Source organism: Cavia porcellus, unplaced genomic scaffold, assembly GCF_034190915.1.
Source record: "Cavia porcellus strain 051 isolate PalLab524CR breed Dunkin Hartley unplaced genomic scaffold, mCavPor4.1 scaffold_9, whole genome shotgun sequence".
Classification (NCBI taxonomy): Eukaryota; Metazoa; Chordata; class Mammalia; order Rodentia; family Caviidae; genus Cavia; species Cavia porcellus.
In genome coordinates, this window is record NW_026947492.1 from 65,582,417 (window position 1) to 65,654,505 (window position 72,089).

Genomic DNA, 72,089 nt, shown 5'->3' on the forward strand with positions numbered 1-72,089 from the left:
GTGATGTGGTGCGTAGTGTGGCAGTAAGAGAAAATGCAAAATGAAAAAGGGGAGCTGTGGATAAGCTCATTGTGAAGCCCCTAGGTCCCAGGTCCAAACCGAGGTCCAAACCTCAATCCAAAAGAAACAAATGAAGAAAATTAAACAGCACCTCTGTGCCTGGTTGCCTGATCTAGGGCAAAACTACCTCGGAAAAAGACAACACATTTGATGCAGTCCTTGCTGTTCACCCAGCGTTGAACTGATTTCAGCATGTTGTGAGCTCTAGTATAACAATGCTTAGATATATTGGAGGCGAAGCCTGTAATTTAAGAGCTTGGGGCTGTTCCAAGTACAGTGAATAATTCCAGAGCAAAGCACAACTTATTCAACATCCCACTCCTGTCTATTAATTATTAAAAGTCATCTTGTACTTCTCTGGATCGCAATAGAGACTTATGAGAATGAAATAGGCTCTATAGATGAATTCTTACTTCATTTTGAGAAATACAACTCTGAATTTGTGCGAGCATCGGTTTAAGTTTTTCTCTAGTACAAGACATGATAGCACACTTGAAACAGAAACCCAGTAAACCTCAACATGGGAACTATGCAGTGCTCAAGAGTCAAAGTGCTAGTGGGTACAGAGAGAATGCCTAGCCTGCTTAGAATTTCTAGAAATATGGGCACAAATTGTTTTGAAAACCCTGGGTTCAATTCATAGGGGATAAAAAAGTAAAATGAAGTCAAATAAAATAAAAAACAAAAGTCTAATCAGTTTTCCTGGCTGATATCGTAGTATGGCCAGAACAGTGACTATTTCAGAAGGTAGTCATGTCTATGTATTTGGGGTATGAAAATTAGAATGATGACTCCTTCAAGGATAAGCAGGAGACTGACAAAAAGTTATTTAGATTGATGGACTCTGATTGATGTTTGAAGATGTTTTGAAACTTTACAAAAAAAAAAAAAAGAAAGAAAAGAAAACGCAGGAATGACATATTTTACCTGCTCTAGAGTTAAATAAAGCCGCCACTTACAGGTTCTTAAGAATATGAGAAACAAAGTGAAATTTGAATGAGTCACCTTCCTCCTTTGAGCCAGGAATCAAGAAATAAAACTATAAATACTGTTATCAGAGCTGGCGTAATGAAAGTAGCAGCTACATTGTTCAAGTGGAAGGAATTACAAGGCAATGTGCATAGCAGAAGAATGAAAAGGACCTAAGATGGAATCTTATAGAACTGATACATTTAGTTAAGGCCAGCAAAGCAGAAGAGGAGAATGGAGCCAAACTACTAGAAATTATTTCATTATGTAGTAGGACTTAGAAATGTCTTCTATGATGGGTCATGCTGGAGACATTACAGAATTTGCGAAGAAGGCTTAAGTAAGGATGAATCTGGGAAGAACAAGACTGCCAAAGACAAGCAGGTAAATATGGGATTTATATAGGATAGATTTTTTCCTTGTAAAAAGAAAATGAAAAATTGTTTCCATGAAAAGTTATCAGAAATATTTTTTAAGCCTGAATGAAATTTCTATATGAACATGCCTGTATCTAAGTGTGCTTTACACTTTACACTCTGGGTATAATCTCAATTCGGGGAGGCTGAGGCAAAAAGATTAAAAATTTGAACCTCATCTGTAGAAATTTAATTTCTTAGGAAAGTCCTGTCATAATAAATAAACAAATAAACCAACACACATCACAGATATAACTCAGTTTTAAGTTCTTTAGTTCAGGCTTAGTGCCCCAAAAGTTTTTTCTTTTTTCTTTTCTTTTCTTTTCTTTCTTTCTTTTTTTTTTTTGTTGTTGTTGTTGTTTTTTGTTTTTATAAAGCCAAGTGAGAGAAATTTACATTTTAATTAAAATCTATAGACAAGAAACTGAGCTTACGTAAATAAACTTTATGCAGCGCTGTCCCTCTGCATTCAGCTTTTGATAAAGGAAAGAACAACAGCCAAAATGGAGTGAGACTTCTGCAATTGCCAAGAGAATTAGGCGTATTAGGTATGACTGAACCCAAGAGGGCTGCCTTGGTACTTATTTGTGTCTCTCTAGGGAGAAGGAGGTCCCTTATCCCAGGATCATAAGGCTTTCAACTTCCCCAGTCTTTCATTAGGGAACATTAGAAGTGACAGCCAGCAGCTCTGTTCACCAGTGTTCTAGAATGCTGCAGACCAGGTAATGAATTTTGTTGGAAGGGGAACATGAAAGCAGGGAGTCAGACAGACTGAGAGAGGAAAAGGGCATGTGAATTGCGGAGACAGAATGTCTGAGAAGCTGTCCCCAAAATTTTCACACTGTCTGATTGACACGTCCCAAATGCCATTACAGAGAACACTCAGCATAAAGTGTGAAGAAATGAGACTGAAATCTCTAGGAGAGTATCAGTGGGTAAGTGATGAGTAAAAATGACCGATGGTACTCTTAGACATGTGGTAAGAAAAAAGCCCGCTCACAGAAACTATCAATGGGATAAATGTAAATGTTTTGAAGTATTATCTCCATAATTTGTCTTTACCAGCTTTTGCAGTGACAGTCACACAATTCAGTTAACTAAATAATTACATGCTCCCCTCAACTGCCACCTTTGTACACATGTATTAGTACAGCAGTGCTCATAGGTCACCTGGTTACTCTGAAACAAGTCAGATGATTGCTAAAGAATTGCTCCTCTAACTCTGATTATCTGTGGAAGAGATAAAAATTCGCCCCTATTAGAAAAATTCAGTTGTCCATGGATAGTAATATCATAGCACTAAGCATTTGAAAGCAAATCTGTGCAAACCACTGTGCTTAGTTAACTGATGAGTTTACCATAAACACGTGCCACATGATAGAGCTTTCCTATCAAATGGTGTTGCTGATTCTCATCTTTTATTTAAGGTTTAGGATCATTAGGACCAACTGTTTATAGAATTACTGGTGTACTTTTATATGAAATATAATTTAACTGATTCCTGAGCCTTTGAAATACATGATATTGATTAGAAAGTCTAGGATTGAATAAAATAACCTATTTTGACAAAATCATTAATAATTTAATAGGCAGTTTAACAATTTATTGGTTTAAAATTTGTAATTTTTAACAGGTGACAGTTTTCTTTAAACAGCTTTCATATTGGACTTCAGAATGCAAGTTTTGACAAAATTCAGTCACCAGAGAAATTTGGAAGTAATTAAGCTTTCTCAAGTTATTGTGAAGCTCACTTCCAAAAAGTTCTGGTATGTCCAAAATCTGGTATCCAATTTCCTTAACTAGCACATTTGACACGTTATTTAACTCTTCTAACTTAATCTCTTACCATTTTATTTTTTATTAACTTTTTATAGCTAACCTAACAAAAGAAAAATATTTCATTACAAGTTAATGAATTTCTAAGGTCCACATCTCAGTACAATCATAACTCTGGGAAGGTTAAAGTCAAGCAATTAGCACCTAAAATGAAGGAATTATAGATTTACTCAATTTAATATATTCACATTTCATCATGAATGTGTTCTCTCATCAGTTATATTACACATATCCATTATTTTGTTTGTTAGCGGTTTTTCTTTCGAGAATTCTCTACTGTATTACAGAATTTTAGACATTTTAAGAAGACTACTAATTGTAAAGATGTTAACTACTGGAAGTACAGTGAAAGTAAGTTGAAATTCAAACTGGCAAAGCACATTGGCTTACACGTATCAGAAGTTCATAGATGTGTTATGTATGTGTATCAATCCACCACTAGATGCATTTATTGTATACTTCAAACATGTAACAATAATCAAAAGAAGAAAATTGAAAAGTTTGACAAATAATTAAATTCTCTTTTCTAAAGTGGATTTTTTTCAGAATATTTGAAAGGATTTCTTAAATACCTTATGACATGTTTTGCTGCTATGATTGAAATTCTATATAGGTACAAATGATATAGACACATATATTGTTTCTTTATTCTATCTTTTTGTTTCTTCTTTCTCTTTTTTCTTTCTATTATTTCATTCTTTTTTTCTTACCTTCTCTTTCCTTCTTTATTGTGGTACTATGTATTGGTACCACATCCTCATCCTTTCCTAATTTTTTAAATGTGAGATAAAGTCTTGAGATTCTACTTTCTCAGCTTACCAGAGCTCTGGGGTTACCCACGAGCCTCATCATGCCTGGATTATGTTATGTTATTGAGTCTCAACTATTCTTATCTCTACTTTCTAGAGTCCGCTGCACAGTAATATGTCTTACCCGAAAATTAGCTGATCCAAACCAACTGATCCTCACTAAAAAATGACTGGAATAAGAGCAGTATTAGAAGAACTGGTGAAATGCTGGATATAGTGAGAAATACTAGTATCTTACGATATTTTGAATTTCTAATAAAAGTAAATGAGTCTAATTTTTCATCCACAGGTCTAGAAATAAATTAACAGACAAGCAGCAACAGTGTCTTGACACAGGCAATTTGGTTCATTGAAGTCTTTTTCCTATGTACAGAATATCTCACTGTGAGAGAATACTCATGGACACCTTCTCTAAAGCAGGGATGTGTCTCTGTGGAGCTGTGTTTCCCTGTCAATAGCATAAATGCAGTGGCTGATATGATTGCAGTGTTCCAGAAATATCAAACAGACTCACTATGGTGGCTTTGGATAAAAACACAAAGTAAATCTACTGTAGCTGTGTGGATCTTCTGTTGACCTCAGGAGGCCTGAGAATACCATGTTGCGCTCCAACATTACAGTCTTCATGCCTTCTGTCTTAACACTAATTAGTATCCCAGGCCTTGAGTCTGTGCAGTGCTGGATCGGAATCCCTTTCTGTGCCATGTACCTTATCGCTATGATAGGAAATGCTTTGCTTCTGCTTATCATCAGGTCAGAGCGCAGTCTCCACCAGCCCATGTACATTTTCCTAGCTATGCTAGGTGCCACAGACATTGTGCTTGCTGCCAGCATTATGCCAAAGATGCTTGGAGTCTTCTGGTTTCATTTGCCAGACATTGATTTTGATTGCTGCCTGTTTCAAATGTGGCTCATCCACACCTTTCAGGGTGTAGAGTCCGGCATTCTACTTGCCATGGCCCTTGACCGTTATGTGGCCATCTGCTATCCACTGAGACATGCCACCATTTTCACAACTCAGCTTGTCACTCAACGAGGAGCTATTGTAACCCTGAGGGTTGCCATCCTTGTGGCCCCATGCCTGGTGCTGATAAAGTGTCGGTTCCAATTTTATCATACTACAGTCATCTCCCACTCCTATTGTGAGCATATGGCCATTGTGAAATTAGCTGCAGAAAATATCAGGGTCAACAAAATCTATGGTTTGTTTGTGGCCTTCACTGTTGCAGGGTTTGACCTCACATTAATCACATTGTCCTACATCCAGATATTTATCACAGTTTTTAATTTGCCCCAGAAGGGGCAAATTAACACCTGCATTGCTTACATTTGTGTCTTTCTCCAGTTCTACCTCCTGGCTTTCTTTTCCTTTTTCACACACAGGTTTGGCTCTCACATCCTCCCATGGATCCATATCCTCTTTTCTAGCTTTTACTTACTTGTCCCTCCATTCCTCAACCCACTTATCTATGGCATAAAGACTGATCCGATCCTCATTAGCATGGTAAAAATGTGTTGATCATCATGATATGCTCTTTCCTCGTTCAGCCATATAACCTTCTTTCAGAACAAAACAAGAACATCAGCCCACATTATTTGAGATACCAAAGTTTTCTGTTTATAGGAATTGACATGTGACATTTTTCAGTATGAAAGCTGTAGTCCATGACAGCCATCAATCAATGGGTTTGTGCCTCCTACATAAGGAATGAGGGTAAAGAATATAAATGAAACAAAATAGTGAATGCATTTTATCTCTTTTTCCTTTTTATTTTTTAATCCTTGCTTAAGATGCTCCCTTGAGAATGTTTCTCTGGAAGAATTGATAAAGTACACATCTGTCACTGACATGAAACTATTTCTGAATTCAGCATTCTGTCATGTCCAGGCACTGAATACCAGTTATTCAATGTATTCTTTTTGAAAATCTTGGTTAATTAAAACAATGTAAAATAAATGCTTTAATATGGTCATATGTGGAAAAATTTTTATGAAACCCATTAAAATAATTATAAAAATAAATTTTCTCAAGGTCACAGGAATATTGTAGTCACAAATATTTTGGAAGCTAAGTATTGAATTTACTCAATCAATAATTTTTCACTACCTCTGACTTTTGTATCTTATTTTTTCAGGTGTGAAACCATTCTATTAGAAATATAATGCAAGAGAATAATAATACAGTAATAAATTTGATACATATCTTATGTTTTATGAGTTTAGAGCTTAGTTTTTTTCTGGAAGAAGAGAACAGGAATGAATACAAAGGAAGATGAGAAAGAAGAAGAAAGAGGAAAAAAGAATTTTGTTTTTTAGTTAGGTAAAGTGATTCTTAAGGAGTGAAGTGTGATCAAGGTAATAGAAACACAGACGATCAGGTAGGTGATAGGACATTGCAACTAGAGATGTAGCTCTTGGTTGCAGAGGGTATTTTTAGTATGCTTTGATTGCAAGACACAATGTGGGAGATAGGAAAAATATAGATATTATGGTTAATAATGCTGTGCGTAGGTGTAAGTCTTTCATCAGATACAATATTTCAGTGAAGGCTTTATCCCTAAAAGGAAACCATTGGCATGGATGAGGGCACAATACTCTTTCAGTGGGTGTAAAAAGGCATGCCTTTATATTAGTAGGCTATTTTACCAACAAAGTGAATTTTTTGTCTAAGAATAATGACATGAGAACTTAGAACTAGATGATTGTCCCTAAAAATCTAAGATCATGTATTATTTTTAAGGTTATAGAAAATTAAGTTGTACTGGTGCCATGTACTGATTTATCAGATTACAATCTTGGTCTATGTGCAAATCAGTGGACCACATACCACAGGCTGGTGGATATTTTCACTGCCTTTGTGAATGAGTATAATCAGATTCCTGCGGCTACTGAGGAAGACTACAGAATAAATATAGAAACATCTTTGGTGGATCTAGGTATATGTGTTTATTAGAGTTCTTGAAGGGTTATTGGTAGTTAACTTACTTTTACTTTTAAATAAAATCATTTACTTAAGAGTAAAATTGGTACAGCACCAGGATTAATGTTTTCATCAGGATTAAGCAAAATTCCATGAAAAGAGAAAAATGATAAATAATTTAGACTATATGGGCAAGACAATAAAACTCAATTATGTTATTAGGTAGGTGTGTATATTGAAATATTGTGAAATACATAGTTTCTGAAAAATGTTACAAAATTCAAAGACTAATATTATGAATTGTGAAAATAATTTTCTGTAACATAGGTCAATTAGTTAGAAAGTTGCAAAATATTTTTTCTTCTTGTTTTGGTGCTGAGACTTGAACCCAAGTTTTACACTGAGCTGCATCACTAACAATTTAACAATGGCAGCAAATGGTACTTCTCCTATCTTGGTTTCTGGATAAACTTGTTCACTGACAGACACCAGGCTTCTTTGTCAAACAGTTGTTTCCTGGCTTCAGGTTGGCAAAAACAAAATAAATATATGTTGGAAACACATATTGCATCAAAAATTGAGGAAATGTTCAACATAATATCTCATACTTCTAGAAATACTAAAAAGGTTCTTTGGAAGGGGTCTTTCAAACAAAATTTAAGGAAATACTTTGTAATAAACAACATAATGCTGGTAATTGTTTACAACCTGTCTTATAAAGTTAGATCCTGTAAGATTCATACAGATACATGCAAAATATATAAATAAATAGAATTTAAACTGCCTCTGAAGGGAACTGAGCTACCAGCAGTGAGTTGAGTTCTGGCAACCAGACGTGGGGCCTGGGCAGATTTTAAGATCATCACTTCCAGTGGTTAAGGACTCGCCCAACTTGTAGCCACACTAGACTGGGCTCTGCAGGTTTCAGGCCTGCCTGGTCCATGCCCACTAACCTTCTTTCAATATGGGGAACTTGATTGCCAGAGGAGATGAGCTCCTGCACACCATCCCGAGCCCCAGGAGAGTCTTGCTCCAAGTGATCAAGGACCTACACAGCTTCCAGCCATGTTAGACTAGGCTTGGGAGGTTTTGCAGCCAGAATAGATAATGCCCAGTCACCTTGTTCAATCAGGGGAGTTGAGGGCACATGACTTGAGTTCCAGTGCATTGGTCCTTACCAGGAAGAGATTTGGACCATCATCCACAGTGGTTAGGTGCCCGCCCAACTTCCTGGAACACTGCATGTGGCAGAGAGGTCCTGTGAACATGACTGGACCATGCTCAGCAACCTGGAGCCAAGGGCAAAGGAAATGATTTCCAACACACCCAGGGAAAGCATTGGAACAATACTTGAAACATGGAAATATAGGAAAATGACAAAATGAAAGACCAACATACAATCTCAAACCTCCAGCCCATCCCAAGAAAGCCTAGGAGTCATGTATAAAGAAGAAAATATATGCCATACACCTGAAATACCTGAAATAATAGCAACTGAAATAAGGAAATAACTGCAGAAAGCTTTAAAGCAATTCAAATTAGAAATAATCTCCCAAGTAAAAGAAGAAATGATAAAAGTAATGAAAGAAGATTGTGAACACACCTAAAGAAGACACAGTTAAAAATTAGAGGAACAAAGCAAAAAGATAGAATTCCTTGATGCACAATATAAGAAACAAACAGAATACAAAAAGATGATTCAAAGACATATACAAGGAATCAAAAATTCCATTTAAAGTTTTTAAAACAGCCTCAACAAAAGTGAAGATAGAATTTCAGACCTGGAAGACAAGATTGAAGCTAGTGAACAGTAAAGGAAAGATTTTTTAACAAAAGCAAGGAATCAAGAAATAATAATTCAACAGCTGGAAGATGATGCAAAGAAAAACAACATAAGATTGATAGGGATAAAAGAAAAAGAAGGGGACAACACAAATGATATCAAGAGGCTATTTACAGAAGTAATAGCTGAAATATTCTCAAACATGAGAATGGAAACTGACATCAGGATTAGTGAAGCATATAGAACTCCAAATAGTCATAAACAAAATAAAATTATACCCAGACATATAATAATCACCATCTCAGAAAAACAACATAAGAATAGATTATTAAAAGCTGTGAGAGACAAAAGACAGATCACATATAAAGAAAACCTATCAGAATCACAGCAGACCACTCCACACAAACAATAAAGTCAAGAAGAGCATGGAGTGAAGTATTTCAGATCCTAAAGGAAAATGATTTCCAACCTAGACGGATGGACCCCTCAAAACTGTCCTTCAGAATGGATGGAGAAAAAAGGTACTTCCATGACAAAGAACAACTGAAGAACTCCATGGTCACCAAACAAACCCTGCAAAGAATACTAAAAGACATTTTATATACACATAGAAAAAAGTCATTAAGCAAGGCAGAAAATTAAATAGAATGAAAGGTAAAGAAGCAACAACAGATAGATAACATGTCAACAATAAACCAATATATAGCAGTTATAATCAATAATGTAAATGGTCTAAATTCACCAATTAACAGAAATATACTGGGAAATGGATCAATAAACAACATCCAACTATGTGCTGTCTACAAGAAACCCACCTAACCCAAAGAGATACCCATAGATTGAAAGTCAAGAGATGGAAAACAATTCTTCATGCAACCAAAAAATTATGTGTAGGTATTCTGTTTGCAGACGTGAACCTCAAACCAAGAATTATCCTAAGAGATAAAGAAGGGCACTACCTACTAGTTAGGGAAAAACTTCAAGAGGAAGAGATAACAATCTTAATTACATATGCACCATATTCTAGAACACCCAGCTATACAAAGCAAGTATGAGCAGAAATGAAAAATCAAATAAGTGATAACACTTATAGCAGGAGACTAACACAACATTGACACCAAGGGACAGAACAACCAGACAGAAAATCATCAAAGAAATGAAAAAACTGAATCACACTGTAAACAAATAGACTTGATAAACATATACAGAATGTTCCATCCAACAACATCAGAATATACATTCTTCCCAACAGTACATGGGACTTTGTCTAAAATAGACCGTATACTAGCCCACAGAACATATTTAAATAAATGCAAGAAGATTGAAATTATCCCATGCATGTTATCTGATCATAGCACCATGAAACCAGAAATTAATGATAAAATAAACTGTAAAAACCCCACAAGCACATGGAAATTGAATAATACACTCTTGAGCAATCAGTGGGTCACAGAGGAAATGAAAGAATAAATTAAACAATACCTATAAGCAAATGAAAACACAATTACAACTTTCTAGAATCTATGGCAACCATATGTTAGTGTTCTATTTCTTCAGATCTTTTTTTGTTCTGTTTTGTTTTACTCTCTTTAAGACAAAGCAGTATAAAACGAAGATTACTTGGATCATCTGAAAGTATTTGCTTTCAATCCATATGTATGTTGGATTTTATTTGACAACAAGGTCACAGATAAAAGAATATAAAATAAGTGCATTGTTTCTATGAGTAAGTCTATCAAGTCTTTGAAATAGATTTCATTTTACATTGTAAAAATGGACTTTTCTATGTTAAATGATACGCAAAACTTTAGAAGGTAATACATAATGTATTTGGATAAATTACATGTTTCAACTTCTTTTGAATTTCTTACAGCTCTTGCTACTTTTCACATGGACTTCTTTTTTAATTAATTAAATAAGATTTTGAGCCATGGGATCTTGCCATAGTTCAACCTGTGATCTGTCTTTTGTCTCTCACAGCTTTTAATAATCTATTCTTATGTTGTTTTTCTGAGATGGTGATTATTATATGTCTGGATATAATTTTATTTTATTGATGACTATTTGGAGTTCTATATGCTTCACTAATCCTGATGTCAGTTTCCATTCTCATGTTTGAGAATATTTCAGCTATTACTTCTGTAAATAGCCTCTTGATATCATTTGTGTTGCCCCCTTCTTTTGCTTTTATCCCTATCAAACTCATTATATAGGGCAGTTTTGCTTTGAACTCCAGGCAGTCCTGCTGGCTCAGCCTTTGTAGGGCTGGGGTTACAGGTGTGTGCCATCACAACCAGCTGTAGTTCTTTGTTATATAAAGTTTTTAAAGTTTTATGTGACCACCATAAAACATTTGTATGATAAAGATATAGAACTCAATAATTATGTCATGCATGTTAATGAAGTATACACATTTAGAGTCTGCTTGTATTGTTACATTAAAACATTAGTTTGATGATGTATCTAATTTACTTAATATTTTAGTCTGATTTATCAAAGTATAATAATCAACAGTAATTCACCCATGTTAGATCTATATACACAGTGCAGCAAGCTTTGCAAATACTGACAGTCATAAAATCAGCATCAAAATCAACATACAGGACACATCCATCACTGTCAAGTGCACCCGCTAGTGTAGTTTGGGCCACCTGTATCCACTGCCTGAACCTTTTGGCAGCCACTGTAATCTAATCTGCCTTACAAATTTGCCTATAAGAGAAAGTGAGAACAAAATAATGAGTCATGTAATCCTTTATGTGTTATTCAGCTACAATAGTGCTTTGGACTTTTATTGTATTGCTGCTTGAATCCATAGATAACTGTTTTTTTTCCATTGGTTTTTCTGATCCCATTGTGGCATACACAGGAATGTTTAACCAATATGCAATTAATTTTCATCTTACAATTTTATTTATTATTAACTCTGAATAAATATATTGCTAACATAGATGCACAATACTATCATGATAGTTTTTTCAAAATGACAGAATTTATTTCTGTTTTAAAATTTTATATAAAAAGTAATATACAATAATTGTACAGTTTAATAGGTTTTTCTTTGACATTTCCATACATCAACATACTGATTCTGTCCATACGCCCTTCTACATCATCTTGCTTATTATAAATAAAAACTATTAAATACTAAGTCTTATAATGATTAAAGTTATAGTCTATATTAATCAAGTGCTTATTATGTCTTGAACCTTGAAAGCACCAGGAATAATTTTATTGAATTTCCTGATAAATTTAGTGAAGTTTTCCATTTATGCTGATCTTTTCTAAGAACTATCTCCTACTCAAATTTCATGGTAATATATTTAACAAGAACAAGTATCATGGTCATATTTAGAGCAAACCTAATAGGTGCCAATTAAAAGTTTAAAAAGAATGGGAAGCAGAATTTGTCTTCCTCATTTCCAGCTTTTTAACTTAAATTTAATTATCTTATGAAACATTTTTGTTCCATCAATTTTTTCTATTTTCAACATACGGTAGTGGGTAACATAAGTCTTTACGCCTTGAACTGTATATTAGAACGACACCTCCCAAGAAACTTATTTAAGAAATACAAAAGTCTCATGCTAAATATATCTTCCATGCTTGCAGATCAATATTGCTTAATTTTTAAAAATTCAAATTGTCTAAGTATTTAAATTTTTTGTACCATAAAATTTAGGGGGAAATCTAAACAACTTATTATTGTACAATATATTTTCAGTGAGGTTATATATGAACCAATAATATATTCATTTATTTGACAGCTTCAATGATTCTATAAATGAAATATCTATCAATACAGGTTGCTATACTGACCAAATTAAGCACTGTTTTGATCTAGAGTTTACATATTTTGCACAATGAAGTGGGTAAAGAAAGACAGTCAAATATATGATATAATTGAATGTTTTGACCAAATGTGTGAAAGAGACAGAACAATAAGACAAATTAAGAGGTATACAGGTGATTAGAGAAATTCTCTTTCTCAAAAGTATCATTTTCAAGGAATTCACAAGTGGATATGAGCTTCATCTACAGATAATGGTATCTGTGCTTGAATGAGTCCTTTAATTGAGACACTTAGATATCTTGAAAACACACAGATATAAATGACAAATACAGTGGAGACTAAAAATTTTGGAGTTATATATATGTTTTCATTGCTGAAACATGATGGTAAACTGATAATAAATACTTCTAAACAATTATGATAACATTCTCTGGTAACTCTATACTTAATAAAATGTCACAAAGTATCTTATTTATGAGAGGAATAAAACTACAAATAGTTCAAATATATTTAGATACGTGAAAGAAGTGATAATATATGTGTTATATCCCTGATGAAAATAGATGCAACGATCTAATGCAAAATAACTTTAAATCAGATATCATCATATTAATCAAACTGCATAGACAGGTAGCAAGTGGTTTTTGTATCAGAGATGTGATACATTTCAACGTGTGCTAATCATTATAAACACCACAGAAAATCAAGAGGAAAAAATTGCATGATCTCTTTTAACACAAGGAGATAGAGCCTTCAGTAAAGCTGAATGTCACTGTATGGGAAAAAACCCTCCATAACCTAGACATTGAAGGCTTTTAACCTACATAATAAATTTTGCGTTTGACAAACCCAAAGCCCATACAATATTGAGTGAAGAAAAACTGAAAGTCTATCTCTAAAATCAAGAAAGACTCATCACATCAATTTCTCTAGAAAACTTGGGGAAAAGATATCGAAGATAGGAAACATATGCAAATAGAGAAAGATGAGGTTAAATCCTTCCTGTCTTGCAGGAAAAAAGTGAGTCTATGTCTAGAAAACAGTAAGAATCTTCTAAAATTTTCTTACATTAATAAATTTGGTACAGTAGCAGGTTACAAGATGAATAGTATTAAAACAAGCATTCCTGTTCACAAATAATTAGTAAAGTAAGAATTCATGAAAACATACTATTCACAATAGCGTCAAAAAAACAAAAATCACACAACCTACCAAAGCAGATAAAAGTTCCATACCAAAAAAGAAAAAAGAAACAGATAGTAAAGGGAAAGTGACAATAAAATATGATAAAAATCACCCATGTTCATTGACTAGGAAAGTAACGATTTTAAAATGATTGCATAACCAAAATGGATCTGAAGATTCTATGTAATTCCCATCAACATACCAATGACATTCATCACAGTACGAGAAAAAATCCTAAAACCTATATGGAAGCACAAAAGATCCCAAATTCTCAAAGGAATCCCGAGTGAAAATAATAATGCAGGAAACATTGTAATACCTGATAATAAAAATACACTACACAGTCTCTTCAGCACAAACATTTTGTTGACATAAAAAGCAGACATGTAGACCAAAAGAAAAGAACTTCTACAACCATCTGATTCTTTAAAAAGAGCCAAAAATGTTGGTCAAAGAGTTTCGTTGACACAGAGTGCTGGCAAAACTGGTCATCCATATATGGAAGATAAAAACTAAGTCTCCATATTACACATTGTGTATGCAAATTTAAGACACAACAAGGGCTTAAATACACCTATGTTCTCAAATATTGAGATCAGTAGAAGAAAACACACAGGAAACACTCAAAATATTGCTGTAGACTATGATTTTCTGGATAAGACTCCAATGTACAGAAAATAATAGACAAAAGTGAGGAATGCCCTAAATAAAATAAAAAGTTTCACAGCAAAGGAAAGAATCAACAAAGTGAATAGGCAGTCTGCAGAGTGGGAGGAAATCTTAATCAGCTGTTCTGACATAAAACCACTATCCAGACTATGCAAAGATCTCAAAAAGTTTCACAACAGAACAAATAGTCCATTGTATACTTTATCGAGAGAGCTGAATGTATCTTTGTATATGAGAAAAAATATTTTTTGTTGTTCTTCTTGTTAATGGGATCAAACAGGAACTCGCACTTGCCAGGCAAGGATTTACACTGCTGAGCTAAACCCTAGGCACACACAAAACATGTTTTATGGTGCTTGATATATTTATCATTAGGGAAAGACAAAGCAAAACTACTCTGAAATTCACCTCACCCTACTCAGAATTGCCAGAGTCAAGAAAAATAGACCACAAAAATATTTGTGAGGATGTACAACAAAGAAACAATTATACATTTTTGATAAAAATATCAGTCAGTACAACCATATTAATTAATGTCAATGTTCCTCAAAGCCTCAAAATAGAACCACAACAAAATCTAGTTGTGTCACTCCTGAGTATGTGAGTGGCATAATCAATGTCCGTATAAAATGAAGACAACTACATATCCAGGCTTACCGTGGCACTACTCACAATGAGCAAAGAAATGATGATCATATTTCATGTCAACTTTTAAAGTTCTTTTTAAATTGTTCATATGAGAGAAATGTGCTGTATATCTTTCAGAGGCTGGTTTATTTCACTTCATATAATAATCATCAATTATCTTCAAATGATACACTTCTGTTCTTATTTATAGATGTATAATACTTTGTTATGCATACACCTCATTTCATTATCATGCATTTATGGGCTTGAAGATGATCATGTAATCACTGCTATGACGTTGTTAAATCTCACAGAGACACAGCAATGTGACCATTTTCATGGCTTTGAAGATAGAGCCTCAAAATAAATGAAGCAAGAAAAAACAAAAATGAAAATTTAAAATCTCCAAATTTAACTTGAAATTTGAACATTTCTCTTAGAAATAGATGAAAAGACAAGAAAATGATAAAGACATAGATGAAATGAACAGACAAGAGAGACCTCTGAGCCATAGGTAGTGATAAACTGAGATTTTCCTGGTTCACTGATGTGAATGTTACAAGGCCATGAAACAAGTAAAAGGAACTGAAAAGGAGTACAGTAGACTGTCTGGATGATGAGAAGAAGCTGAATACAGGGGAAAGAACAGAACAGCAAAAGTTAGAGAAAGGGCACAGCTTGGCAACAGACAAAAGCATGCAATAAAAGTGCATGATCATGAGAAATGTCTCAGCAGCTTCCTGGGTGTAACCCTGATTAATGCACTAGGGTGTCGACCCAGCTTAATATCGTACCTCTAATGGGAAATCTTTTGACTCAAAGTACATTTTCAAGTATTCACAGAAGTACTCTTTGACCAAATTAGCAATTCTAGTTTTTCAGGAACAGATCTTTTGATTGTATATATATGAGTACAAAGCTAACCAACAGATAACAAAGAAATTTATCACCTAGAATCCATGCAAAATATTAGCAGGCATTAAAATCAAACAGTAATATGATCATTAATGAAGGAATATAAAACAGTACATTGAGAACAGTTCAGAATGGACACTAATGTTAGAAACTGCTGAGAAAACTAAAACAACTAGATTTTTGAAAATATTTTTAAGATATTTCCACTATTAAATCAACCTAAAAATGACATACACAAATCATTATCAAGATTGAGAAATGACCTCACTAGTGATTGGGCTGACATAACAGGATAATAATGCAATAATACAGGGAGGCATTTGTTAATTAATTAAAGAATTTTGAAGAAACCTACAAAACTGCTTTGGCACTGATAAAGAAACAGATAGTTTAAGTACCACAGAATTTATTACAGGGCATTAAATATTAAGTTCAAACATTCCAACAATGAAAACCATGGGACACTGCATCACGTCATCCTGATAAAATTGGCTTAAAATGATAAAAATCATACGTAAGTTCTTTCAAAGAATTAATGAAGATAGAATAATTTACATCTGATTATCTAAGGGAAATAACAAAATGGAGAAAATAAAACAGCTTACAGTTAAATGACTGAAAAGTATTAATTTAGACCACATGTAGTACAAACAACACAATATACAAACAAGAGCTCAAGTAATAAATAGCATCCAAAGATTCAAAATGAAATATACTACAAGAGTAACGTAAGATTTCTTAAAATTTTTATTAGATTTAGTAACTCCCTCCACTAAGGCTCTTCTTCTCTTATTTAAATGTGTTCTGATTATAATGCCTAGTTTTCATATAATAAAATACTATCTTTATATTTGTACCTATGATATTCTTCCAAAAATACAAATTATTCCTTGTTAGAAAGACCACAATTGCTCAGTTGTCTAAATTATTTAAGCTGCATGTGAGACTCATTTATATTCTGAAATCCTAGAAATGTTTTTTTACAAACACTATTTCACAAACTTTTGACCAAAAATTTAAAAAAACCACATCTGGTTGCACCATGTATTTATTGTGGTAGAGTTTCTGAAATAATTTTGTGGTAGCTACAGCAAGTGAAGCTATCAGAGGCTATCTTTATGAATCTCAGTTTATTGTAAGGTGTAGCTAAGATTAAGTAAGCAAGTTTATTCCTTCTGGAAGTAGTCATGCCAATGATAACACAGACATTGCAACAAAAAACTGTTTAGGTCTCCTTAGTTCAAAATTAACATCAATCACATTTTCTCTTAGAGGAAGATCTGACAAATCTCTTAGATTCAGAAAAGATATAAAGCTCATGTGTGATGAAAATTAGGGAAGAACAATGAAGCACAACCTAGATAAAGAATGAATAGAGAAACAAGCAAACATAGAATGTGGTTTAAAAAAAAAAACATATTCCAATATGCACATTTTGTTTTGGAAAATTTTATTTCCTGCAAATTTCAGCCCTTTGGGCCATTCCTTTGAGATTTAGTCCTGTGTTGAAAGAAGTGAAAGTGTAGCTGTGGTACTGAGGACAAAGCCACCTCTGTATATCAAAGTCTCCTGAGGCTGACACCCCACATGGCCGGTCTCCGTACACTTGGTCTTGCATCATCTTGCTGAATGATTGGTCAGAGACTCCCAGAATTCTCACTCTTTCAGTGTAAACCTCATGTGCTAATAAACACTAAGCCTTCTGCACAAAATTCTCACATTCTCCAGCATCCTCATCACTAGCTCTGCAAGAGTGGTATTTAGACAGCAGACAGCTGCCACAATGAGCCAAGAACACTTTGCTTTCCTTTGTACATTTCTTTTTGCTTTATTTAACTTTGTTTTCTGGTAATGGAAGTTGCACTGCATTTTCTTCTCCAGTGCAGATAAGCAATGTAAAATAGGAAACTGAAAACTTGTGTAGTAAGCATCATCTCTGAATAAAAATTCCAGATGTTTATCAAGATCTGCTATGTCTATATCAAATTCAAATAATTCTGGATTTATCCTAAGTGGTTTTGTGGGCCTAGAAGGTTACTATCAGCTGGTCTCCATCCCTTTCTCCCTCATCTAAGTCATGGTGCTCCTGGGAAACTGCATGGTGCTCCATGTGATTCGAACTTAGCCAAGCCTCCACCAGCCCATATTCTACTTCCTGGCTATGCTGGCCCTCACAGATTTGTCCATGGGGCTGTCCACTATCCACGCAGTGCTGGGCATCCTGTGGAGGTTCACTCAACAGGTCAGTCTGGATTCCTGCATTGCTCAGTCCTACTTCATCCACGCTCTCCTTGATGGAGTCCTCAGTCCTCCTAAGCTATGTCCTTTGACCACTACATTGCCATTTGCAACCCCCTGATGTACTCCTTCATCCTGATGACAAAATCATGAGGATTGGCATAGAAGTCTTAGGTAGGAGTTCTTTACTCATTGCTCCAGCCATTATCTGCCTGAAGTTTTTAAACTACTGCCATCCTCATATCCTGTCGCACTCCTTCTGCCTACACCAAGACTTATTTGCTCAGACATCCGCTTCAATAGCATCTATGTTTTGACTCCGGTGATCGGCACTCTGTGGTTGGATGCAGTGCTCATCCTCATTTCCTACATCATGATCTTGCACACAGTTTTAGGCATTGCATTCTGGGAAGAGAGAATCAAATCCTTACAGACTTGTGTGTCTCACATCTGTGCTGTGTTGGTTTTCTGTGTCCCTGTCCTTTGTCTGATCATGATGCATTGCTTTGGAAAACAACTCTCCTCACTCGTTCATGTCCTCATGGGCAACATCTACATCCTTTTCCCTCCCTTGATGAACCCCATCATTTATAGTACCAAGACCCAACAGATACAAAGTAGAATCCAGAGCTGGTTGTACCTGAAAGAAACTTAGGTTTTGAGATTTAATGTGAATGTATTTAGAAGGTACCAAGTGGAGTCACCATGGTAAGAGTAGTAAGTTAATAATGTGTTTCTTCAGTAGTGATTTCGTGGTTTTTTTTTTTTTTTATGTTACATGAAATTTCCTGTCATGTTTCCAAACACTGTGTGAGTAAAATTTTCTTTTATACTGTTAAAATCAATTTTATGTACTGGAAGACATACATAGAATATGCTGCGATTCAAGTTAACATATGATGCTGTTTCTTTAGTAATATTCACAACTTGCTGTGAGTGTATTTTTGTATCTACCTATTCCACATTCAATTTTGGTGGCAAAACCCTTTCAAATATTTCCTAAATGATCTTCAGTTTTTAGTCGATTTTCAACTTTTATAGCATAATCCTGTGGTTTATCCACAATCCTAACCATGCTGTTATTTGCACAAGGTGAATATATAGTGGATAAGTAGTGTAAAAACATTGGACTCTTTAAATCACAAGTAGTTAAACAACTGTCCAAAATGAAATCCTGCTTACCAAAACAAGAGTTTCCCCAGAACTACCCTGTGAATGGTGAATGAGATTTTCATCAAGTTTACTTGTAAGTACAAGAGTTGCAATGAGTAACCTTTTGTCACTGGTGTCTATATTTAAGAAATGCCTGTAGCAAGTGCCATCAGAAGATCATCTGAGTCATTAAAAGAAGTGACTTGAGCCCAGGTAATCGGCTAAGCTCATTCAAACCTCGGGTCATAATGAAAATAACGTAAATTTATGCATCTTTACTGTGACTAACTTCATAAATGCTTCTAATTTAATCTCCCAATTCTTTCTAATATATTTTATTGTATTATATCCTTACAGATTTTGATACACATTGGTTAAGTGGCATGAAAAACTATATTAGGTAATACATACGGTTCTGGAACCATTTTTGTCTGTTTCAGTTGTTTTAAATGTCATGATAGCTCTTTCTTTCCTACTTCTTATATACTTCTTTTTATAGAAAATGTTTAAGAGATACTGTGACCATCGCAAAATTTACATTGTAATTAAAAGTTCACCAAAGTAAATCATGGATAATAATAAAATTTACACATTTAAATACTGCTTGTGTGTTTATTATCCTATAATATTATTTTTACAATAGATGACTAATTTATTTATTATTTTAGGGTGGCTTATCAATCTACATTTTAAAACAGTAATTTAGCTTTGTACACATTTTTGAAAGTCTTGGAATGATTTATAATCACATAAACACCAAAATCAACATATAACAGGTTTTTATCACCCTCCAAAGGGCCTAACATCTATTTTATGGTCTTTCCTCTTACAGTGCCTCAAGTGTTGGTCAGCCAATAATCTAATTTGTGTTGTAGAGGTTTGCCTTTGAAAGCTAACAGAGTGATATAATAGCTAACATAATGTTTTCTACTTGAATCTTTCACTTCCATTTCATTTTGGACGTTCGTTCTTGTTGCTGCTTACATGCATAACTCATCCTCTTCTCTGCTTGTTATGGTTCCATTGTGTCATACACAGAATGTATTTAGTCATTCATTAATCTACATCTTAGATTTGTTTTGCTGATTCTGAATAAATTTACCAGTAACATAGATATCACATAATTATAACACTTTTTCCTAATGAAGGAATTCATATTTAAAAGCTTTACATAATTATTAAACCCCATTAATTGTCAGATTAGTAGGTTTCCCTGTGATATCTCTGTGCTTGCACATATAGAACTTTTCTGATTGTATCCAACCTCACTTCTACTCTGCCTGGCTTACACTTTATTATTATAAAGACAAGGACCACCAGATAACAATGGTCACAATAATTTAAAATTAATCCATTTAAAATAATCAGGTATCTATTGTATGTCATGTATCTTGGAAGCAAAGAGTATAACTGAATTTACTCTTCAGGGAAAATTTGTGGATAAATCATACTCATTCAATTTTGTCACTAATAATATTGAAAAGGCTGTAAAGTCACTAGAAAAATGTTGGGTAAAAGTATACTTATATATTTATAAGTGTACTCTTAAATGAATTATCAACTGAAAATATCCTGTAAGATTTTTTTTTTTCAATCTATATTATGATACACTAAAATGCTTTCCTCAGGTTTTGCAACTTTCATGTAGGGAGGTTTATAACTTTTTTCCACAGTGATCCTACTGATGAAATGGTATACTGAACTGACAGCTGTTCCCTTAAGGTCACTCACTAGTTTTGAATAATTATATCTTTGCTGTGCTGTGATATAATTATTTCAGTAACTCCTTAGAAGCTTTGAAGCTGACAGTATGTGCTACATTGTGTTCTGTACAGTTCTCTGCTCACTCACTCCCATGTTGGGTATTACTTATGTTAAAGGGGAAGCAACATGTCTTTGAGGACTCGCTGAGTGAACTATCTGAGCCTACGTTCTCATAGTTAAATTACATGGCTGATGCATTTTGGATGAATTGCATTATGCCTTCTTACTTTGCATGGAACCTGGTCAGTTCTGTACCCTGTGTGAAATTTTGACTGATCATTTTCATTGGATTAATTCAGCGAACCATGCATGTCTTTGACTTTTACTAAACACGTCCTGAAACATGACCCACACTGTCCTACTTTTCCAATTGAAATGTTTTTTCATGGCCCAATCAGCTCATGATCTATGTAACCGTCTTGACACCATCATAAGTGTACCGTCACTTGGACTTATGAGTTTACTACAAGGATATAAAAAGCTTCTAGATCACTTTGTGCCCACTGGAAGAGAAGAGAACTAGGTGAGATCTATTCCTCCCTCTGACTGACTATGTGACATACTCATTTTTACCCTACTGTTCTCCCACGTTCTGAGAAGAATCTCAGAATTTAAGTGAGGTAAGAGAAAATAGGGAATTACTGACTCTTTCTTTTATTTAGCCTCTCAAGCACACTGGATTTCTATCCTTAGTGTGATGTTTTTAGAGGGATCAGAGAATGTGCAGCCCTATTTTCCTTCTTTATGTCCTTCCACCATCTCATGCTGGAATGGTTTGCTTGCTTTTGTTTTGTTTTGCTGGGGTTTGTAAAAGGGATTTTCTTTGTATCTAACTTTCTCCCCTCTATTGTAATTGTAGTTTTTGTTCTGTAGCAGAGATTTTTAATAGTAGCAGAGCTGTTGGAAAAAACAAATAAGGTCAAGGATAGTCAGTTGTCAAATGTACTTGCGTTTTACACTTTCACATATATACGTATATATGTATTACTTTTATATGCGCTATATGTTTGTGAAGGCCTTTAAACTCTATTTTCAATTACGTGATTCCTTATGGTAGTAAATGCTACTACTTTTTGCAACTTGTAAGATAAAGCAAATTTGTTTTGTCATATTTTATTTGAATTGTACTACATTTAAAGGATTTGCCAATCCACGTAATTCTACAACTATGAAAATAAAAATCTTTGTTTTATTTATAAATTATTATTCACTTTCTTCTAACATTTATTATGTTGCAAACAGTACTGAAAGAGTATTACATATACTTTCTGCATTGAAAAGTTTACCACACAGGTAAAGTGATTTCTCTGATAGTATGATTATTAATAGTGAAGTGGAAATTTTACTAGTGATAATCTGTCTTTGGGGATTAGCTTCTTCATAATAAGTCTACATTTTTTCCTAGTGCAAAAACATTGACTCTCTTGATAATTAACTTGATAAGTATCATTCCACTGAATAAAGATCTAGGAGTCACCATTAGCAATTTCTGTTTTGATCCTATACATCCTTTGCACTATTTTATCTTAAATCTCCATCATCCTCACTTTCACACCCTTCTAACAACACTTTCTGTTCTATATTGTTTCCCAATGTCCTTCTCATGGACAATCTAAGGTTCATTTTAAGTAGCAGAACATTTGGATGTCTAGAAAGTGTTAATGTAGTATTAAATAGACATCTTTTTCTTTCTTTTGGGGTGTGGGTAGTGGGGATTGAACTCACGACTTTATGCTTGCTAGGTGGGTGCTTATGCCACTGAGCTAAATTAGCTGCCATAAATAGAGACTTCTAATTAAGGAAAGAAGATATTTTTGCCATTAAAGTTTTAAAACAATCTTTATATAATTCTGGGATGCACTAAATGGTCTTGCTTCTGTGAGCAATTCCATCTGTAGTCATATTGCTGACTAAATATGATTAGTTTTGTGAATTTCAATTAATTTCATACAAAAATAAAATGAAATTGCTAAAGACAAAGTCTTATACAAGATCTGACAAAAGTTATCCAAGGGATATAAAAAATTAATTAGGTCAATAATTACAATGGGGCACAACAAAAATCAGCCTGTGACTATGTGGGTTCACTGCTTAACAGACTTTTGAAAAACTAGAACCTTTTTTTCAAAGAGAAAAATATTTAAAAATACCACTAAAACAGAGTTTCAAGAAAATCCAGTAGGACAGTAATATCAAAAATACATTTCATATTGTGTCTACATACTAGTTATATTCAAACTCATTCATAAAATAGAAAAAGAGAAAACTTCCAAACTCATTGTGTAAACTTTTGACAGTAAACTGATGTCACAAAAGGAAAAATGCAGTCAAAAATCTCCAATTAAAATAAATTCAAAAATCCACAATAAGTAAATGCAAATAAAATTTATTATCTCATTAAAAATATCATATATAGAAGTAGGCAGGTTTATACTAGAGATTTAAATGTTTCAACATGTGCTAATAAATAAATATAAAATCCCACATAAAAATCAAAGATAAAAATTACTTGATCTTTTCAACACATGCAGATAGAATTTCAATAAAATTAAATGTTCCTTCTTATATAATTTTTTTTCTTTTCACTGTCCCTTCTGCACCCTCTCCTTACATTTGGTTTCTTTAAATTGAAATGAATAAATACATACACAGTACATTTACCTCCTTCCTAAGATAAACATAAATCTAGTGTGATGAAAATATTTACTAATAAAATGAAACAAAAAATCAAAAAATAAAGATGAGGAAATTAAGAGATCTGTCCATCTGTCAAAGCCACCCAACTTTCATGATCTTCCCAGAATCAGCTTATAGTTTTTTTATGACTATAAAGTCTATATAAAAGACTATAATACTCTTTTATGACTCATAAGGTATTTCCTGGTTTTTCTTAGAGCCTACAATACTGTTATTTGCTCATGCATATGTTTTAGGATAAATTCACTAAAGAAAAAAAGAATTAAATTACCCCTCATTATAAAAACTGTAAATAAATTAGATAATGAAGGAGCATACCTCAACATAATAAGTAATATAGCTAGTAAATTCACTGCAAATTTCTTTCTTCAAAAGGAAAAGTTGAAAACATATCCACTAAAATTAAGAGGACAAAGGTTCAACTCTAACCATACTTGATCAAATTTTAGTGACAACTCTTTGGCAAGAAAACGAAGTCAAATGGAAACAAATGTGCAAGATCAATTCAGATTAACTCTATGTGCAGACAAAACGATTGTGTATCTAGAAAACACTAAGTGTCCTTTGAATTTCCTCAAGATGCATAATTTCATTAAAGTAAGAGAATACAAAATCAGTAATTAAATATTTTCCTCTGCACAAATAAGGAAATAAGATACAATTTAAGAAAAAAAGACTCATTACAAGGCCTTTGAAAGGGAAAAAAAAAAAACTACTGAAGAAGATGAAAGATTTGTACAACATAAAAATGTAAAATACTGAATAAAAAGGAAGGAGACAATACAACATGAACATAGTGCTCAAGAAAAAATAGGCAACCCGGGCCTAAGCACATCTGGCTAAGTCATTAAATGATGAGTTCCAAATATTCTAATAATGAAAACGTCAGGTGTAAAGGGTACACTTGAGACTCTGATTAAAAAAAAGTTACAAGAAAGAGCGTATGGTCTTTTAGAAAATTAATGGGGATGAAACACTTTCCAATTCTACTCCAAGCGTAGCATTAAAGCCACAGTTATGAAACAAGAAAAACTGAATTACAGAAAATTACTACTCCAGAATATAAAAATAGAAAACTCTTAGTAAATATAGTACAGATAATTTAATAGTCAAACGTGAGCCAGTATACTAAAGGAGAAAAATATTATATTTTCACATAGGTCATTTTCATCTTTATTATATTTATTGATTCCTTGTTTCCAAGACTTTTACACAAGTATTCGATTGTATTCTGAGAATAATGCCTAAGTGTTCATATTATCATATTATCATATAATATTTTCTTTACATTTGTAATTTTACATTTGTAAATTTGCATTATCTCTAAAAGTTCCATTAACTCCTAGTCAGAAAGAATTCTTAGTTATCCAACCATACAAATCATTGATTCTGCTTGAGAAACACTTGTATTCTGAAATCTTAGACTTAATCTAAGTAAGCTCTAGTAATCCACAGACTCTTTTAACCAAAGAAATTAATAGCATGGTACATTATCTACTCAATATGGGAGAATTTCTAAAATATTCTTTACTATATGTAGAACTACAGTAGCCAAGGGGCTGAGAAGTATCTATAGTATGTGACTACTGGCTTATTTTAAGACAGTGTTATATTTGAATAATCAATATTATTCCATCTGGAAATAGTTTCCACATATGTGGATAACAGATACTGTTATTTAATTATGTTAATTGCCCCTGGTTCAAAAGTAATCTCATTATGTTATGCTTTATGTGAGAGATATGAAATAAGCATGCTGTGACAATCAGAAAAGTTATAAATCTCATGTATAATGAAGAGGTACCAAAAACCAGAGAAGAAAGATAAAGTACAAATTAAATTGCAAATGGTTTACGAAGGGACTAGGCAATGTAATACGTGGTAGAAATCCACATTCCACTGTGTTTGTTGTTTCTCATAGCAATTTTTTTTTTCTAAAAACCGTTTAAAATCATCTATTTCTTTGAAATTGAACTTCGGGAAGAAGTAAAAATTACAGCTACGATACTAAAGAATATGTACTTCACAATCCTTGAGAGCCAAGTTAGACCCTGCAGAACAAAAAACCTAAGCTCATGTATTGTGTCCCTTAAGAATTTAGCAGGAGCTACCACAGGTCCAGCCTGTGATGGAAATCCAACGTATCCACTGACACTATAGTTTCTGCATAAAAATCACTAAGTTTCTAGCAACCCTTAACACTAGCACTGCAAATTTCTGTTGTCTAAGAAAACAGATATTTGCCTTAAAGCATAAGATTTCGAACTTTCTTCTGCTGCTAGTGGAAATTGGATTTGATTGCATTTTTTTTCCTACAAAGCAGAGTAACATAATTAGAAATGTGGTAATCCCAAACCTTGTGAAATTTGCTAATGCCAAACCTTACGAAATTTGCTTTAACTTTGTAGCAAATTTCTAGTCTTTTATTATTGTCTCCCATGTTTATCTCAAATACAAATTCTTCCATGTTTGTTCTCACTGGATTTCCTGGCCTAGAAGCTTACTATCTCTGGGTCTCCATGCCTTTCTCTCTCATATATGCCATGGTGCTCCTGAGAAAGTGCATGATGCTCCACATGATCTGGACTGAATCGAGCCTCCATGAGCCCATGTTCTACTTCCTGGCTATGCTGGCCCTCACAGATTTGTCCATGGGGCTGTCCACTGCGCACACGGTGCTAGTGGTCCTCTGGGGATTCATTTAAGAGGTCAACCAGGATTCCTGAATCACTCAGTCCTATTTCATCCCTGGTCTGTCCTTCATGGAGTCCTCAGTCCTCCTGTCTATGTCTTTTGACCACTAAGTTGCTATTTGCTACCCTCTATGCTATTCCTCCATCCTAACAAATGACCAAATCATGAAGATTGGCATAGCAATCCTAGGTAGGAGTTGCTTACTCTGTCCTCCTGTCATCATCAGCCTGAAGTTCTTAAATTATTGTCATCCTCATATTCTTTCTCATTCTTTCTGTTTGCACCAAGATTTAATTCGAACAGCCTGTTCAGATACTCGGTTCAACTATGTTTATGTTCTGGCTTCGGTGATAGGCACTCTGCTGTTTGATGCAGTGCTCATCCTCATCTCCTATGTCATGATCTTGCTCACTGTTTTAGGCATTGCATCCCGAGAGGAGAGAGTCAAATCCTTGCAAATATGTATGTCTCACATCTGTGCTGTCTTGGTTTTCCACATTCCCATTATTGGTCTGACCATGTTGCATTGCTTTGGAAAACACCTCTCCCCACTCGTTCATGTCCTCATGGGCAACATCTACATCCTTTTCCCACCCTAGATGAACCCCATCATTTACAGTATCAAGACTAAGCCGATATGAAGGAGAGTGCAGAGATTGTTCTTCTTGAAATGAGCCGACGTGTTGAGATCAAATGTGAATGCATTTTAAAGTCACACATTAGAGTTCGAATGGTGAAGTCAGTCATTTAAATGCAGTTATAAAATTCTATTTCTTTGATATCTAAACATTATACTTTCCTTTTTAATGGCCACATTAAGTCTATGTGCTTGTCACACCTAATATGGAATGAATTTTATAAATTGAAATAGTCATGTACAATACGTGGAAAGTCAAACAATGTGTAAGTATGTTTGTTACTAACATCCACAACTTACCTCTGATCAAGAGCGTTAGGGCATTTTTGTATCTTTCCATTATCTTAGGCACAGTTTGATGATTAAATTCATTCAAGTAATTGCTCAAAGATTAGGCTCTTAATTCATTTTAGAATTCTCAGCAATATATTTACAGTGTGCTTTGTCCTTGATACTCGTTTCAACCATATTGCGTTACCATAGATTGTGGGATGTTTAAATCATTTAAAAACTAGTTAAATGAATGACAAAAGTCACACTCTTGATGCCGGTTTGTCTAACAACCCAAAAATCTCCAAGCCCTATCTGCAACTAGTAAAATGTATATGACCAGTTAACTTCCAAGTACAAAAAATAGATTGTTTCGGTTTTTTGTTTATTCCTCCAAACAATAAGAACAATTAAAACTACCATTAGACAATCACTTGAGTCATTTGAAAATGTTTGAGTACATACTTCTTGTTTTTTCTAACTTAATATCTGACCCCAATGTTTAGATATGAAAAAGCCTTAATTATTGATATGAATAAATAGTCTAAAGTATTTCTGATTTAACCTTTATATCAATAATGTCAGGTGTATATACTTTTAAATTATGAGTGGATTGTTTGAAAACACATAGTTTAGACAATGTACCAAATGACCAAATGTAATGTCTGATGTGCATTTGATATATTGTTTGTTTTATTTTGCTGCAAATCTCATGATATCTCTTTCCTTCTTTTTTTGGCATTTCATTCAATTCAATTTTTAATGTTTAGGTAACCATTATAAAACTTTTACGTTGGAAATAAAAGAACAAAATGCTACTGCAGTCAATGATGGATGATACATTATGCTTATATATGTAAATTTCTTCAACATATTTCTGCAGAGATTTGAACAATATTTACCGAGTATTTCAAAGGCTGAAATATTGATGTGTAATTCTAAATAGTAACTATGTCCTGTTAGATAGAGATGCATCACCTGATGAGCTCTGAGTGACATGTATATTCACTCAACCACCACACACTGAAGATGTAGAGTATATCCATCACCCTCACAAGTATGTTCATAACTGTTTTTCATCCATTCACTCCCAGGACCTCAAATTACCAAGTGTCACTAGTTCAATTACTATCATAATTTTGTTATTAAAGAAGGTCATGTAAACTAAATTGGGTAAAACAGAATCCTATTTGTTTGGATTACTACACTTTCAGTAATTGTTTCAGTTTCATTCCTGTTGCTGCCTGTATCCATAAATGAATTTTATATCCATTTGTGTTACATTGTATCATACACAGAAAGTTTATGCATGAAACGAATATTCTATATTTTACTGGTTTGTTGCTTAAATTCTGAACAGTGCAGCTTTAAATACATGTATCATACCTAATTATGAAACATTTTCCCTCAAATTGGTTGCTATTTTTAACATTCACACCTTTACTATTAATGATGGAGCGACTAATATTCTAACAATTATTATAATCTTAAAGACACTAAGAAGTAGTTTATATTTTGGGGTGTCTGTCATTTGCTATGCAAGTTGAAAGTACGGATATGTAATTCCAGCTGTTAATTCTGAGATCATACCTAGAGGATGTCAGAACCATTCAGTTTGGTAGATGAGAATATTGAGACAAAACTGTTTTAAATTACTAGAAAATAACTGGGAGACAGAAGGTAATTGTGTCATACTTCAACTAAGGTGATCACTGTATCTGTTACGTTGGAACTATTTTCATTTTTTCTTTTAACATCTTGGTGATGGCTATATGGTTAAATTGTATGTTTATGTAAATATATGTTTTCAAGTGAGTCACCCAATGATAATAATATTTAACTGCCTGTTTTTTTCTGAGACAATATTTTAATATATTATATTTATGTATAGTACTTTTATAAAAGCAGATATGGAGAGTTGTTATTTTAGTTTTATGCTGTTTCAAGTGAATGTATTCATGTTAATGGTATCCTGAAAGGCACACTCTCCTTTTAAATGTAAATGAATGTTTGACTTTCAAAATTTCTTTGCTATGGTGTAATTTAAACTTTTCACCTGCCTTTCTGCCAATCGTAAGTTCCTAATCTGTGCTAGCCTTTCATTTTTCTTCTCAAGTGTCTGCCCCCTTTACCCAATTCCTTGTCACCAGCAGGAAATGGAAGCTGACATGTCTGAGGATTGGCAGTGAAACTGGGGGAGCCACTGCTCCATGGGCTGTGCTACCTGAGAGACTCATGTTGAATGACTCCTATATTGACGCCTTATTCAGGACGGCCCACCATCTGTGCATCATGTTTAGAATTTTGACTGGCATCTTCTAGATTAACTTGGTACTCATCATTGTGCAAGCACTGAACCTGACACATATCCTCTTACTTCTGTGACTCTACCATCCTTTAATTTTCCTGCCTTCAAAATTATTTGCACAAGGTTATAAAAATCAACATAACTTCCTTGGCAATTTTATGAGGGTGTATAAACCATGATGTGTATGCTCACTGCATTAGTCACTCCTTTTTCAGCCCAGTGGAGGTGCAGGAAACCAGTATGTTTCCTTCCTTCTCTGTCTAACTGAGTATGCTGTATGGTTATTTTCTTCCTATAATTCTCTCCTATATTCTAAGGTAACACATAAATACTCTCTTGAAAATAATCACTCAGGAAATAGGGTATTCATGATTCACTGCCTTGCACATTTTTTTTCAAAATACTTTGGATTTCTGTATTTTCATACCAGGTTTACGAATGGAGGCAGAAGATATAAAGAAAAACTGGGACATTCTGGGTTACATCTTCCCTGTTATACTTTCCCATTAGTGTCCTTATTATCCTATTTCCTGCTGAAAGGGTTTCTGCCACAGTTTCATCTGTTTAAAAGGAACTTTTCCTAAAACCAAAGTGTCTTCTCAGTATTGGTTCTGATTATTATTATTTGGCTGAAGCATCTGATAGTAGAGCTCAAGAGGAAGAAAAATAAAATTAAAATATTCAAATGGAAAAGTAACTTTGCATTCCAAAAATATTTTGCAAATCAATAATATATAAGTACATGTATAACATATATATATATATATATATATATATAATGTATGTGTATCTATACTCTATTATCTGTAATTTCTGTGCTTTGTCTAGCGTGTCCCAATTTGGTAAACATTTACTTATAAAATACTATCAATTCACTTTTGAATTAGTTGCTTTGCTCAATATGCTATGTTGAAGCTGTTTGTCAACCCATGCTGTCTCTGCAAAGTAACTTCTATATTATATATAAATAAACATTAACATTTAATAATACTTATTGTATTCCAGACAGAAGTGTAAATATTTTGCTCACATTTCTTCAATTTTGACACTGTACCTCGTAAGCTAATTTTCCTAAGGTTTTATGGGAGAAGCAGTGGAGCATATATATGAGTTTTTGCATTGTGACTCTGATGTTATCCACTTAGTTACAAGGCTGCATTTTATTCCAATAGATTAACTATGTTTCCAGATAAATTTACTTTGTTGAATAAAATCATTTAAAATCCTGTGGCAGTCCTTTCATAAATTTTACTTTGATTCTATGCATCTCCTGTTTTATTTTGCCTTTTAATCTCCAGTAGCAATTTCACTTTCCTGCCTAATCTAACAACAGTTTCTTTCCAGGAATACATTTCTCCAGTTTTCTCCTGGCATGTCTGATGCACATCATGAATTTCATGTTCAGTGGCAGGACACTCAGATATCTAGGATGAGACTGTGTGACGTTAAATATAAGTCATAAGAAAGAAGAAGAGACCATTCTGAGTTATGAAGATCCTAAAGCAACACTCACGTATGCTGTGATGCATTCACTGATCTTGCTTCTCTGGGGAACTCCTTCTTTTCCGAATCCCTGATAGTGTTCTGATTTGCTTTGCCATATGTTCTTTGATCGGAATATTGGGGTTTCCTTCTGGCATCAACTCTCATAGCCTTACCCATATCTACGGTTGCAGAATTTCTGTCTTTTTCCTTGCCAGTGTCATTGTTTTGGATACTATGCAGTTGGATCTTGGGGTAGACACTTTAAAATTTATCTCCTTTTAGGCAGTGTTTTTTTTTTTTTTTTTTTTTTTTTTTTTTTTTTTTTTTTTTTTTTTTTTTTTTTTTTATTAAACTATGTCATCCACTTTAACTCAAACACTCTACTTCTCTTTTTCTGTTAATGTGGAATAGCTTGTTTTCCGGTGTCTAGACCACTACAATCCTGGAGAATCACTAACAAGTCACACTTTAATATTTATATTTAGAGAAAACAGCCAGAGTATTCACACTGTGCCAGAGAACTGGGATTTGACAAGGCCATGTGTTTTATCCATTTAACTCACTCTTCAAGAGTAGTACTATTGATAGATTCAGGGTCTATGCATGACGATTCAAGTCTACTGGAGATCATGACTGTCCATCAGAGTCCTGCTGAGAAGGGAAGTTCCTGCAGCTCTTCTGTGTTTAAGACAACCTTAGAGCAAACATCCATAACTCTAGCATCAGCTGATACAAGAACCTGTGAGGTGTGTGTTCAGGAAAAAGTATTCCTTTTCATGAGGTGTTGTTTCTAACCTGGTTCGAACTTCTGTTCCTAAACTAAGATATTAAAGGATTATCAAAGATTTTAGACGAAGTGACATCTCCATAGAAGGCATTCCCAAGAGTTTTTCAAGAAGGGAACTTTAAAACTGGTGATGTACAGACAGAAAGAAGTCAGTATTAAGGCCTTAAGTGTAGACCATTAGTAATAGAATTGCTGAATGTGAGGAGGCGAAGTTCATTCTTTACCTTGTAATGATATAGCCTCAATTTTGTATCAGTGTAATTCTGCCCACTTACAAAGATTTGGGAAGCATTTTCTTCTTTACCTTTTTTGAGAAAAGTTTACAAAATTTTCATATCATTTTTCTCCTGATATTTGGTTATGTTTACCAGGTAAATCCAACGAGGCCTGGTGAATGTCTTACTGAAAGATTTTAAATAAAAATTTCAAACTGCGCAAAATCTGTTACATTATTTCTTTTGTAAAGAGCTTTGGTAGTGTCTGAATTACAAACTGATGTATTTCATCCCAGCTATTAATTTGATTCATGTAAATTTGAGTATAATATACCTTATTAATATAATTTGTAACATTTATTTTTATATTTTAATTTTTTCTTATTGTCCAATTTTGAATAAAATACATGTAATTTCTATCAAATTTGCTAAGCATAATATATAAATATATATATATATATATATATATATATATATATATATAAGTTAAATGTTACACATAAATATATAGATGAATATAATTATTTAAAAATCTCTTACAATGAATTATGGTCATAATGGAGAAAATAGTTCTTGATGTTATGGGCAATATTGTAAAACTCACAAGCAACATATTTAAGAAACACTGGAGTCAATGACATAAATGTGTCATTACTGATTAGTTTGTCAATATCGCTACATGCTTTTGGATCAAATGTCTAAGACTTTAATTTGTTAATTACAACGAATTTATATTGCTATTAAAGAATTCACTTACATTTTTTGTTTACTTAATGTGAAAATGAATCCATTTTCTTCACAGTTTGCAAGATTTTGTGAAAAATTATAGCAGGATGTAGTATGCACAAATCAAGCTGTGTGTGTACAGAGTTTACATTTTAATAGTAATGGAGTAGTTGAAGACTATCTTTAAAAGCAATCTTACAAACAACACTTCTTACCAGGAATGATAATATTATATGGCAGCTCTCCTACAAACAATAAAAAACTCCTGAATGACATGAAACTCAAAAGAACAAGTTAAAAGATAATCTGAGATTCAGCGAAAGCAATCAAAAGTATATCTCAGATACTTTCTTAATTAAATACTGGATACTTATTTAAATACTGAATACTTAATTAAATACTTATATAGTAGACTAATAACCAGTGTGTAATATTATATTATACCACATACCACAAGAAGAGGTTACATAGGTATCATTAGTGAAGTGACACAGTATCATAATAAAGCAAGCCTGAGCAATGCACCTTTATCACTTAGTCAGCAGTCATCCAATTATGTTCTGTATGAGCGATGACAAGAGGTGACAGCTTTGTGATGCTAAGCAACTGTCACCTCTCAGGTTGTAAGCTATATGAAAATAGTGAAGATAAAGTAAAATTTAAATATGTATATAAATGAGGTAACAGCTAAACATAATGTGAAAAGGTTAAATTCTACTTTGTTTTAGATACTTATTTTGGCTAATATCTTTATGTTTCCAAAATATAATACTTTATAAAAGATTAACTCTTTAACACTTTTTGTAAAGGCCCATTTGTGGTATCAAAGACAAAAATGACCTCGGCACTTCCCCTTCCTCTGAGGGTGACATCAGACCTGGGAGCACTGTACATATTTGTCATCGTACCTAAGTGTTGCATTACTGAATAATGATGTTCATTCATTATCACGGAACAGACACTCCCAGAAGTGTGCCCTGCATGCTAAATCCCATGTGTCCTTTCCCATTTCTTCATAAAACTCCCTCATATTTGGCATCCCTCGTGACTGACTCAACAAGTTCCATGGCTTGACAAGAGAATTTTCCATTAAAAGATCAAGTTGAAATTTTGCTGCATCTATGAAGCTTACAAAAATTGTGCCAGACTTTATTTTCTTCAACAGAGAGGTCCACATTGATGGAAATTAGGACATCAAAAGTTATAGAACTTAAAATATTTCACAAAGTATTTTTCAACTTCCCTTCAATGTCTGCTATCTCAGTCTCAAACTTCAGTAGTTCTAAATTTGTTCTGACCGGATTTCCTGGCCTAGAAAGGTACTATTTTTGGTTTTCCATTCCTTTCTCCCTCATCTACGCCACGATGTTCTTGGGAAACTGCATGGTGCTCCATATTGTCCGAACTGAGCCGAGCCTGCATGAGCCCATGTTCTACTTCCTGGCTATGCTGTCCTTCACCGACTTGTGTGTGGAGCTCACCACCATCCACACAGTACTCGGGGTGCTATGGGGATTGATTCAAGAGGTCAGTCTGGATTCCTGCATCACTCAGTCCTACTTCATCCACGGTCTGTCCTTCATGGAGTCCTCAGTCCTCCTCGCTATGTCCTTTGACCGCTATGTTGCCATTTGCAACCCTCTACGCTATTCCTCTATCTTAACAAATGAAAAAATCATGAAAATTGGGGTTGCAATCTTATGTAGGAGTTCTTTACTCATTCCTCCAGTCATCATTCGCCTTAGGTTCTTAAATTATTGTCACCCTCATATCCTCTCGCACTCTTTCTGTTTGCACCAAGACTTAATCCGAATGGCCTGCTCAGACATCCGCTTCAACAGCATTTATGGTCTGACTCTGGTGATCAGCAACTTGTTGTTGGATGCAGTGCTCATCTTAATCTCCTATGTCATGATCTTGCACACAGTTTTAGGCATTGCATCCTGGGAAGAGAGAATAAAATCTTTGCAGACTTGTGTGTCTCACATCTGTGCTGTTTTGGTTTTCTATGTCCCCATCATTGGTCTGACCATGGTGCATCGCTTTGGAAAACACCTCTCCCCACTCGTTCATGTCCTCATGGGCAACATCTACATCCTTTTCCCACCCTTGATGAACCCCATCATTTATAGCATCAAGACCCAACAGATACGAAGGAGAGTACAGAGACTCTTCTGCTCAAAAGGAACTTAAATGTATTTAGCAGTCAACAAGGGAATTTACAATGGTGAGAATCAGTAAGTAGTTAAAAATATATTTTTCACTTCCATTTTAATGATGTTTGACATGTTACAATTTTTTCTATCTCTTTTCTAACATCCAACAAATCTTTCTTTGAAAGTGTGATATATTCATTTATTTTGTGAATAAGAATATGTACGTATAATATACACATAATGTAGGAAATGAATTTTCTACTGAAATCTAGATGTATCATCACCAATTGAAGGAGGGCTGTTGTATATACTCATTATGAACAAGGTAAATTTGGTGGTTAATATTCTTCAACTAATACTAATGAATCAAACTTCATCTTAACCTAGTCTTATTACTCTATTATTTATCCACATAGCTACATAATGATGATACTGAATAGATTAAATAATTTATAGTGAAAGAAACAACAAAACTGTTGATGCTGTATTACCCCCTCATGCAACAATTCATGTAGCCCTAAATTATGAATATTAATTGAACTAGGGATGTAAACAATGTGTAATGGCAGAGTAAAAAGAAATAGATTTTCTCAACTATGTACTTCATCAAATATTTGGTACTATTAGAATACAGTTGCAATCACTTTCAAAAGTTGATTTTGATTCCAAAGTTTTAACTAATTTTTCTAGAATCCCTTGCTCAACCTAAAAGAAAATAATATGCCTAGATTGTTACTTTGAAAATGTAATATAAATGTTTATAGTTTAATCTGCTCTTCATGAATGTGGTAACTATTATTTTCTATTTAAAATGGAGGTTGGTTAAATTATATGCCAAAATTTTAGTAGGCACTGCATTTTAGAAATTGGACATATTTCTTAGTTAATTTCAAATCTCTTGATAGGTCTTTTTTCTGACTTTTCATCTGTATTTTTAAATGTAGTTTCTAAATGCCTAAGTAATCATTGTGAAATATATACATGATAAAATAAAAATAATTGATGTATATTATATATGATAATGAAATATAAATATATACATTTTTCTGTCTTAAATAGATCAAAATATTATTTCTGCAGGAATGGATAGCTGACGTTCTATTATCTATAAGGTCAGTTTATTAAGATATAATTACAAATGGTATAATATCCTTGTTAGATAATATGTATAGATTGTAGACTTTATATTCATGTAACCAATACACAATCATGAAATAGATACTTTCATTATGATCAAAAGTGTTCTTGTACTTGCTTTTGCTCCATCCTATCGCATAACCTCAAGTGTGTGGAAGCCATTAACCTTATTTCCATTATAAAGGCTTGATATCACATAGCATAATACTTTTGAAATTCGTTCTTATTGCTGTTTGTATTTGTAGTTGTTGTTATTATCCAAGTGTATCACATGTAAGGAGCTATCAATTCACTCATCTGTTGGTCTTCTGTTTTGTTGTTTTAGCCTTGAATAATGCTCTTCTGAACATACATAATATATTATATAAAACATTTCTCCAAAAAGTAGTAGGTATCATACTTATAATTTATATTTTGTATGCTAAGAATCTAATAACAATAATAACTATGATAGAATTCAAAACAACAAATAATTTATATTAATTAGATGTCTATTATATGCCCGCTACCTAGGGAGCACCAGCAGTGATTCTTGCTTGAAACCAGAGTTTAAATCTGCATGGAAAATCATCACCATTTGGTTATGTCATAAGAATATTGCCATAGAGGGATTTAAAATTATTGTTCTAGAAAATGATGGTGAGGCATTTTGGCTTCAGGATTAGCACTTATACCAGGATTGCTGTTGCTTCATGATTATTATTGTAGGGTTTTCCTCATTGTTCTGTTACTTTGTTAGTGATGGTGGGATTTAGCTATGAGGTAAGAATTTTACTCTTGTAATTTATGTAAATGTATATTTCCAGTGTGTTACTGATGCTGTTATTTAATACATCATTCTATTCTCAGTTGATGACATAATATTCCAAATTTATATGTACCAGTTTTATACTTTAAAGTTAACCATAAAGAAGCTTGTTTATTTGTGTAATTTTTCTTTATGTAAAGGTGTGTTTAATTTGTATGAACTTCCTACTTTTCCCTTTAAGTCAAGTTAATCCATGTAAGCTTAAAGAAATCTTTGCTATGTATCATATTCTGCCTGAGTAACTTTTAGACAACTGAAAGTTGGTGATCTCTGCTAGATGTTTATTTCTTTCCTTTAGAGGTCTCTGTCCACTCACTCCCAAAACCTTCTTGACATATTCATTAAAATGAAGCTGATAAAGTGTTTCAGGAATGAAAGAACTGGGTGAGCCTGTAGTCTAGGGTTACATTGCAAGGGAAATCCGTGTTGGAAGAATCTCATTCTGCTCCCCTTTCTGTATGGAGCTCCACCTTTTTGTACCTTCTGCTAAAGTATGACTGATACTTTCCTTGAATTCACTTAGTTTCTCATGCAAAACATTGTCTCTTATTATGCAAGCCATGAACTCACCCTCTTCTCTTCTCTTTGACTGGACTTGTCTTTTTTTGGCCCTTGGCTAAAACATCACTTGCCCAAAATGGACAAACTCAGGCTCAGTTTCTTGGTAGCTTCACAAGTGTGTGCTCATCATGATTTGTGTGACCCTTGCAGTGCTGTGAAGAATGCTGAAGGGAAGCTCCCTCAGACACACAAGCAGGGAACTTGGTATTACTGACCCTTTCCTTTTAGCTTCCCTTTAGAAGCACATTAGGTTTCTACTTTCTCATACCGTGACAACTTGAGTGAAGGCCAGAGAATATGTAACTGAAAAGGGGATCTTAAGCATTATGCATTCGCTGTGATCCTTTTTGCAGGTATGTTTTTCTTCCCCCACTTCATGTTGAATAGTATTCTGTTGTTGTGTGTGTTTAAAAGGAAAATATTTTGCATCCCATCCTCCTTCTCCATTATCTTATTTTTAATTGGTATTCTGTGATAGAAGTTCTTAAAGATAGCAGGGCTCTCAAGAAAGAAAAATATAATGAAAGAATATTCACAATGAAAAACATTCTCTTAAAGAAGTAGTCCACACATCGTGAGGAACCAGACGTCTCTGAAAGTGATGTTATTTTAGGAAGTTTTCATCTTTTATTTGTCCCTGATATTAGTGCTCAGAATAGAAAATTGAGAACAATATTGAAGGAGGCTTATTTTGCTGTGTTGATTTTGAATTTGCATGGTGGTAGCAGTAAGCAGTGTGTTAATTATTGATGCTCTCCTATTATCTTGTCCTGAAACTATTTTATTTTTTTTTCTTCTTTTACAATAAAGCAAAAAAATAAAAGATAGAAGATCATTCATAATCCAAGAGGGATAAGAGACATTCACTGACATGAAAGTCATCATGATTTTATACAGTTTATGCTATTGAAAATTATGGTAATGATAAAAATAACAGACATTTAATGATTATGTAATGTGACTTAAATCACCAAGTTGCCCAAACTTGAATCCTGCCTCAGTCTCAGCCTCCATGAGTGCATCACCACATCCAACTCTATACAGCTGTATTCTAACAAATTTTCAATATTCCCTCATCCTTCATAAAGTGAGAAAACAATCTTACACCTAAAATTTAAAAAAAAATAGAAAGCCAGCAAATATTGAACTGTATTATACACTTTTACAATAAAGTCATTATATATTTAATAAAGGAAGAAGAAAAGAACTATGTATGACAGATAAATATTTCCTTTAGCTATGACCTTGGTGCATAATTTCACTGATTAATAATGACAGTTCAGGAAGATATATTCTGTATAACTCAGTGAACGTATTTTAGTACTCCAATTGTTAAACCAGTTTTTGACATTTTCTTTGAACTGTGTCTTGTTTTAAACACTTCATTAATTACTTTTTTAAATGCCAATTAGAAGTATATTAATCCAACAAAAAGGTTACTGATATGATTTCCATTGTACTTATAAAGATGTGGCATGATCGTGTCAAGTGCCAAGCAGTGGCTGACACAACTATGATCGGACTAGCAGAAATCCTAACTCAGATCATCTCACTCTGATGCACAGCTGCATTCATCTTCCATAGACAATCTCTTTTTTCAAGCTCTATTCTCCCAGATTCCTTGATCTCATGATATTCTTGATTTTCTACTGTAGTTTCATAGTTCTGCGCCTCCTTATCCACTGATAGTGATCTTATTTCCACTACATTATTATTATTATTATTATTATTATTATTATTACTCAATGTCACTTCCAAAGTTTTTTGTTTGGAATAGAATGAAAAACAAAAATACAGTATCAGAATTTTACCACTGGTTACTATGTTTTCAAGGAATTACAGAGAGTAAGTTTCAACTATACTGAAAATGTTGGCTATATAACAGATGAAGTCTACACTGTAGATAACTGTAGAAAAGATTTACATGACAGTCAAATAAAAAATCAGATGGCTTGATCAGAAAATGTTGCAAAACATTTTCTGAATGCAAAAGAGATGATTATATTGGGGTAGTTTGTATCAAGGGGGTGCGGTATGAAGACATTGAAATCAAAATATTGAATCGAAATGTTTTGAAATTAAGTTTCTATCACAAAAAAGATAATTAAATGAGGTTATTTGATTGGTTTTCTGTTTCTTCCTTTAATATAAGTTGGGATCCAAAAATGGATTACAAATTCCAAATAATTGAAAGCTGTCTCTGTTGTCAGTTAGAGCAGTTTATGTGCTGCAGATCCTACCAAACACATTCATGGGACACTTTTGAAAGGTTTAGAGTTACCCAGGGGTGAATTAAATGCTGAGAGGACAGGGCAGTGATTCTCCAAAATCAATTCAATAACACAGAACTAAAAAACGAGAGGGTTTGGTTAGAGATATTTTTTGCCATTTTCATTTGATGCTCATTTGGTGATGGTGCTGTATTTCTTTCCTCCGGGACCCATCGTATGCAGCCAATCCCCTCCACACAGATCTTAGTTTTTATTCACTCTCTATTTTTCCTCTTAAAATGTCCTCAGGATCTCACCTTTCAGTGAATATTATACTCCTGTATTAAAGCTCATAGGTATAAAAAATAAAACCCATACATACAAAAAGTAAGCTCCTTATGGAAACTACAGCAGATATCAGCTCAATTACTTACAGTTCATAAAATGAGCAGAGGGGGCAGACAGTCTGTGAAGTGCACAACCTGGGATTCCCATGACGTTTCATTCACTCATTGCTGATCTAAAAATGGCCCGCAACCCCATAGCTCCTACTGTAACTCATGTCGTTTTGCAGTTTTCCCTAATCATCACTGTTTATTGTATTCCAAGCAAATACAGCATTGCAGCTTTGAGATTAAACCAAATCGATAGCATAAACAAGAGAAGCCATAAATAATGATGAGCAAATGATTTGAGAAATCTATAACTCTCTTTTTCTTGGTAATCTGAAGCTCGTCTAATACATGCAGTGTAGTATTCATCAATATTTTACTTACTAGGAATGAAGTTCACTAAATTCTCTCCTTAGATATTTTATTCTTTATTTTGAACAACTTACATATCTCTCAAAACTTTGGCTACTGATTTTTGTTGTATTTCATCTTTTCCATGCGCTTTACAACTCTATCCTATCCCAAATAAAGAGAGATATTTTTAAGAAAATAAAAGCAAAATTAAAACAACTCAGGGGAAAAATTTTACCATAAGAGTCTTCTGTAATTTCAGTTCTTACTAGCTTGAGAAACTGCACTTGACACTCATTACATCTAACCAATTGTTGTATTTTTGTTACCTGCTTTTTTGTTTGAAATGAAGCAATAAAAAAACCTCTTCTCCACTTAATTCTTCAAAGAGATCTTTAGTGAGAAAAAAAAATAGATACCCACACAGGACCTGTGAGTAAAATTCTAAGTAATAGAAGAGATATACCCTCCTTTTTAGGAAATCTAATTTGTGATTGACTATAGTTCGGACTTTCTTCTTCCATTAATTCTCATTTTGACATCTTCCATTTTCTCATTTCAGTATAATATTTTTCATGGATACAGACTCTTACCAAAGGCATAAACTAGTTTTTCATAAACTGTTATCAAAGAACTTTCTGGCCAGGGAGTCATATATGACTATCAGTGACAAGCATGTTTTCACAAGAAATGGAAATGTGCTCTAACCTGGGTGGGCACTGCAGCAAAGAAGGCACAGACCTTTCCCCTGAATCAGGAGTGTGCTTAAGCTGGAACTGGGACTCAATTCATGGTGCACCTTGTGAACACAGCAGCCCTCTACTGTCTAGTACAGGATCCAGGTGTCTGCAACCTTGTCTGCACTGCAATTAAGGTGTAGAAAGGAAGGACAGTTTTGATCTTGATCCTAGTGCCCACTCAGAAGCTGCCTGCATAGAGTTCTGTATCCCAGGAGACTAAAACTGAGTAATCCAGGAAAATAGGGTTAATCTACGGAGCCCTGGATTCTTTCGATAATGTCAAGAAAGGCTCACTGAATTGTTAAATATCAAATAGACTCATGGGAAGTTTTTATTTGTGAAAAAATGCTGGAGAATAAACAAAAACCTTATCAAAATTAACAACGCATGTTATGATTAAGTCTGACAGAAATAAACAAACTGGAGAAAGATAGAATGTAGCTGTAGTTTCCACTCACCAAAGGTATGAATTTTTTGTAAGAATATTATCATCAGAGTTAAAAGGTCTACTTATTAGTGTTATAAGTACACTCCTTAGGAATCTACTATTTCTTTTTTTTTATATATGTTTGGTACATGTGGGGAAAATTTAATAGCAAAGTAAAGATGTAATATAAACATAACAGGTAAAATTCTGATGTTTAGAAAAACAAAGGTTTACTTAAATGACAAATGTTGGCTCCAGTGAGAAAGAAAATCAAACATAATATACATGGTATGATATCCAGCGATGTTAGGAAATCAGCAGATATCTGGTCACAACATGCAAAACATAACATTTTTTAATGTGCTAGTTATGTGAAAAGAACACAACTTTGTCAAAAACACATGCTCCAAGGCTCTGTAAACGTATATCTTAATGCCTAATATTGCATCAACTTCAGAAACAGAAAATGAAGCACGTGCATCAAAAAATTAAAGCAAGTGCAGTGTTAAAATTACAATTCACCAAAAAATAAGAGACTAACTAATATCACTCTCAACAGTGAATAACAGTATTCTTGATTTCATACCATACTGCTACAGAATTAGCATTGGGTATCTTAGTCTCTCTTCTTCATAGTATCTGTTCATTACATCATGTATCACATAATTTGTTCCCATAAATAGTTTAGAAATTCTTCCCATGTGTGAATCTCTACATTATATGTGTATTTTCTGTACTATTTCCTCAAAAAATATGCAATATATGGGAGTGAAAATAATAAAACAATTTATCTGCAACTATTTCTAAAAACATTTTTCTGTGCTATATCTGAATCAACTGGTTATATACAAAAATATACCACCCTTAATCCCTGCCCATAGTGTGGTTTAAGAAAAATTTGACATGCTCTCATGGCTATAGAACTTCTTCTAGTTTAAAATACTCTTTCTGATGTGTCAGCTATTTAAAGCAATGAAAATTCATGATATAATTGGTTTTCACAGGATAAGATAAACAAAAAAAAAGTCAAGGCCCTCTGTTCATCCACAGAAATAGCAATTAAATAAGCTACCAACCCGAAGCACTCAGTGTTCCTAAATCTCACAGTCTTTTCTAGACATTTAGCACAGTCTTTTTCTAGACATTAATGGAATAGTGATATTTCAACATAATCATTAAATCATTCATTTGAAGTTAAAAAGCACTTTATACAATTATTATTATCTTTATGTGACACACTAAGCAAATAGTATGGAACTCTATGGATTATTAATGGACTATATTTATAATAGACAGCCAATACCCAATAGGCCATCATGGATCCACTGATTCAGAATTTCAAAATTAAAAGAATTCCCAGTTAAAAATGGGGCAAGATAACAGTAAATATGCTTCTTACACATATATGCAGTATTTGTGCAAGTAAGAGATTTTTATAATATTTAGCCCTATAAAAATACATTTATTATATTTCTTCCAGTGGGTGATGATCTATAGTAAATACATGGGTTTAGGCTACTTTAAATTTTTTAATAAAGGATTTTGTTTAAAGAGAAAAATCAAAACAGAAAAAAGGGTAGAAGAAATACAGAATTTCAAGAAATCACTTGTTAATAGATTACAATTGTCATCTTAGAAGTCACTGTTCAAGTTACAAAAATAAAGCATACAAAGTGGACATTTAAACAGTGAACCTGTTTAACAGAAACAGTTCTGTTCAATGATCCAACAAAAACTTAGTAATATGGTTACCTGTTTTACACACTTAACCATAAATGCAGTTATATCCTTTAGAGCACTTTCTTTTCCTCTCCTTTTTATAGTAAAAATTACACATTTTAGATTTTATTACTCCTACAGTTCTTATTACTTTGTTTGAAGAGAATAAAACCAAATGTGACAAAGCAAAATAGAATCAGTTAAAATAAGAACAGACATAGTATATGATGTAAAAACAAAATACAAGGCGATCAACAATGGCTACTATAATGCCTCTTGCTATCTTCAAAAGAATTGCCCATATCTTAAAAAGGGTGAGATTAAACATGCCAAAATAGAACAAAACAGATCATAAGGAAACAATTTTAAGAAACACTGATTTCAAAGCAAGTCACTGGATATCTTCACTGTCTTATTGTCTCTAGTTTTCTTCCAAATAGTTGTCCCCATCTTCACACACAGTGAATACACAAATAGAACAACACTATAGAACTAATCTGATCATAAAAGGGTGGTGCAGGCTTTTTAGTTCTTCTACACCTGACATTGGGGAAGTCAATAGTGGCTGCCATAATGTCCCTCATTCTCTTCACAGTAGCTGCCCTTATTTTTACATATGCTGAAATTGAACGTAAGAGACTAGATTGATATCACTCTGAACAGTGAATATTAGTTTATCTAGATTGTTACAGAATTAGCACTGGGTTTCTTAGTGTCTCTTCTTCTTCTTCAGAGTATCTGTTCATTACATCGTGATTATATAATCTGTTCCTGGAAAATGTTTAGAAATTCTCCCCGTGTGTATATATAACTTGCGTATCGACCCTTTCTGCATTCTAGGGAAAAAACAGATCATAACAAGACAAAAAAACAATATCTTAGAAAATATGAAATGAAAAAAAAAAACCTATAAAACCACATTATTAGATGATCTACAGTAGTTACTATATTTTCTCGTATTATTTTCAGTAGAGTTGTCCACACCATCAGACATATAATAATCGAACATAGCATTACATAGCTATTTTAATAAAAACACAACTTTGGAGACATTGTAGGACTTCAAAAGCAGTTAATAATCAAACCAGAATGGATATGTTATTACATCTTGTCATCTTAGGAGTGGTTGCCTCTACTATTAGACTCGATATTATCAAGCAAACAAAATTCAAATAGAATCAGTCAAGGCAAAATAGCAGTTTAACAAACCAGCTTCAAATAACATCAGTCATAGTAAGACAATGTAACTAATACAGGGCTTTGGTTTAACAGGAAATTAAGAATAGTTACTGTGATATAGCTTGCTATTTTGGGGATAGCCATCTGTGCCCTCAAATCTAGTATGAGTAGACTGACCTAAACAAAATAAAATCAAACTAAGCAGAGCGATAAGACTAATGGGCTTTTAAATCCTGATACACTGTTAACAATGTCCTCTGCTTTCCTTTTTTAGGCAATTCCTCACCTTTACTTTTCTCAAGATGTTTTGTATATTTTGGGTCCCAATAACTCCTTTAGTTTTTAGATTAAGGGGGCAACCCATATCTATCTGAGTAGTGCTAAACCTTTTTACCCCTAGTTTGATCTTGAGCTGTACTCTTTTACTTGCAAAATCCACAAGGTTCTTTTTTCCTTCTAGCTTTGTAGTTCTACACTGCACAAAAGTGTCATAACTTTTCAACCTATCTCGGCTGCTGGATGAGTTGTCCCTTGTTTCTCCCTGATTCCCTGTCACTTAGAGCTTCATTTTCTCATCTTTGATTTTCGGTTTAGTAACCTGCTTTCAGGTTGAGTACATGTCCTATTCAGAGCATCTTGATGGATCCTGCCTCCTAATATACTCTGCATGTGTTTCTTTTTGTTAGTGTATCTAGGCTATCTATGTTAAAAATTTTAGCCCACCTTCTCAGCCCAACTCTGCTATTATATTTTTCTGCTATTATTTGTTAATTTTTCTCCTTCAATCCACTGTCCTCCTCGTTCATTGAGGCATCTCTTCCACTGTTGCTGGAATCCTGGTATTTCTCTCTCTCTCTCTCTCTCTCTCTCTCTCTCTCTCTCTCTCTCCCTTCAGTATTTTCTGTAGGGTTGGGTTGGTGACCATGAACTCCCACAGTTCCTCTTTGTCTTGGAAACATCTTGTTTCTCCATTAATTTTGAGAGAGAGACTTTCAGGGTACATTAATTTTGATTGGAGGTTATTTTCTTTCAGGGCTTGGACTATTTCCCCCCAGACTCTTCTCAATTTAGTAGTTTGTGTTGATAAGTCTGTCGTTATTTTGATGATTTGTGTTTGTAGGTGATCTGCTTCTTTTCTCTGGCCTATTTTAATATTCTGTTCTTGTGGTGGATTTCTGGAATCTTGATTATTATATGTCTTGATTATTATATGTAGATCTGTTTTGGTTGTAGTTTGCTGGAGTTATGTATGCCTCATTTATCAGAATATCATTTCTTTTTTCCTATCCTTGAGAAGTTTTCCTTAATTATTTCTGTGAATACTTTTTGTAATTTGCTTGTGGTAACTCCTGCTTCTTCACTTAAGTTTTTTATTCTTAAGTTATAGATCCTCTTGTCGTCTTCTAGCCTTTGAATTGTTATTTCTTGGTTCCTTGCTGTTTTTAATAGGTCTTTTCTTTCACAATCACACATTGTAAATCTCTCTTCAAGCTTCAAAAGTCTAATTTTTGTTTCTGTCAAAGCATTTTGCCAGCTTTCAATAGAGTTTTTAGTTTCCTGGTAGTCTCTTTGGATCTGTTTCATGTATTCTACATTTTATGAATATTCTTCACCAAAGGTTTCTCTTCCTTTTCTGGGTTCCTCCCTTCTTCCCTGTGTTTTCTTGAGAGGGGCTTAGCATTTCCTTAATTAACCTTTTTATTTCTTGTCTCATTTTCATTAGAATTTCAGTTTTAAGTTCATCTATGAAGTCACAAATGTATTTCTTTATCTCTGCTGATGTTGTGGCAAACATTGTATGATTGCTGGACTGGTTCTCTTCTGTATTTATCTCTCCTGGGCTTATTTTCCCAGGGTCAGTGGCTGGAGGTTTTGTCTTATCTTTTGCTCTTCTCATTTTTCTGGTTTCTTTAAGATAGTTGTATGGAGGAGGTCTCAGGCTGTCTCTGTATTGCTTAGAGTTTTTTCTAAAGCGTGCTGGCTGGGGGCTTGCTACCCTCTCCAGTTTGCTGATACCTGAGGTAGCATGTAGGGATACTGGGGCTAGGCCCCTCCCCTCTGAGGCAGTCAACCTGCAAGTGCCTTCAGCATTTACACTGTGCTGTGGCAGACATCACAGGGTCGGAACAATTTCATCCCTACCTATTGGTTCCTGACCAGCAGCATGGTTCAGCCTAAGCTGCTTGCACCAGTCCTTTCTGGGCTGGGGGTGTTGACTGATGTCACTGCAGTGCTGGGCTCTGCCCTGCTCCAAGATGTCTTCCAGTCAGCTTCCCATACCTCAAGACCCAATTTCCAGCACTCACTGAGAGCCAATAAAGATCTCTAACTTGGCTCCACTCCACACTGCACCATGTCCTCCCGCCAAGGGCCCAGGACTCACCAACTCCCATTATTGGCAGCTGTGGCTTATTTTTTGCTAATATGTTTCAAATAATTAAGCTGTTTGTTGAATCAGCTCAGCTCTTCCTAGTCAGGTAAAGCATGTAGGAGTCCAAGAAAACCTCTGTTTTTTCTCTTGGAAAATATCTTTGGGTGAAGGCTGAAAAAGATCTATTCACATTGCCTGTCAGGGGATCAATGAATGCTTCACTGACAGCTGAAAACCTTATTCATTTCTGTGCATGAGCCCAAGTAGATAGTGGTAGCTGAAGGGATAAATGGGCTCTGCTTTGCTTCTGGCTTACAACAAAATTCCCAGGCACTGAAACTTTATGTACTTTGAGTTTTATTTCTACTTTCTGAAACTCCCCGCCACTTAAATAGTCTTAGGCATTGTTTTGATGTCATGTTTAAATTTCCTGGAAACAATCTGAACTTTAAAGTACTTTTGCAAGATTTAACAGGCATAAATATAAGACTCTATACAAGAATCTACTATTTGCTATTCCTAGGCCCTATCCTGTGTAATCTATGAAGCGCCCTGTGAACTATGAGGTTTTCCAGCCTAGTTAGGAAAAGGTGCTCACTCAGACCAGGCTGCCACTGTGTCTATTGCTTCTTGTAATTGGGGTGATTGTTTTTGGTCCCAAATAGTTTTTCACATCACTTGCAAACAGCCAATATCGTAGTAAATATTGGAAAGGCCTTTCTGCAGATCTTTCTTTGTACAACTTTGTCCTTTGCAATCTTAATTTTTTCTTCACTCTATTCAATTATTGTTCAATTCCACGAGTGCTTAGGCTTTTTCTAGGTTTCCCTTCATTTTATCACAGCCTTGAAACTCTCACAATGCACTGAGGTATAGCAATTTTAATGTTTTCTTTATTTTATAACTTCGTCTTAGAGATTAAGAGCTATTGGTGCCAGAAATAGTTTAGAAATGGTTTAGAAATAGTTACTTCATACATTTTTCTGTTTTAGTTGTTGTAGTAGTAAGATACATTTAATCCTTCCTATTTAATTTTGGTCAAACATAGAATAAAGTTTTGAAATGTGGCACAAAAATGCCAACAAATTGCTTCACAGATAAATAGAAAACAAAGTCAAACCTTTCAATGAGGCCACAGTAACTCAGACTAAATGGCCCTATATCTCTTAAAAAATCTCTGATATTGCAATGCTATACAACTGTATAACAACAAGGCATTTATAACAATAATAACAGAGATATTTTCTAAGCTTCAATTGTTCTAAAAGTTGAAAAATCACATTTCAAATTTATTTATCTCAAAAACCCCGTCTAACTTTAAATACTAAATAGTCACTTATCAGGAATAAGCAGATGCAAAAGAAGGGATCATTGAAGTTTGCACTGGGCAGTTAAAACACAAGTGAATAAATATTTAAGTGTGAGATAAATTAAGGGCTCTGGAATATTGAGGAAATCAAGTTTGTCATCACCTTGATTTCAAATATTTTTTTGTGGCATCTTCTGTGTGGCATATTGAAATCTTTCTCATGAAAATATTTGGTTAACCTTCCTTTGACACTTGTTATTCTATACTTTATTATTTATTGGAATAAAATTTTTGGTACCAGGCAGATGCCTCTATCAGAGGTGTGAACATTACAAAAGTTCACTCCTTTTTCTATGCAAGGATGCTGATACAAAGGAAACTGTGCTGCTGATTTCATTTGTTAACATGAGCTGGGGCTTCTAGCACCATGGTGAGGAGATCATAAAGTACGCTCACTAAGTTAATAGAGATAGAACGTTGTCTTTAGGAGTTGGTTAACTGAAGTTTTCCTTATTTCAGACTTTAAAGTCACAGAATCTCCAATTGTTTAAGGAAGAAATAGATAGTTAAGAGAAGAAAAAACAAGGAAGGCCTAGTGGAGGAGCCAAAAGGAGTGTTATAGGAGATGAAAGTTAACTAAGTGAAAGTTGGTGCAACAGCAAGAAAGTGGTGTTTATTTGTAGAATGATGAGAAAAATTATGTTTAAAAGGGGAATTTGAGGAAGATGAAAAGTAAGTCTTTAGAGGAAGGGTTAAATAATTAAAGGTAGTAAGATAGTTTTAGATCGCCTGGAATTGTCTGAAGAATTTCTTTTTGTTTGGAGTGGAAAATCCACCATACAGATAAATGGAAAATAAGTGCAAGGATAATTAACATATTGTGAAAGCTGAAAAAAATCAGCTTGAATATTCTCTGTATAAAGATACATCCTTCTTCCACTATTTGACTCAGTAGCATCTAATATTCAATTCTAAATGAGGCCAGAAGAAAGTATCCCCCCTAAACTTTGTGTATAACCTTGTCCAAAACAGATGAATGTTTCATTTTGGGCAAGTTGTATATCTTTTCTAGGCATTAGAGATCTGGTAGTAAGAATATCCAAACTATTAATTTATCCATTTAAATTGATTTTCCTATGTGACTTGAATGTTAAAATATGTCCCCAGTGAAGTATGTGAAGTGTACAACCCAACCTTACAGCATGTTTAGGTACAGAAGAGCAGTAACAAGAAATCATAGATGATAAAAATTAAATGTAAGAAAAAATATACTGAAAAGTATTGTACTAAAATTCTAAAAAAACTAAAATAGTTAGTTAAAAAGATATTTACTAGCAGTATTGTCATTCTGTGCTGAAATGATCATGAGCATAATCCTTGAGAGTATAAGTTGCTTAAAGAATTAAAATCCAAAAATAAAATCCAGTGTCATGAACAATGAGCTGCATAGATTATTCACATTGGACTTATTGGAGCCTGTCTTCGGGGCTTTGCACTTACCTCCTTTAGAACTTGGCATTTCGTGAGGACATGCCTCTTTGCAGGGAAATACTTAAATTTCCACGTTAAGCTTCAAGGGTTAGCATTTCAGCAGGCATGACCCAACTGAGGGCAGGACATTTGGCAATTACAGAAGAAATGATGTTAGTAATGGAACAAAACTCAGATGCAATCTGTGATTAATCTTTCAGGACCACCTTTATCAACAAATAGCTCTCATGTTGTAATGAGCCTGCATAAGGATATTTGAGAATAGTATTCCCACTCAGTCATTTTTATATCTTCTTTTGACTCCAGGCCTAATTCTTAGCCAGACTGAAGGAAGCTGTTCAATGGCAGAAACCATGTCAGCAGATACCACAAGTTCTAGCAGCAGGGATTATTGTGTTGTACTAATAAGGAATGAGAAAAAGGCATGAGAAAGGAATTTGGCAAAAGTCCCTTAATTAGAAAGGATCAGATGAATGTGCTCTTACCAGTTGGAGATTATGCTAGAGAACATTTTCTGTCCTTACCAAAAAAAAACTCAATATTGAAAAAAAAATTGTAACAGAGCTTCTGAAGCTCATATTTATTTTCTGAAGACAGAATACACAAATATATTAATGCTTTATTATTTCTTCTGAAGTCTCATCCCAATAGACATAGACTGACACTGGTTAAAAAGAACAATAACCTGCAAAGTGAAAGTAGAAAGAAGTAGACAAAATATCTTTGTTTCTCACTCTAAAAAAAGGCAATGAGCACATTTAATGCAAAAATTCTGTTGCTGTTTTCCTCTCTGATTTTTCCCTACCCAAAATTCAGGGTAATGTGTGAATTCAGTAGAACCAGCTAGGAAATAGTCAAACCACTTCAGCTAGGGCTTGTGGGACTTAGTCAAGGGATTAAATTTTGGTTGCATAGCTCCACAGACCTGATAGCAGTAGGCCTGATATTAATGAGTGAGGCTATGTGAGCATTAGAGTGATTAATATATGCAACCAGTATGCAACAATTATGAACACAACTGCACAGAGATATGAAGTTATGTGATTATCAATTTAAGTTTTTAAATGCAGAGTATGATAAAAGGTAGATAAAAAAGTGTGTACTACACTCTCTGTGGCAGAAGAACAAGTACATTTAAAACGGACTTTATCTGAATGAATCTTTTTGATAGCACAGAGCTTGAAAGCCACCCTGTGTACCATGTGTTGAGTATTATCCTGAAATATTTGGCAGACTTCCCACTTCTAAGACAAAAGCAGGTAATTGAGTCAATTTAAGTCTTTGTTAGGGTAACAAGCATAGTCTCTGTCAGGCAGAGAAAAGAGTATTTAATGTATGAGTGAACAATAATATTTTTGTTGATATAAGCCAATGTAATTGGTATCACACAGTTTATCAGAAAGAACTTATTAATGCACACATGTGTATATAATGGTTAAAGAATATTTGTAAACTATCACTATATATTATTAATTTATGTTAACATTATGTAGTCCTGAAATAAAAAGATCACATGGATGTAATTTTAAAGGAGTATTAGATACAGTATTCTATATTTAATATTTTTAAATATAAGGAAAATATATATTTAATTTTAGATAAAAAATTATTACATTGAACAATAAATAAAATGTATGACAAAAGTTCATTTAAAATTCCTTGTATCACAAAGTAATATTTCAAGGTAAAACAATAATGTTTAAAGAACTAAATGAAAACTATATCCAAAATGTCATTTCATATACCAATAATGATGATTAACTTTGTTGCATTAAGCAATACAAAACTGTCACATAAAAATGACAAAAGTTCCCACATGTTTAATTATAATTCATATACTCATGATATGCAGAAAATATAGAATATTAAAACTTGCTCATAAACTATTTATATGAGTCATTATAAACCAAGGTAGTAAAAAACACACTGGTCATGATCTACTACTATTTTAACTACAGTGACTGGTCTTAGTTTGAATTAACTTTATAGTCATCTCCTCTTACTTTATAAGACACACTCTAAGAAAAACAGTATGAACCCCATGGGTACTGTGGGTACTGCTTTACCCTGTACAGAAATAACTGTGATCAATTAAACCTTTTTATCCATTTTCACTAAGCAATTACAAAGGAGTTTGGTGAAATATTTTGGAATTTTATGAGTAAGAGTAAAAACAGCATAGATTTATTTTTTCTCACAACTTCTTGAATAGAAGTTTTTTTTTTTTTTTTCTTTCCATAGACCTTAGGAATGGCCACCAAAGATTTTTAAAGCATTTCATGATTGCATAAAAAGTTTTCCACATTTAAATTATTTTGTTATATTTTTTCTTTACCATATCCAAATTGGCAATATTGTCATTCTTGTTTCAGGGCCATTATAAAGTAAAATAATTATATGACCACATAAGAGGACCTGTTAACTCAGCTGACACATGAATTACTATCGGGCATTTGTGCAACATAAACGTGGTAAACTAAGGGTCACTAAGTTTTGTGGGGGGCCACAGGGCAGAATGGCAAAGAATACAATGCCAGTACAAATAGCAAGTGTCTCAAACATATGAGGGGCTTTCTCTAGAATTACGCCTTGAAAATGTGCAGACTACAGTTGGCCATGAATAACTGAAACACTGAAAAGAAAAACTACGGATAAGAGAGGGTGGCAGTATTTACTGGCACAATATTTAGTATAATTTTTCATTTTTAAAATCATTATGCCAGTAACTATGACTTATGTAATTAAAATGTTAAATTTTAAAATTTTCTTTTCATTGCTACCAAAGGTAACAGTATCCAGGGATCCTGGAAAAGAAACTTTTGTTACTTAGTATAGAGGATCAGACTACATACTGGAAAAGAGTATTTAATCTCATATTAAAATGAGATACTAATGTCATATTAAAATCTCAGTTTAAAATGAGAAAACACAAAGAGTAGTCAAATTGAGAGCTCCAATCAAATATGGAAAATGCTGTTTTTTTATTTTAGGAAATTCATGTTCCCTTGGCGTCATGTTCCTTATGAACAGCACAAACTGCATCTTCTCCAGCTTCCTGGTCACAGACATCCCAGGGCTGGAGGCTGTGCACGTTGGGATCTCCTTACTCTTCTGCGCCATGTTCCTCATCACCTTGTTGGGCAACGTGACCATCATCACAGCTGTCTGGAGGGAGCACAGTCTCCATGTGCCCATGTATTCTTTCTGGCCATGATGGCTGCCTCTGACCTGGACCTGTCCCTTTTCACCGTCCCCACCATGCTGCACATCTTGTGGCTGGATGCTTGAGAGCTGACCTTCCCTGCTTGCTTCACCCAGATGTTCTTCATTCACACTTCCTGGATGTTGAGTCTGCTGTTATTCTGGCCATGGCCTTTGACCACTATGTGGCCATTTCTCATCCACTGCACTGCTCCTCCATTCTCACTCACAAAGTGATTGCAAAGATATGTTTGACTATTGGTATTCGAATTTCACAGTGTAGGTACCTGCACCTATCCTCTTCAAGAGGCTGTGCTTCTCTCACTCCAACATACTTTCTCATTCCTACTGCCTGCATCCTGGCATCATAAAGCTCTCCTGCTCCAATACCAGAGTAAACAGCATCTATGGACTCTTCGTGGTGCTTTCCACCATGGTTCTTGACTTCCTCCTCATTCTCCTTTCTTACGTGTTGATTCAGAAAACTGTGCTGAGCATTGCCTCCCATGGTGGGCGCCTCAAGGCTCTCAACACCTGCATCTCCCACCTGTGTGCTGTGGTTCTATTCTTCACACCCATGATCTGCCTGTCTATGCTTCACTTTGGCCCCAGGCTACCCTCCCACGTGACCACGGCCAACCTGCACTTCTTATTCCTCCCTTGATGAATCCCATTGTGTATGTTGTGAAAACTAAGCAGATTCGAGACAAGGTTCTGAAACTCTTGTTAAAAAGAGCTAGAAAAATCTCAGGTTATATTTATAATTTAAATCTTATTATACAAATATAACCCTACTCTAAATGTTGTATCTGAAATCTAGTGGAAATTATATCTTTATATCGATATAGACAAAAATGAATGAACAGTTTCTAGTACATATTACTGCAAATTTCATTGCCTGAAATTGTTTTTTCTTTCTTAGCTGTCATTAAAATTTTCTTTCTTAGCTGTCATTAAAATTTATTGTGTGATTTTTATCTTACATCAGCCTTTTCTTTTCTATGTTATCGTCAGTATCACTTTATTTCTCAAAACATCACCATGGCAATGTCCTTAAATTTTAAGGATGATTTGATTCAGTAGATTTTAGGGTTTTACTCATTTAAATCCAATAACTACCCATCCATTACATCAATATTTACATGGCATTCCCATACATGAGGCATCTCTTCATAGCTCTTATTTCACATAAGTTGTGATTTCTAGAGTAGTGAAGATTTGAAATAGCTGTAGTAAATATGGCCAGTTCTTTCTTATTCCAGTAAGATGGAAAAATATTGGGACAAATAATCCTTACACAATTATTTTAAAATCAAAAATTAAGAAATGTCATTGTTTTTGCTATGGTGACACTGAGTGTCAGAGAATATAACAGTCATTTCTTAAGTGGCTATAAGGCAGAATAGGTGTTTTCTCATGTCTCTTCTTACCTGTTAGAATGTACAATAGTGGCATCTTGAAACTGTTCTTGCAACCTTCACATTTTGCAGTTGAGAAATTAAAATTTTTTGAGTTAATTTTATTTTATGGAAAAATAAATTTTCATAACAAGAAGTAAAATTCTTAATGTTCATGTATGTCAATAAAGATTATTGTTCATTCTACAAATAAAGTCTTATGTGTAACACAGGTTAAGCAGCTTCAAAAAGTCATGCTGAGTATAATCTAAATCAGATGGCTGACATGACATAGTAATTAGGCTACTATCTTAGACTTTGTTTTGCACAATAACATGTGATTCCACTTAAAACATCTATATTAATCATGAAATTTTCAATGCATTTTACCTTACAATACGTATATGTCATTTAATATGCATAAGGTGAACTTTCCCATGTTTTGATTTTCCTATGTGCTACATTTAATATCATTTTCTTTTTCAAGGGATACGTTGGTTTATGAACTTAATTTATTCCATAATTCTGGGGAAAATAGATGAGTTCATGTTCATACTGGGGAAGATGGCCATAGATGTATTTGTCAGCAAATTTGAAGTTGAAGGGCTGACGCAAAATTTTGCTGGATGCTTCTGTTCATGAACTGAATTGTTCAGGAAGAAAAGGATTTGTAAAACAAGATAATACTACATTTTCTACTCATATTTATCAAAATATTCATTTCATCTTTATCAGTAGATCCCTTTTCAGGCTAGTAAATTTCCTTTCAGTCTTTCTTCTCCAGAGTAACTATTCAGTGCTTTTTTGCTGTAATGAAAATGAAAAAGGGTTACACTTCAATATACTTCACAGACAAAGGAAATTCCAGATAAACCTTTCGATGTAATTTTTCTAATTAACTACAATCAATGTCATAAATTTTACCATCATTATAATTGTTTCTTCATTGTCACCGTTTTGTTCATTGTTTACAACAGTTACATTAATATTGGGCAATTGGTAAATATGTAAAACCATATTTTGTTCACTCCTTTTGGCACTTTTCTACCTCTTCCTTCTACCCAAGATCCTCCTTCTCCTTCCCATGATCTTCTTTTTCAGTTCTGAAAATGTCTGTGTGTTTGTAACACACTTTTACTTATATAATTTGAGTTCTAATTAAAGGTAACATTATTTTTTCCTATTGAAAAGATTACAAATAAGTGATATCTGACACATTAGTGTTATCAGTATATTGCTGAACGTCTTAGTGAGTCCTCAGCTTCAATTTCAAAAATTGGCAACCCTTCTGCAGTTAATTGTGCTTCACGACATACCTTTTTTCTATTTGATATGCATAAAATTACTCATTTCTGTAGTTTTTCCCAATATCAAACAGATAAGCATATCTCATTTATTCAAAGATCAAATTGTTTACCATTTAATTAACTCCTCTTAAAGTCAAATAAGACTTTTAAATCTTGCTTTTAACCTATGATCTCTTTCTCTTATTGATATTATTGTAAAATATTTGAAGGAAACAATATATACAAAAAGACAAATTAAATGCACATATGCTTTTCCTTGTGTTCTGTTAGTTCAAGAATTTTTACATAAAAGTGGAATTCACTGAATTATTGGTTTCAATCTAAATTCCTAATAAAACCATGTGAAGCTGAGCTTGTCATCTTTTCTTCCCCTTTTTTAATTTTTGTTTTTATATGTACATATATTTATCATACTTTCTCAGAAAAAAATAGAAGCAAACCATGTTTCAGACATGCTGAATGAGTGTACTTCTAACACATATTCACTGGGGGAATGTTACATTCCTTAGATGACAGGAAAAAGCTAGAAGAAAAGAGTGCCACAAGTGAGTTTTTCTCATTTTTTCATATTTACTTGTTTCTTATTTATGGTTGCATCCATGACAACTCTTATTGGCCAAAGCCTGAGAGCCACAACTGTGGAATATCGAAATAGGTAGTGAGTAATGATGTTAGTGTCCATACCCTAAGCAGAAGCTCTAGAAAACTAGGCTGGTAGACTTTGTAAACTTGAAATTTACTGTGCCTACCTGTTGTCTGGTATAACGTCTATACATGCTGATCACATAGCAGATATGTGAGGAGGTACCTTTGGAAATCTCAGGCTCCCCTGGATAGACACATATTCCATGTGTCTGTAACAGGGATGGTGAATATTTTAGAGCTTTCTGTGCAACAAACAACCCACTGCAGCACACATGCCATAGGTTCACTACCACTGGTTCACAGCTCCAATGACTGTTGCAGGAAAGAAGATGTAATCAGTAGCTTTCACCTCGTAAAGTTTGTTACATTAACTTCCTTTTTTAAAGATAAAAAATAAGCACTTTTAACAATTTTTCAACTTTGAAATGTAATAGATATCATAAATATGTTGAAATGATATATGGATGGCTTGGGGAAAAATACCCCCAAAAATCTAAAAGCTTTCAAAACAGGTAAAAATATATACAATAGAGTGTTCTAAGGTTTTCATATCAGCCCCAGTGTAATTTGACTCTTGGCCCAAAATATACCTTGAGTTAAAAAATCTTTCTGTAGTTACAGTATTCCCAAGAGGAGTAGGATATATATAATTTAGGAGAAAGTACCCTCTGATCCTCTTTCATAAGCATCTTTTCAGAAAGCAAACACTCAATACTTCTGTTAAACTGATTAATAAGATTTTAACTTAGTTGTTCCCCAAAACACAGAAAGGAAGCCTCAGAATATGAAGGAGGAACAGGACTGATGACGTTTTCCTTCTGATTAGTGTTTGCAAAATTAAGTCACAGCCATGACTATATAGTTACCTTACCTGTATGAGTCCTCCAGAAGACAACACAGCTGGTGACTCATGGCTTACTTGAGATGGCTCTGATGTTCTCCTCTTATCTTTCAAAATAGATAAAAATATATACAATAGAGTGTTCTAAGGTTTTCATATCAGCCCCAGTGTTTTTTCACTCCTGGCCCAAAATACACCTAGATGTTAAAATATCTTTCTGTAGTTACAGTATTCCCAAGAGGTGTAGGATACATACATAATTTAGGAGAAAGTACCCTCTCTGATCCCCTTTCAGAAACATCTTTTTAGAAAGCAAACACTCGATACTTCTGTTAAACTAATTAATAAAATTTTAACTTAGTTGCTCCCAAAAACACAGAAAAGAAGCCCCAGAATATGAAGGAGGAACAGGACTGATGACTTTTTCCTTCCCATTAGTGTTCTTTGCAGCAGTAATGTCACAGCCATGAGTATATAGTTACCTTACCTGTATGAGTCCTCCAGAAAACAATGCGGCTTGGGTGACTCATGGCTCACTTGAGATGGCTCGGGTGTTCTCCTCTTATCTATGATGGTTGTTTGCCTTGTCTGTAACTTAGGCTCTAAGTTCCTAATCCATTCATGTCAAGGCCCACATCTGTGCAGCTGAAACTTGTATAACTGAATTTTCTAGAAATTTATAACTGACTGTAACACACAGACGTGAAAGCTAAGTCCAAATTTCTTCCAAAAGCTCCTAGTGAATTGTCTTTTATATCTTCCACCTTTAAAATCCTTCCAAAGAAAACAGGAGGAAATTCCTCTGAAGAGAGTAAAAGAAAGTAAAGGAAGAATACCACCCGGGTAAGGTATGTGCTGCTGTAACAAAGAGAAAGTAATGAGAAATAAATTTAGATGGGGGATCACTTTTTAAAAATTAAAGTGTTCTGTACATATTCAACTTCAAACTTTATTTATGATTTATGAAAAAATCTGAATTAGGAAGAGAGAAGTGCCTTTTGGAAGAATACAGATTTTTTTTCTAGTTTTTAAAATTATTCTATTAGTAGTACACTTTTTAACACAAAATGATCACGTTCATGTACAGACTTGTTCATGTATATAACATGCCTTAATTATTTTTCTTTGTCCCTTCCCTTTTTTCAAAGAGGAAAAAAAGATTGAGGAAAGATGGAGGGAAGGAAGGTCAAATAATTTAAAAATAAATTGAAGGAAATAATTAAAATAGGGATTTTACAAATGTGAAGGATAAATAGAAGACTTCTCTGTCTGAGGCCCTAAATGTGATGCAAGATAATTTTGGGCCAGCAAAACTAGGGCTCTGAGAGAGATTTATTTCTCTAAGGGATAAGATAAGATTGGCTTGTGTATAATGGAGAAGATGCACAGCTAGTTTCATGTTTTAAGCTGATATCATGCATTAAAATGAGTACCTAGCAAAGGCCTGCAATGATTCTTTTAAACAGTTCTGCCCAGCACAGGCACACTTAAGTTTGCCCTGAGAGCCAATCCCACAGAGGATGTGTGTTGGCCTCCAGGGAAATCCAGAGCCAAGGATTTAAAAACCTGCTCACTTGGCATTATGGTCAGACAGGAGTCTCACAAGGCCCCAGGATTACCAACCTTCACCACCCTGTGTGCTTGTCCTGGAACCTGGAGAGCGATGGAGACATGTTAGGCAAGGTTAGTTAAAACCATGTCTTGTTTGCATCTGTGGCGGGAGTCAGAGAAGTTGTGGGGTTTTCCAGACATGGTTTCCAATTGGGTGTGAGGATGTCTGAGGCCCAAAGGGCTCATGTGAAAAGCATACAGCATCTCTGCTGCTTTTATAAGATACTTTCTAGAGGGGACTAAGAAAAAGAGAGAGGGGTAAGGGAGGAGGAAAGGGGAAGAAAACTAAGATGTGCTGTGCACAAGCACCAACTCCCCAGGATGAACGTAATCATTCTGCACTGCAAATGTATGCTAGTACAGGTAAAAAATACAATTAAAATATAAGATAAATTTTAGCTTAGAGAAACAGTCTCTAATCCTTTTGTTTCATCCAGCAGTCACCTAATTGTTACTTTTGGAGTTTCAGATTAAATGTAAGTCAAACTACTTTCATTTATGTTGTATATTGGGAACTGATAAATAATTGGTATAAGAAAAAGTAAAGGATTGAGGAGAGAAGGACGAAAAAAAGAATGGGGAGGAAAGAAGTAAAAACGAGAAACACTATTTCCAATTCTCATAGAACACTGCAAGAGAGGCAACACCAAGGAGCCGCCAAAGGGGCTTCAAAATTAGAGAGATAAATGGTAGATACCTGTTTTTTAAAGTGACAGTTTAAAGTCCTACCAGTATTTACCAAAAGCTACAAGAGTCATTCTGAAAACTGAAACACTCTGCATTAATCCGTAAACTCGTTTGTACTTCTGAGTCAATAAAATCTGATAATTTCACAGCATAAATATCAGAGTTTAAATTGTCTTTTCATAAATCTAAAATTCATGCAAATTGCACAATCTTCTTTGAAGACCAAGCACTGTTTAACAAAATTGCCATCTACTCTGAGTTCCCACTAATGAGGCAGCTAAGAATAAAATGTGTTATTATTAGCAAGATCATCCTGCAAACTCTGGCCTTCATGTAAACCCCCACAGTGTGTCTGGAGATAGTAGGGATGAAATTATGTTCCATAAGTTATTACCATTAATAAAAAAAACAGTGGCTGCTCATTTCCTTTCCCTGCTTTCTGATCTCATTTTAATACCCTGAAACTCTAGTACCCATTCTTCTGCCTGCACAGGTATTTGTTCGGGGGAGCTCCTTCCCTTTGGCCTAATGCAGGGTGAGGACCACCAGGCATCTAAACTCATGACTCCAAGTACAGCAGGTTCTCTGTTCCGAGATGCATTAGATGGTGAAGTTAAAGCAGAGACATCTAAGCAGACCCCGGACTTTCCCATCTGTGAATCCCCCATCAGTTTGCACCTACCATTTGGCCTGCATCTGGGGCTTTGTCTTTTCACAAATTTCTTCCCCTTCTGTGATGGTTCAGGAAGCAATTTCCCACATAAGTCAAGATACTCTGCAAAAATTCTCTCAGGATTACTACATCTCTGAAGCCTCATTTAAAAAAAATAAATGCAAAAACAAGATTTTTACACTTTTGAAAATTTTCATTTTAATCACATAATTTTGGAAGGGAAAATGCTTTTTCATGGTTCTGAAAACACATTCTGGTTAACAATCTTCAAGTAAAACGTCACATGTGGGTTCATGAATAAAAATCTATTATTCATTTTTTCTATTACTAATACTCAGAGTTTTCTCAGACCATCCACAGATAACCCCTAACAGTCCCCAGCTCACTAAAAGGAATATTCACAAGAATTGAGTTTTCTTTCTTCTATCATCCTTCCTTTCTTAAATACAATAGGGTGTCTCTGATTTTTGTCTTCTTTTTGTGTAACTATGTCTCTACTTCCTCTACTATTTGTTTTAGAATTGTCACAACATTTACTTACTGCTCAGCTTATTTATTTCTATTTTGACACCTTCAGTTACTCTTTCTGCTTCTCTTTTTGAGTTCCTTAGACCAACTGTTTCCTTGTGGATTTTGTTCTGCTGATATCTTTCCTAACTTTATGGGTTATCCTTAGAAATAATTGATTTTGAAAAAAATAGAATATAATGAAGATTTTTCTAATGGTCATACATAATGCATAACAGATTTCCCTAGAATATATTGAACCCTCCACTATTAAAACTTTCTTAGATGTTGAGACAGGAAATCACCATTCATTATTGAATTTAGATATACGACCAAGGTTTCCTTTGAGCTCTATGCAGTTGAATTTCACATTTTTTTCTTTAGCCAGTCTTACAGACAGTAATAAGGATTATTTTCAAGAAGAAGAGTTGTATCAGAATTTACATTCACAGGGCAGATCTTTTATGTAACCTATGGCCAATGCCTTCTTGAACTACTTATATATATATATATATATATATATATATATATATATATATATATTCATTCTATGGTGACTACTACATTATTACGCATTTAAAGGTCGAATCTACATACTTTCTGTGATTGCCTAATATTTAGTACATAGCAGAAGCTCAGTCAATGTGTGATGCTGTTGACAGTATATTTTGTTCCTAGCTACAAATGTTGCATAGTCTCTATCTTCTACCCCCATAAAACCACATCAGGTATTCCAACCACATGATGATCATGTAGAAATACTGAGAAGGAATTTAAAGCAAGCAAACATTGAATCTGTCATTCCTGATATTTCTCTGGAAAAATTTTTACTTGCAATATCTTGGGGTCCTTTCAGAATAAAACATATACCTGGTATCAGGATTCAAAGTCAGTATTAATTAGTACCCTCAACCTTAATATGTAGCAATGAAATACAATTCTCTTTTAGAAAAGTGTTCTTATACTAAAAATAGTCAGGCTCTGCACTTGGATCCTGTGGTCTCAGCATGAGGTTATACTTCTTAACTTTCAAACCTTGAAATATCTTCGAAATAAAGAAGATATTTAGGAATGTTCTCTTTTTCCTTCTTCCTTTTTGTGTATTCTTCATTTTAATTCTCTAAATATACTAGTGAAAAGCAGAGAAAACATCCAAGAAAAGAGACTGCACAATTTCATGATAGAAACCTGTAAAGCAGTGGAACTTGGGGTAAAAAGGGGGGAATGTTCCTTAGTAAGCAAGAGGGTGATGCTGTGCTAATGTGGCTTCTGGCTTTATTTACAAATCCCTTCGCAGAGTTAAGGCAATCCTTGAAAACATCAATGCGAGCAGCTTCTTCTTCGTATTGATGGACGTCCCTGGCTTGGAGAAGGCTCACTGTTGGACAGCTATTCCTATCTGTGCCATCTACGTCCTCTCTGTGCTGGGCAACATCACCATAATGCACATTGTCAAGTCTGTGCCCTGTCTCCACACACCCATGTACCTCTTCCTCTCCATGCTGTCAATGGCTGACCTGGGACTCTCAGCCTCTACACTGCATTCCATGATAGCTGTCTTTCTCCTGGGAAAGAGGAAGATAGGAGCTGCAACGTGCTTCATGCAACCCTCTTCATCCATACCGTCTCTGTCATCGAGTCAGCTGTTCTGTTGGCCATGGCTTTTGACCGCTGTGTGGCTATAGGAGCCTTTGCGCTATGCCACTATTCTTACCACCAAGTGCATCAGGGCCATTGGGCTCACTGTTGTGACCCAACCCAATAGTCTACAGCAAAAAAACCAAAGAAATTCGAGTCTGCCTTGTAAGATTGTTCCACCCCAAAACGTGATGAATCACAGGAATAAAATATTTTTGGCTATTTCTCAATCCTAGAGAAAAGCCTGATAGCTGATGAAAGTATCAAGTCTTGGAAAGTATCAGGAGCTGATCCATAAGTCAAATAATTATTCAAAATACTGAGTAAAATACATCATGGTGTTTCTCCATTGATCATAACTGTGAATGTATTGTGGAAAGCTCTATGTCTTACTTCACAAAAGTCAATCTCATTCTTGAAAGATCCAGTTATACTAAAGGAAAAATGACTTTTCCACATAATACTAGATAATACTAGATATCTAGATGCAGACAAAGTATAAGACTAAGACTTGATATTTCAGGTCTTTTCTAGTGACACCCCTGAAATCTAACAAAATTAAACTCATGATTTTCATTTGTTACTGCTTTCAGAAAATTTGGTATATATTTCATAAAAATATGTTTTTAATGTAATTTGTTTAGATGCTAACTTGACTTCGCTGGAGAGTATTAATTGAACAGATTATTTCAAGAGTTTTAGGCATATTTGAATATTAAAAATATCAATAACCTCAATATAGTATCTCATAAAAATTATGGAGCTTGATAGTCCCTAAAATTTCATAGCATGAAAGTGTAAAAGTCAGTGTTTTATATTTCTCTAAACTGAAATCATTGCTATTTGCTTCCTATTAGATCTGTGGAAATTTCTGTGAAACCAAAAAGTCATGCTACATCTCTTCAAAGATGAACTCCATGTGCTCTTGTGGAGTGAATTTCCTTTAAGTAATTAGGGAAGAAAAAATTAGTAGATACATTAGAAGGCCATTTTTAATAAAAACTGAGTAGGACCACATAGAAAAGTCCCAACTAGAGATATTAGATTATTCATTTCTTGGGTGTTTTTTTCTGGAAAGAATTTTCAGTTTAATTCTCTGCTAGCGTTGCTCTAATAAAAATATGACTACCTATTGATCAAGTAAGTCACTTAAGTGCTAATCATTTGTGTCAGATACTTATTGAAAAATATTATGATGGAAAGACATACAGTGCCAAAATTTGATTGTCCATCTACCTAATAATTCATTGAAAATATTTTACTGAAATATATTGTGTCATTTTCCACTCAAAATACAAAGAAAAATATCTAGTGTGAAAGGTTGAAAATATTACAGAAATATCCTGTAAATATGTAATTTTCTAGTGGGCCATAAATTATTTGTTTTAGAAAGAAAATTATATCACAAGAACAATAGAGTATGTACCCACTTAATGGTTGTGATTTTAAGAGACATAATTAAAGTGCTAACTTTAAATTGGAGACTAAAAAGAGGAAATAATTTTGCACGTGAATACAGATATCCTTGATTTGACTTTATCTTTCAGTAGATTCTCCTTAGGTTTTGCATTCAGAGGCAAAAAATAGTTACAGTGTTCCACGATATATTCCAGTTTCTGGGACATAACTGTTGGGTCATGCTTTAAATCAGTCAACAATTTCCCATGTCTTCATTCTCTGGTGACCCTCAGCCTCTCCATATATATGAATGCTCTAGGTCTATATGCTATAGGTCTAGTGTCAGTGCATCGATGATGATTTTGGTTACCCTTGTGCCACACTTTTTGGATCGTTTTATTCTCCATGTTCAACTATCTCATGCATATTTATGATACTAATATTTTATTTAAACAGCTTTATAATACTACACATATTTTTCAGTTTCAATTTCATAAATTTTACATATGAACATAGCTGCAACTTTATCACTAAGGTCAAGATAATGAGTTTATCCATCAACTCCATACTTGTAGCTCTCTTATGGGTTCTCTTGATACTTTTTCTACTTATCTTGTCTGAGTGGATATTTTGTTAATATAGTTTATTTTATGTCTCCCTAGAAACTTAAATAAATATACTGAACTTCTTTTTTGTTTTTAGTATTATTTCTTTTACTCAGCTGGACTGAGTGGTCCATACGTGTGTCTATTTTATTTTTAAACACCGTAGCTCAGATTATAAATAAACTATGATTTGCATGTAAATAAGTAATTAAATAAAAATGTATTCACCATCAAAATTTGCCTCATGTAATACTTTGTGTTCTTTAACATAGGCACAAATTTAGAACTGACATCATTTTATTTCACTTCGAAAAAAAATTATTTGACAATTTTAAAATGTACTAATTTTTGCTCTACATTTCTTCATTAAAGAAAAAATTTACCATTAGACATTGTAAATTGAAGGGTAATTTTGTTTGATTTTTCCATACTATTTTAAGACTATTAGTCCTTACAAGTTCTTTTTTTGTCAATAGGAATTTAGAATCATATTTATTTACAGTTTAGTTTCTTATCAATTTATCATTTAGTTTTTTGTTTCTTTCTTTATTTTTTTTTCTTGACAAAAGTTCTTTTAAAGAAGTTCAGGCTGGTTTTGAACTCACTACATAGGCCAGGTTGGTCTCAAACTCCCAGGTCTCTTCCTAACTCAGCCTCCTGAGTACTGGAATGTACAACTGTGTGCCAACATGCCAACAGTTTCATAATCATTAATCTACACTTCTTTTACAAACAAATTTACCAATTCATGTACAAAGTACAGGTCACTTCATTCATACATTTATAGTGCCCATACCAACTTCACACAAGGAATATGTATAACCATTACATATTGAATTCCCCTTTCGGATTTGGTTAAAAAAAAAAAAAAAAAGAAAGAAAGAAAGAAAGGAAGAAAGAAAGAAAGAAAGAAAGAAAGAAAGAAAGAAAGAAAGAAAGAAAGAAAGAAAGAAAAAGTAAATGAAGTGTTTGGACCCTGCTTTCCAAAGCTACTTGACCAATTTCAGATGTCTAAATGGCATTTGGGAATCCAGTTTAATTTTAGGCCTTATATTAAAAAGCACTACTCTTGTGGAGTATCCTGTCCAATTGGGGATTTGCAAATCAATTTTTAATCATTCAAAGAAATTTATTCTCCCTAAATTGTTCAAACTCCATCATCTTACTGCAATACGCACTAAAATAGCTGATTCCTTCCTCCAGTGAGGGCCTCTGTTGAACTTTCTGAAATGTGGCACTGTAAATGTGCAGGTGAGTATTTAGTGAACAACTCAGATGGCAACCTAAAGGAATTTCTAAAACTCCTCCCTCTGACAACTCCTTCCTACACAGAGGTGCATCATCTCATTCTATTTGAAGTAAATCTCTATCCTCTCCTTCCATTAAGAGAAACACTTCTTTCAGTCTGTATGCATCAAGGTTTCTGTCTGAGTTTGCAAAATTTGCCAGAAAGGAATCCCAGATAAATACGAAGTTGGCTTCTTGTTTCCTTTAATACGAGGAATTGCAGCTCTGTGCTGTTTCTCAGTGTGTGACACAGTCACATTTTCTTAGGGTTAGAGTCCCTCATCTGATAGAACATGTTCAGTATCTATTACTCTTTACAATATAAATCATGAGATAGAAATCTTTTGAGGCCTCTCTCCTTTCTTAAATACACAGTTATGGAGTTGTCAAAGGAGTATTTCTGTAACTAAAACTGAGATTTCACTTCTGTTTTAGATTTCTACTTTGAAACAGATAATATTTGCAAAACATTTTTGAGAGTATTGTAAATTGTCACCCTTTAAATTCTGTGGTTAATTTTGAGATTTCTCTTAGTGAGAGAGCTATGTTCTCAAAGTTGGAGACATAAAGGTCTTATTGAATTTTTATTATTTATGATGCAACAAAAGTTTCTCTGTTGCACTTACGTGAAGTTAATAATGGCAATGATTTTTTAAGTGCTTACTGTTCAGAGAAACTATAAAATTTTCCCATATAATTATATTACATATTCAAAGCATTATGAAATGATAATAACTAGTTAGCTATTAATAATAGCTAGTTACTTGAAATTAAGTATTGTGCTAGGTCTATTAATGCTATGTTCACTAGTATATAAAATTTAAAAATTCTACCTATTAAGCTGAGTGTGGTTATACACATCTGTAATCCCTGCACTCCTAAAGCCACGGCAGGAATCACCACAAGTTCAGGGTCAGCCTTAGCCATGTAGTGAGTTCGAGGTCATTCTGAACTACACAGCAAGATCCTGTCCCAAACACTCCCCACTAACAAAAAAAAAAAAAAAAAAAAAAAAAAAAAATCAAAAAACAAAAACTTGTTGTATTTATTAATGAGCTACCCTGTTATGTTTCTAAGAGGAATACATTCTATAATACTTACACTGGTTTAAGCATAGTTTATTTTCTTAAACATTTATCATTTTGATATGGCAAAAGCTTTCAAAATTCTTCCTTTTTCTTTATCTCTAAGTACATTACTGCTATGTATACTCATCTCAAGTGGCAAGGACAAACCAAAATATCTTGATTCCATAGAGCTTTAAATCTGTCCCTGTACAGCACCATTCTGCCATTTCACCCTCATGACTGCTCTTCCCAGCCTCTGGAAATCACTTTTCTACTCTCACCTTTTGTGAAGTCAGTTAGTTTCATTTTGGCTCCATCCGAGTGAGCTCATGTGGCACTTGTGTTTCTATGTCAGTTTATTTTACTTAACATAATGATCTCTAATTTCTTCACTGTTGTCTCAAGTGAAAGGATATTTTATGGCTGACTAGTATTTCATTGCTTGTATTTTCTCACAACAATTAGTTTATTTAACTGTACAAATTTCAGATGGGAAAAATCTTTCATAGGATAAATAACATTTGTGAATATTAAAGAGATATTATATGACAGTGAGTGTGTTACATAAACAGTAAATGGTTCAAAATCTCATGCATCTCATGTAGTTATAAGCAGTAGAAACTATTATTATTTTGGGTCTTTTTGAAGCTGAAGCTAGAACTCTCAAACTTGCCGATTACTTTTTAAATCACACTGTCAGGGAAATAGGGACATGAAAAGATTTTCAGAGTCAAGCGATTCCCAATGACAACAGCATCTCTTTGGCTACAGCAATATGTGTTCAGCAGTGACACGGTTAACGTCAGTTCTGCAATGAAGCACATGATGCCCCTGGTGTCCACAGGGAATGGAACTGCAGCACTGGTCCATGTGCTGTAAAACTGGTCTTCACTGGAGACTGCCTGTCACTGGAGTCCTGAGCCAGAGCAGGGATGTTCTGTGTTCTTGTCTTACTGTGGGTGAGTCAATAATCATATGTGGCTTATAAAAGAAAGTAGTCAGCATTTTTCCTAGTGATCACTTAAGAACAGTGCTAAAATATCTGAGTTACGACCATGAAAAAAAGCAGTGTTTGTCACAAATCTATTCGCTCAACACATCTATGTGTTTAAAATTAAAAACTTTTACATTAAAGATTTAGAGAGAGAAAAGTGACTCTATCTCCAGGTACCACCAGTGAGCTGACAGATGACTTTTCTGAAGAATGCTGCAAAAGTGCTGTCATAAAATAAATCTAGATGGCATAAAATAAATCTACTTACACACGTAAGTAGGGGCCAAACTAGTAACTCACTAGCAAATTCCTCTTGTCTAACGTGTATTCTCCTGAATTTTAGGAGGACTGATTCCATGTCCCTCACGAGAGAACAGTGGGAAAGTGTAAGGAACAGAGTGACATGGGAGCTGCTGAATTGAGACAGTGCAGCTTCTTTTTCTTAAAAATGGAAAGTGAAAGAAAGATTATCTGAGTCATAGACTATAGGTGATCAAGATTAACTGCAACTCTTTGTAAATCTTTGAATAATCATCTGTCTGAACGTTTCTTACATTTTTCATGGTAAGTACAAGGGGGAAACTTAAAGGATAAATATCAGCATTAGTATTCACTTCCTAAAAACTTCATAAAATGCTAAGAATTCTTTTTACCAATTTATTTTATCAATAATTATATGTATGTCAATTATATGATATAATAATTATTGTAATTAAACAATTTCTTTTAGATGTAGGAAAACAAATTTGCATGGAATCATATGTGTAAATATGTACATAATGTGAGAGGAAACTCCTTTGTGAACATGAAATTCATATTCTCATTATTCTCCACTTACTGTCTCGGAAAATATTAGCTCTTATTTTTGCTGTGGTGAATTCAGTTGTGGTTGATAAGAAAATGAACTTTAGAAGATTCAGCGTGGCTTCCTCCTTCTCTGCTTTATGACGGTACAGACCTACTGTCTGTGAGCTTGCAAAATCTATGAGCTTGCAAAAGCAGTGGTTCCCCAAAACAGGAACCCCACGGAGTTTTCTTAATACTTTGGAGAAATAACTAGCTTAAGTCTAAGTTTTCTCCAATCACTGTTTTCTTATCCTGTTTCTGGGCTGAAGACCTAACTAGATGTCCTGCATTTTGAAATAAGTTTTTCTATTTCTTTTCATTACATCCCTTTAGTGAACTCATATACTTAAAACAATGGTAATAAACAGCAACCCCCCACATACATACTCATGCAAGCATCTGAAATAAACTGATACAGAAGTAAAAGACTCCACATGTACAGGAGTAGCTCATTCCCTTTTATTCAAGGATCCGTCTTCGATGGCTAAGTGAAGTAAACTCAGGAATCTGACTCAGTTTACTCTATGGGCATTTGGCTTAACGTTCATCATAGACATGTAGTGAATCAAGGGAACTTTAAGTTTATTAATGACAGATGTCTGAGTTTCTTTGTTAAGAAAACAGTTCAGGGTGACTGCAACATGAAGAATTCAGGGAGGGAGAGCATTCCTGTCCTTCACTCAAAAGCCAGTTTCTCTCAGGCAGTGTTCTCAGATATTTCTTTGTCTTATTTCATAATGGCAAGAAATTCATAAAGCTTTTTGAAGAAGGGGTCTAACAACTTGATCCACTTGCAACAGGAAAGTTTAGCAGCCATTTAGGTTACCTCATTAACAATTCGATACTTTCACAAAAGTCATCAGAAAACCATAGTAAGCTTATCTATCACTACGTTTTATTACCTATGAGGTGTAATGCTACAATAAAATCTTTTAGAAAATCTCAGTCAAAGACTCTGTTTGTGTCTGAGCATGTTTGCTGCAATCACGCCAGTGATTTGTATTGAGTCGGCCTTCCTCTCAGCTGATAACCTGAACATTTTCCAAATGTTCTTGTTTCCACAGGACTTCAATTATATTGCAGGAAACTGTTTGCAGAGCAAAATTACACTTAATGATGCATAGCATGGCTATCAGACTTTGGTGTGCATTAAACTGTCCTTGAGGGATTGTTGAAGTACTAAACACTAGGCTTCCACTCAAGAAATCCTATTTTATTAGGGGTTGAAAGTAATCTAATGAATTTTCTTTGGTGGAAGTTCCCATGCTCAGTTGTGTGACTAGTCCAGGGTCCAAGTATTTACAGACAATATTTAGTACTGTAGGGTGTTGACCTCTACTTTGTCAGGTGAGGCACAGTTCTTAAATGAGTGTATTGATTCTGATGCCAGTGTTTTCTTAACCGAAGCATCCCTTTCCCAGAGAATTATTCCCTAACTTTCAATCTAATGTAATGTTCACTGCTCTTTCCAAACTGCTTTATTTTCTTCACATATGTCAAATAATATAGCCTGTTTTTTTTTTTCTTAGTAGAATCTTTAAATTATGCATCTAAAACAGTTAACAGAACAAGTTCCTTATTGAACAAAATTGTAAGTATCTAAATTGGAGGTGGCAAGTTAGATGTAAACAGGAAACTCAAAAGGGGTTACAAGATTACTTTGAAATTTAAGTACATTTTGTTGATATCTAGAGACTGTCCACTAGCAGATCATGTTTGTTTTCAGTTGCGAGTCTCATTAGCCAGAAGGCAAAGATGAAATTAGCAAGCATTGCTCTCACTCCTGAGGCTTCTGTGTTCAATTCAAGTGATGAAACTATAGACTTAAATTCCAACATATAAAGTTTCTTAGTATGGAAAGATTGATCTTTCAGCATCTTAAAATGTTTTAAAATGATTCTTATTAAAAAGTCTTGATAAAGCATTTCAAATGCAGTAAAAATGTAATCAGATGCACATACCATTTTCTGAAGATTAAAAACACATAATTTATTATAAGAACTTACTTTCAAAGGGGGATGAACACCAAATTATGTATCCTAATGCAAACTGGAGGAAATAGCTAAAAAAAATCTACTTTGTTTAAGAACATTGAGTTAAGAAGCATAAACAAAAAAAAAATAACCACAAAAGTCCTCCACCAAATTCTGAATATATGAAAAAGTAAGATATCTCAAATTTAAATTGTTATGTTGGTTGTTGTTCAATCATACTTGCATTTTCAAACAAAAGTCCAAAAATCTCTAGTTTTTGTTTATGGTGAGGAGAAAAAGGGGAAAGATTCCAACTGACTTATCTTTTAATGTATTCTCAAAATATAGCAAAACAGTGTATTAAATTCAGTTGAGACAATACAAGTAAAACTGTGACTGAAGTTCAAAACAAAAAATGCATAGAAATCAAGGGCTCTATACTCAGATGAGACTTAGTTTGCAAATGATTCACATACCATTGGAATATAAAAGGTATTTATACTTCTTTTGTCCTTGTTGTTTATAACACTGGGTAATTACATATAAGCTTTAAGGTATCTGTTCAATAACCTATGAGTTAAGAAACAGTTTTGATAATGGATTACACACACAGCTAATAAAAGAGTGAATTATATTTATTTATTTGGTACCCCCGGAGATCGAACTCACTACCTTGAATTTGCCAGGAAACTGCTTGTGCCACTGAGCTAAACCCCTGGTGATATTTGGATAAAACATAAATTAGTTTTGTCATAGCATGGCATTTGAAATTGTATACAGGAATATTGGATTCTGATTGAGATCCCCAATCTCCCAAGGGAGTGTATGGAAAACGATTTAATAAGTGAGGCAAGTGGTATGATTTTAGGGCTCCAGGAGGATCAAAACCTTTTAGCCCAGTTCAAAACTCTGAGGGCTAAGACAGAGACTTCTCTGGATTTTGCACATTTATTAGTTCCAAACAAAGAGCAGGGAAACTGAGGAAAGCACAGGAAGTGAGCAGGATCTTGGGAGTCACTTCAATGACTTCTCCAGTAGTAAATTCAGCCAGGTGTCCTCAGCTGTGGCTTTATCTTGCCCTTTGAGGTATCTCTGGCCTGACAGGCCACTACAGACCTCAGCCAGGACCAGTGATTCATAGAGGTTCGCTTACTATGAATGAGTTACTGTTGCCAGGCAAGGGGCCTAGGCCTAAGACAGACTCACAGATAAACATAGAAAGCCAATTAGTTAATTTTAAATCCTGTCAGAGATACTTTGTAGTGATCTCCAACATGTGAATACCTTTATATGTGCTCACACAGTGAGTCCACGTGTTAAGGGAAATTGGTCTGTTTTGCATTATTTTACTTATGAAAAGTACACCTCTGGAAAATTCTTATATTCACTGAATTGAAAAGCCTGCATTTTTGTGTGTGTATGTTTGTGAGGGAATCAAACTCAGGAAATTTAGGTTAAATTTCATCTTGGGGCTCTTGAACCAAGCTTATTGAATCCAAAAGATTATTTCTAAGCATTACACAAATATACTTTCATATAAATATTATTTTTGAACCTAGAGAATACTGGGTTAAATTTAAGTCTATAAAATCTTTGGATGGTGCAT

At 34.1% G+C, this 72,089-nt stretch overlaps 2 protein-coding genes and 3 pseudogenes across 2 annotated transcripts; all 5 read left to right on the forward strand.

Annotated features, from left to right (window-relative positions):
• The first annotated feature begins 4,688 nt into the window (after positions 1-4,688).
• On the forward strand, positions 4,689-5,609 carry LOC100731992 (olfactory receptor 52A1-like). Its single transcript, XM_003465375.1, has one exon. The coding sequence runs from the start codon at positions 4,689-4,691 to the stop codon at positions 5,607-5,609; it is 921 nt and encodes a 306-aa protein (XP_003465423.1).
• A 7,962-nt stretch (positions 5,610-13,571) lies between these two features.
• Positions 13,572-18,875, forward strand: LOC100731716 (olfactory receptor 51V1-like; annotated as a pseudogene).
• Positions 18,876-26,376: 7,501 nt separating this feature from the next.
• Positions 26,377-27,126, forward strand: LOC100731441 (olfactory receptor 51V1-like; annotated as a pseudogene).
• Positions 27,127-34,203: 7,077 nt separating this feature from the next.
• Positions 34,204-35,148, forward strand: LOC100730532 (olfactory receptor 51V1-like). The gene has a single exon (XM_003465293.1). It carries the CDS (start codon positions 34,204-34,206, stop codon positions 35,146-35,148), a length of 945 nt encoding a protein of 314 aa, XP_003465341.1.
• A 17,671-nt stretch (positions 35,149-52,819) lies between these two features.
• LOC100731172 (olfactory receptor 51L1-like) lies at positions 52,820-53,796 on the forward strand (annotated as a pseudogene).
• Positions 53,797-72,089: the final 18,293 nt, after the last annotated feature.

Excerpts from the sequence above, each read along its gene's own strand:
- LOC100731992 (XM_003465375.1), top strand. The coding sequence starts at position 4,689 with ATGTTGCGCTCCAACATTACAGTCTTCATGCCTTCTGTCTTAACACTA.
- LOC100730532 (XM_003465293.1), top strand. The coding sequence starts at position 34,204 with ATGTCTGCTATCTCAGTCTCAAACTTCAGTAGTTCTAAATTTGTTCTG.